A 72,089-nucleotide genomic window follows, 5' to 3' on the forward strand; every position below is an offset into this window, starting at 1 on the left:
CCTCAAAATCTCTTGCGCGAAATGATCAACACCCCCTATGTTCAGAAACACCCGGATCTGCACACGAAGTGCAGGGTGTAGTATGAGTACAACCAACTCAGCAAGTAACAATAATAACTAAGGAACTGAAGATAATGACGAGCTACACAGTCATAATTCATTTTCAGTAGTTCCAGCAAAGAATAGACATGCTTTCAAATCCGGCAGTTTAAGTCGAATCAATTTTATACAGTTCAATTTCAAGTAATCCGGATATAAATTCTTTCAGAGATTTCACAACAAAGACAGATAGCAACCAAGTGCAATAACAAATGCAAAGCAAGTACAGCCTCTCATGCAACAGTCACTCAACTTATCACAACTGCTCAACCACTCGACTCTCAGCCCTCAGCACTCACACTCAATGGGTACCCGCGCTCACTGGGGGTGTGTACAGACTCCGGAGGGGCTCCTACAGCCCAAGCGCCATAATTTGCACGGACAACTCACGTGCTGCACGGACAACTCACGTGCTATAATATCCTGCACGGACAACTCACGTGCCATAATATTCTTACCTCACCAATAGGCCCTCGGCCTTACTCAGTCCTCAACCTCTCAAGTCTATCGGGCTCTCAGAAATCACAAAGATCAGCCCAAACAAATATAACATAGTATATCAACTAATATCCAGAAAGACTGAGGTATAATATGCAAGAAAAATCATGACTGAGTACAAGACAATAATTAGCAAATAATTCAACAAGTACGCGACCTCTACGGGTCTCAACAGTACTATAACACAGCCTAAGCATGATTTCTAACATGATTTATAGTCAAATTTCTTCAACACATAGAGATCATATAGCTAACAATAAATTATTTAACTTTATAGTTTTCCGGGGCGAACCAAGTCATAATCTCCTCGGTGCACGCCCACACGCCCGTCACCTAGCATGTGCGCCACCTCCAAAATAATCACATGATACCAAAATCCGGGGTTTCATACCCTCAAGACCAGATTTATAATTGTTACTCACCTAAACCCGTATAATTATTTATTCCGCTATGCCCTTGCCACGAGAATTGGTCTCTGAAAGCCTCGTATCTAGCCACAATTAATTCGATTCAGTCAATACAAATTATTGTAATTAATTCCATAAGGAAATACTAATTTTTCTAATAAAATCCGAATTTAACTAAAGAATCGCCCGTAGGGCCCACATCTCGGAACCCGACAAAAGTTACAGAATATGAACGCCCATCCAACCACGAGTCCAACCATATAAATTTTACCAAAATCCAACATCAACTCGACCCTCAAATCTTCAATTAAAGTCTATGAAGATTTCTACCATTTTCAACCCAATCCTTACCCATTTGAATTTAACAATCCTTCCACAACCTTATTGGTATGTATACATAATACTCTTACACCCAAGAATCATACTATTAATCACACATCTTTACTCCAAACCCTAAATTGAAGAATTAAGGAAAGAAATTCTTACCTCTTTGAAGCCCTAGAAAGATCCTTGTGAAATCTTCAAATCTTGAACAAGAATTGATGGATAAATGACTAAGTCTTCACTTTCTCTCTCTAAAATGCTCTCACCTCTCTCTAAAATATCAGATTTTGGCTAAAAAAATGAGCTTCAAGGGCTATAAATCGAAGTGAGGTCGGGTCAAAAATTAGAAAGAATGGAAGCTCCGACGCAGTTATGCGATCTCATAACAGGTATGCGGTCTGCATACTGGCCGCATAATTTGGCCTTCAAAGCTGGGCGTTACTGACCCGATCTGCGGTCATTATGCGATCCACATACTTGTTCTGCGGTCGCATAATGCACCGCAAAACAAGTCTGCGATTGCATAGTGCACCGCAGATTTTCTCAAATCTTGCCCCTCTCCTGATCCACTTTGCGACCATTATGCGGTCCGCAGAGTGATTCTGCGACCGCATAGTGGTCGCAGAAATGATCCTTTTCTGACAAAAGTTTCCTTTACACATCGATGCATTGTTCAACCCAAAAAATTCGAGCCGCGGCTCGCAAGCTCGTCGCGAGAAATTTCTACAACCTTTGTACTAATTGATTTACCTCGACACCACAAAACCTTGATTTCCTTAGCAAAAATTCTTCGGGTCACTACACATACGTCAACATCCGGTCAACCTTTTCAACTAAATTTCCAACATGAAAATTCATTCGTCCAAGCTAGCTCCGAAATACCTTAAAAATTAAAACCGACAATTCACACAAGTCATAATACCTCGTAGGAAGTTATTCAAGACTTTAAATAGTTAAAAGGAGCGTGAATGCTCAAAACGATCGATCGGGTCGTTACAATAGGCAAGGTGACGAGTGCCTATACGTCGTCAAATTGATTGTTTGCATAATTATCTCCAAATCATAAACTATTTTCTTTATCACGAGTTAATTAGTATATTAATTGTTTCTCTCATATTCCTTGCCAAATATGAATTCTTGAATTCATGTTATAATTGCTACATGCTTATTTGATTTATGTGTTCTAATTGCTACTTAACATTTAGCATATTAACATTTAATATGTTTGTATTATTCTAGAAGCTCGTGCACTTGTGAATCCAGTTCTGAGATAGTATTTAGACATTGTTATTATTTTGGTTTGTTCACTTTAATTCAGATATTTTTTTCCAGTTGTTTGGTTTCTTTACTAATTAATTAAAATAAATTATTAAAAATTATTTAAATTATTCTAACGTTGACTTGCCTAGCAAGTGAAATGTTAGGCGCCATCACGATCCCGAAAGTGAGAATTTCGGGTCGTGACACAACATATATCCTTTAAGCGTATAAGAGATCTAAAATTTAGAAGAGAGGGAAAAAATAAAACATAGAAAAATTAGGCAATAACAATTTTATTTTACCTTTACAAATATTCAATTCTTACTCCACCTCTCTTGCTTCATCCAATAATTGACAACTATCTGTTTAATCATCCGATGTCTATAAGTGTAATGCTAATCAACATCAGGCAAATCAATTTTAACAGGATGAACCATATTTCATCTTGATAGTTATGCTGCTGAAATAATAATTATCTAGCTCTTCCCATAACTAATATGAACAATTAATCAAGATATTATCAAAATATTTTTGGAGCATTATCATCTTATTTCATTACCAAGACAAAATGGTAAGTAAAATAAAGAACTGATCATATTCCCATGATAAGGTCAGTTTATGTTATGGTTCATAGAAATTTTATAATCTGTTGCATAGATGAAACACAAAACCAACTTTTGGAGAATGGTAGAAAATTCAATTGTACGCCAAATAAAATTATCTAATTAGTTATTTTCTAAATCTGTTAATAAGCTGATTATATAATCAACGATCTCATTGTTCCGCATCTAAAAATGCTAGAGCAAACGTGTAACGACCCGACTTGTCATTTTGAGAATTAGCGTCCCGTTCAGTGGCTTAAAGTCTCGAGCACCTTTGAAATGTGTATTATGACTTGAGAGGGTGGTCAAGTTTGGTTTTCGGATGATTCAGGATTTAATTGAAAGAACAATTCTTGTTTTGGAAGCTTAAGTTGAAATAACTGACCGGATGGTGAATTATGTGTAAACGACCCCGGAATAGAATTCTGATAGTTCCAATAGCTCCGTATGGTGATTTCGGACTTAATAGTGTGTCCGGATATTTATTTTGAGGTCCATAGCTAAATAAGGCTTGAAATGACGAAAATAGGAAATTTAAGTTTGGAAGTTTGACCGGGGAGTTGACTTTTTGATATCGGGTCGGAATTCAGTTCTGAAATTTTCTTAGGTCTGTTATGTCATTTATGACTTGTGTGCAAAATTTTAGATCAATCGGACTTGATTTGATAGATTTCGACATCAAATGTAGAAGTTTGAATTTCTTAATTTCCTTAGGCTTGAATTGGGACGCGATTCGTGGTTTTAGTATTGTGTGATATGATTTGAGACCTCGACTAAGCCCGTAATATATTTTGATACTTGTTGGTATGTTCGGACGGGATCCCTAGGGGCTCGGGTGAGTTTCGGAGTGGTTTCAGACCATTTCTAGGCCATTTTTAACTGCTATTTTTTTGGCTACAACATTGTGCATCACATAAATTTCTGCTCCAGAGGACTGACTTTGGAAGCTTATATCTTGTAATCTATCAGGAATTTGGCGATGATCCAAAAGTGAAAGTTGTAGCCCTTTGTATCTAGTTTTCAGAAATTTAAACCGTTTGGCAGTTGGAGTTGGATACAAGAGTTTATGGTTGATATACTGCAAGCTGTCGGGAAAGAGTTTGATGTTTTCAGCATAAACATGTAATGATCCAAAGGTCCATTTTTAGTTTTAGAGATCGAAATTCGATTTCGAGACTTCCGAGATTTTGATAATGAATTATAGGAGTGATCTGGAAAGTTTGGTCTAATTTCATCAAGTCGTGATTGGGTTTTTAGCGCGAAACATGAGTTAATTGTTTAATGAGCGAAATTGGCATCACATTGAGCAAATGAGCTCCGAATTGAGTTTCAATTAAACGACTAGGTTCATATTATTATTTGTTACTCATAGGAATAAGAATCGTCGAATTCCAAGTTTGTATGATGGAGTTATAGCCTTTTTAGTGAAAACAAAACTGCTGGTGCAAGCAAGTTATGGTGTGAACTTTTAGTAACGGAAAAATGGACTTTTAGTGACGGAAAATGGAATTTTATTGACGGATGGGCAGAACCTTAAGGACCAAAAAAGGTCATTTCCTTCATTTCGTTTTGGATTGTTGGAGCACGGTTCTTGGGCGATTTTGAGGATTTCTTCACGACTTCGACTTGGGTAAGTGTCCTATATCCAAAAGTGATTATATTTCATAAATCCATAGTTATATTCATCATTTATTTTAGATTTAAGCGGAAGAAATCAAAATTTTTGCAAAACTTTCAAGAACGAAAATTTTAGATTTGGAGGTCGAGTTGTTATCGGAAATTGATAAAATTGGTATGATTGGACTCGTAATTGAATGTGTTGTCGAATTTTGTAAGTTTCGTCAGATTCAGAGATGTGGGCCCCAAAGGCGATTTTTGAGCTAAATTTCAGATTTTGTTGGAAAATTAATATTTTCTTATGGAATTAATTCTAATAAATTTTATTGACTGAATCGAATTATTTGTGGCTAGATTCGATGTGTTTGGAGGCTAATTCACGAGGCAAAGACATAGCGAAATAAAGAATTTGTTCGGATTGAGGTAAGTAACTCTTCTAATCTTGGAGCTGAGGGTATGAACCCTAATTATACGTGTTATGTGAATTATTTGGAGGTGATGTACATGCTAGGTGACAGGCGTGTGGGCGTGCACCGTAGAAATTGAGACTCAGTTGATTCCGTAGAGCTTTATAGTCAATTAACTCATATTTCTCCATGTATTCTTATGTGTTAGAGAAACTGAGCTGTGACTCATGTTAGAAATCATGCTTAGGAAAATGTTGATATTATTGTCTTATTGGGACCCACTGAGGTCATTTTTGCTGTCGAATTATTTGTTTAAATTGTAACTTCATACTCAGTCATGTTCATTCATTTCATATCATCTCTCATTCTCTGTTGCTATTTATTGATTAATTATATCATCATTTAAGGCTAGTTTCATGACATTGTGAGCCCGAGAGACTAGAGAGATTGATGACTAAGTGAGGCCGAGGGCCTGATTGTGAGAATAATTATGGGATCAGGTTACACGCTGCAGCAGGCCATTTTGACTTTATATATTTTATTATTATGAGATTGGGATACAGAGGATATTGATGGGATCGGGCTTTACGCCGCAACAATTATTATTGATCCATGCCATGATTGGTTTTTATAGCGCTTGGGCTGAAGGAGCCCCTTCGGAGTCTGTACACACCCCTAGTGAGCGTAGGTACCTACTGAGTGCGAGTGCCGAGCGATTGGGAGGATTGAGTGACTGTGAGGACTGAGTGATGGGGAGGACTGAGTGAATTGATACTCTGAGAGTATGCATATGGTTTTATCATTGAGATACATTGCATTGACAAGCACATATGACATACAGGTATAGAGATGTATTTTTCTCGTGATGTATGGTATCGCGTTATTCGTGACTTCTCACACATATTGGTATATGGGTGTCACGACCCAAAATTCCACCACATGCATCGTGATGGCACCTACTCTCTAAGACTAGGTAAGCCGATTACAATTACATTTCAAGCCCTTTTTTAATATACCAAGAGCGGAAATAATTACAAATATAATAACCTTCCAAGACTGGTAGTACTGAGTCACGAACTCTAACTGAAACATGAAATGATCTCAAGGATCGAATACTCAATACTGTTTGAATAATAAATAACAGTACAATAAAATGGAAAGACTCCAAGGAACTGCGTCGACCAAGCAACCCTACCTTGAATCCTTGCGATCCCACTCTAACTTTGTCCGAGTCCGATATCTCCAAAATCTGGGTCTGCACAAACATGTGCAGAAGTGTAGTATGAGTACACCACGGTCGGTACCCAGTAAGTATCAAGACTATCCTCAATGGAGTAGAGACGAGGTACAGTCAAGACACTCACTAGTCTAATTCCCTGTGCAATATAGTATACAAAATAATAGGAAATAAATAATAATAAGGGCAATACAAATCAACCAGTGATATGCTCGACATGGAAACAAGAACACTATTAATATTACTCCACAAATAATAAATACAAGTACACCCAAGTAAATCAAGTTCTTCAAATAAATATCTTTCACATATAATTATTCTAAATAACTTTCTTTCAAATATAATTTCCTCAAATAAATATCTTTCAAATATAATTCTTTCAATAAATCTTTTTCAAATATAATTTCCTCAAATAAATATCTTTCAAATACAATTCCTTCAAATACTACTTTTTGAATAAAAATCCTTCAAAATAAATATTTTGAATATAATTCTTTCAATTAAAAGTCACCATGTGATACCTCATTTCATAATCATAAAAGTACGGGTCTCAGCCCTTTTCATATTTTCACGGTACTTTGTGCCCATAATTAAATCATCATATTTTTCCGGCACCTCGTGCCCAATTTTAATATCACATCTGCACGGACAATTCACGTGCGAATATCATTATTGTTTACTCACGATACCTCGTGCCCACATTTCTTTCCATAATCCGCCTGGCAGTAGCCATAGGCTCCCAATTTCAACATAATTCAGACTATTATCAACTTACCAACAACAAGACAAATTGCATGAGGTATAAAAATAAACACAAAAAAAATCACAATATCACATAAAATCACCAATGCAGCCACTCCACATCATCACATATCATCCTTGACAATAGCCACCCTTATCACTCCTATAATAGCCTCCCTTATCCCTCCGCCCTGACAATATCAATAGCCACCCTTATCGCTCCTATTGCCACCCTTATCTCTCCTATAGCCACTCTTATCGCTCCGCCCAGATAATATTCCAACGCACATAACAACAATGAAATGCCACCCTTATATCCACATAATATCAACAATGAAATGTCACCCTTATGTACTCAAAATAATAACTCAAATAACACAACAATTCACACGGAATATTATCACGGCAACATATAAAATCAATTCATACCACGATTTTTCCATTGGCCACAATCAATTCTAAGGATATAATAAAATCAATTAATTTCACAACAAATAGCCCAAGGCTCCACTTAGTGTATATAAAACCTCAAAATCAATCAATAGAGATAGAAAATAATCAACATAGGGCGACGCCTTCATTAATTCAAATTTAGACAATTATATTAATACTTTTTCTTAAGCTTGCTTAATTAATTATTTGCATAGGGAAAATTCATAATGAAATTAAATTCCAAGAAATATCAAACTATCAAACTCACGGAATTCACATAAATATACAAGTAATAATTACATCAATTTGTCATATAAAAATAAATTCAATAAATATGATTTGAGGCGTGGCACATAAATGATTAAATATATGCCAACCATTATCCAATTTACTACACAATATATCCAAGACTTTAACTCAATAAATTTTGCATATATAAGCCCCAGTACGTACTCATCACCTTGCGTACACGACTTTTCACATTTCACAAATGACACATAAGACTCGATGCCTAAGGGGTAATTCCCCCACTCGAGGTTAGGCAAGACACTTACCTTTTTGAAGTTAGGCCGATATTCCAAAATCGCCTTCTTGCTTGAATTGACCTCCGGACAGCTTAAATCTAACCAAATTAATTCAATTTAGTGAATACTAATTATAGGAATTAATTCCATATGAAAATACTAATTTTCCAACAAAATCCGAAATTTAACTCAAAAATCGCCCGAGGAGCCCACATCTCGGAATCTGACAAAACTCACAAAATCTGATAACCCATTCAATTACGAATCCATTCATACCAATTTTATCAAATTCCGATAATAACTCGACCACACCCGCGGGTCATAATACTTATTAAGAAGTTGCTCGAGACCTTAAGTCGCTGAACGGGGCGTTACTTCTTAAAACGACAAGTCAGGTCGTTACATTCTCCACCTCTTAAACAAACGTTCGTCCTCGAACGTGCTAAGAATTATTCTGAGGTTACCAAATTGATGATTTTACTTTTACACATATACTTACGGTTGATCCCACGTTACCGTATTTGAGATAAGCCCGACAACACTGTCTCAGTTGAGATTATTTCTTTGATTTACAGTTATAAGCCTTAAAACAAATTTCTTACACTCCAAACATTTTCAAAAGGCCTGATTTTCACATCAACGCACGGTATTAGTCTCAACTGGCTATAACCACTCGTGTCTACACACACATTAACTTTCTTGATAGTGTTGAAGTACTTCGAAATTTTTTCAGGGTGTTACATTCTCCCCCGCTTAGGATCATTCGCCCTCAAATACATAACATAACTTATCTCTTCTTTTGCACGTCTCAATCCCCCAAATTTTTACTAACTCCCAAATTTTTTAGAAATTTCGGTAGAGTCATCCCTGTAAATGGGTCTATTCACTTGCCAGAGTAACACCAAAACAACTCCTAACAACACATCCACAACCCAACAAAGCACCACAATGTATATATCAACAATACTAATCTCAGCATTACATGCACCGCATTATCATATTGATATCAGAACATGAAGCACATCATATGTATGCCCATCATCACATCTCTTGTCTTAATAGTTGTTCATAATCGATTACAACATTGCCGATTAACCTCATATTAACCAAAACCCCGTTTCGAATTTTTCACAACAGTGACAGCAAAATGTGAGGCATGAAGACCTCATAACTATTTATCCGATTTAACGAGTCATATTTAACGCCACCTGGGCACTCACCTCGTAGGCTAAAACTCAATAATTACGGCACAATTATGGTACAGAAACACATAAAAGAATTATTACATAAGCCTATCAGGCATAACTCCCTATTAGTACTTTAGTACAAATTAAACTTCACAAAGGGAGAATTTAAACTCATAAATATTTTACCACAAGGACCTCATCCTTATATAACTTCCATTGCGGCTTATAGCCCGGTTTAAATATTTCACATCATATAAAAATGCGAGGATCTCGTCCTCAACTCCGAATCACAAGTATTTTGCACATTGTGCCAATTGAAATTTCAATTTCCTTTCTTTCTTCTTTTCAATAAATTTCGTAAACATTTTTCATAACACATAATGAACCCTCATACCGGTAGGACATATAATTCATAAAATTGGAATCAACTATTCTGAAACACATCAAACCCAGTGTAATGAATAATAAAAATTACTTTTGGACTTATAGCCCTCAATGGTGCCCAAAAATAAAATGATAGACACGGGCTAACATCATCAAACCTCCCAACAGGGATAAAGATATAAGTGGTTCACAAAATTACGATGCTCACCCATAAGCGGAGTATAATAGGAGGACTCGCCTCAATATTCAGAACCGAATCCAATTAAGGAAAAATATTCTTTTATAACAGATCAGGATCATACCTGTAACGACACTATCTGGTGTAGTGGCTTCATCTACACCATAGCAAATATATCAACGGACTGGGCCTCCCCCTCTAGGGCGCCCTTTACCTGCCTGTCCTCCACCTCTAACTGGTTGTGCACGTGGAGTATTAACTAGAATAAAGCTTGTAGCTTGAGTGCTCTGATGTAATCCACCCCTCCCAAGTATGGGACAAATTCTCTTGATGTGTCTAGTATCACCACACTCATAACAACCCCTCTGCGGGTTCGACTGCTCACACTGAGTTTGTGCCGGATAACTGAAATACCCATTATAGGAACCCCATGCTGGTGGTGCATTAAAAGAACTTACTGGAACACCCCGAGTATTCTGAAATTGTTTCCATGACCCGTTGATACTGAAATGTAGAATTATTAAGGATGCGGGAATACCGCAAGTCCTAGCATCATCTCATACAAATCTCAGCTCTTGATCATATACAAGTTTCGGAGAACCTTTCAATACCACATAAATACATCTCAGGTCAAAACTCATATAACACATGACCCCGCAATCTGATCGTTGATAGTGGACTCCCTTCACTTGGCGCGAAGACACAAGACACAGTCCGATGATCCACAATATTAACCTTCACCGCTCGTACGACACCAGTCATAAGACACCTCAAGTCATTTATTTGGCGCATGTCATCCTCATGACAGTTAAACTCGCTTCCTCCAGTGCCTTGACTACTAGTATGTACCCTTCACTTAAATAGAAATCCCATACGAACCACATAGTCTCCAATACCACCAACTATCTTCAGATCTACATCCACCTCATGACGCTACCACGATTGTGACGATCAGGCAGCTAATTAAACCTTCTTAAGATCGTACTTATCAACCAGATATCAGAACCTTCTGCACCCCAATGTGCACAACTGAATGATCTCTCAATACTTTCGCATCCTCGATCTGGATGACACGTTGTAATAATGGTTGAACAACCTTGTCTCCCTTATAACCCATCAATAGTATCACGAACCGTTGGCCCATAGTTAATACCGAGTGCGAAATTTCATATACGAGTGGATGCAAAAGAACATAAGATATATGCTTCAAGATGAATAAATGTCGCACGATGAGGAATGAAAGAAGTGAAAAATTTTCCTACTAGCTCTGTAGCCTCTCGAAGATAAGTACAAACGTCTTTGTACCGATCCGCAAGACTCTACTAAACTCGTTCGTGACTCGTAGAACCTATGAACCTAGAGCTCTGATACCAACTTGTCACGACCCAAAATTCCACCACAGGCGTCGTGATGGCACCTAGTCTGTAAGACTAGGTAAGCCGATTACAATTACATTTCAAGCCATTTTTTTAATATACCAAGAGCGAAAATAATTACAAATATAACAACTTCCCAAGACTGGTAGTACTGAGTCACGAACTCTAACTGAATATATGAAATGATCTCAAGGATCGAATACTCAATACTGTTTGAATAATAAATAACAGTATAATAAAATGGAAAGACTCCAAGGAACTGCGATGACCAAGCAGCTCTACCTTGAATCCTTGCGATCCCACTCTAACTCTGTTCGAGTCCGATATCTCCAATACCTGGGTTTGCACAAAAATATGCAGAAGTGTAGTATGAGTACACCACGATCGGTACCCAGTAAGTATCAAGACTAACCTCAATGGAGTAGAGACGAGGTACAGTCAAGACACTCACTAGTCTAATTACCTGTGCAATATAGTATACCAAATAATAGGAAACAAATAATAATAAGGGCAATACAAATCAACCAGTGATATGCCCGACATGGCAACAAGAACACTATTAATATTACTCCACAAATAATAAATACAAGTACACCCAAGTAAATCAAGTTCTTCAAATAAATATCTTTCACATATAATTATTCCAAATAACTCTCTTTAAAATATAATTTCCTCAAATAAATATCTTTCAAATATAATTCTTTCAATAAATCTTTTTCAAATATTATTTCCTCAAATAAATATCTTTCAATACAATTCCTTCAAATACTACTTTTTGAATAAAAATCCTTCCAAATAAATATTTTGAATATAATTCTTTCAATTAAAAGTCACCATGTGACACCTCATTTTATAATCATAAAAGTACGGGTCTAAGCCCTTTTCATATTTTCACGGCACTTCGTGCCTATAATTAAATCATCATATTTTCCCGTCACCTTGTGCCCATTTTTCATATCACATCTGCATAGACAATTCACGTGACAATATCATTATTGTTTACTCACAACATCTTGTGCCCACATTTCTTTCCATAATCTGCCTGGCAGTAGCCACATGCTCCCAGTTTCAACATAATTTAGACTATTATCAATTTACCAACAACAAGACAAATTGCACGAGGTATAAAAATAAACACAAGGAAAATCATAATATCACATAAAATCACCAATGCAGCCACTCCACATCATCACATATCATCCCTGACAATAGCCATCCTTATCTCTCCTATAGCCACCCTTATTACTCCTATAATAGCCTCCCTTATCACTCCGTCCTGACAATATCAATAGCCACCCTCATCGCTCCTATTGCCACCCTTATCTCTTCTATAGCCACCCTTATCGCTCCGCCCAGACAATATTCCAACAAACATAACAACAGTGAAATGCCACCCTTATATCCACATAATATTAACAGTGAAATGCCACCCTTATGTACTCAAAATAATAACTCAAATAACACAACAATTTATACGGAATAATATCACGGCAACATACAAAATCAATTCATACCACGATTTGCCCAATGGCCACAATCAATTCCAAGAATATAATAAAATTAATTAATTTCACAACAAATAGCCCAAGGCTCCACTTAATGTATATAAAACCTCAAAATCAATCAACAGAGATAGAAAATAATCAACATAGGACAACACCTTCATTAATCCAAATTTAGATAATTATATTAATACTTCTTCTTAAGCTTGCTTAATTAATTATTTACATAGGGAAAATTCATAATGAAATTAAATTCCAAGAAATATCAAACCATCAAACTCACGGAATTCACATAAATATACAAGTAATAACTACATCAATTTGTCGTATAAAAAAAATTCAATAAATGTGATTTGAGGCGTGGCACATAGATGATTAAATATATGCCAACAATTATCCAATTTACTATACAATATGTCCAAGAATTTAACTCAATAAATTTTGCACATATAAGCCCAGTACGTACTCGTCACCTCGCGTACACGACTTTTCACATTTCACAAGTGGAACATAAGACTCGATGCCTAAGGGGTAATTCCCCCACTCGAGGTTAGGCAGACACTTACCTTTTTGAAGTTACGCCGATATTCCAAAATCGCTTTCTTGCTTGAATTGACCTCCCGACAGCTCAAATCTAATCAACTTAATTCAATTCAGTGAATACTAATTATAGGAATTAATTCCAAATGAAAATACTAATTTTCCAACAAAATCTGAAATATAACTCAAAAATCGCTCGTGGGGCCAACATCTCGGAATATGATGAAACTCACAAAATCCGACAACCCATTCAATTACGAGTCCATCCATACCAATTTTAACAAATTCCGATAACAACTCGACCTCCAAATCTTAAATTTTCTGTTTTGGAAGATTTTGCAAAAATCTTGATTTTTCTTCCATAAATTCACGGATTCATGATGTAAATATAATCAATATAGGATAAGGAACACTTACCCCAATGTTTTCCCGTGAAAATCTGTCACGACCCAAACTAACCCTTGTTGTGATGGCGCCTATCGTGGAACTAGGCAAGCCGACTCATTTTCCAAAACAATCAATATTTTTATTTCAAGAAGATCTCAAGGCTATTTAACATAAAAACCTTCGTAAAGGAGTTCAAATCAAAACAAAAGTGCGGAAAAGAAAAGTCCGACATCGGGGTGTCACTAGTCATGAGCATCTACCACCATTTGTCTGACAATATCAAGACTAACATAGTCTGGAAAATAGTTAAATATAATAAAAGGAAGATAAGAGGGAGAAGAGCAGGGGCTGCGATCGCCAAGCAGCTACCTTGCTGTCCCCGAGAAAATCTGCAACCAAAATAATCAACAACCGCTGCCGTGTCCAGCTACACCTAGATCTGCACACAAGGTGCATGGAGTAACGTGAGTACGCCAACTCAGTAAGTAATAACAATAAATAAAGACTGAGAAGTAGTGACGAGCAATAAAGCATAACAAATTCATATCATGAAATCTCAATAAAATACCACATGCTTTTAAAATAAGGATTTGAATCAAAACATCTCGTTTAAACCCAGTTCCAGTAAAATTATTTAAAAATATTTTTCAACAGTTTTCAAATAGAGGCTAAATGCAAAGGTGAGAAACAAATGATGAAATCATAAACAGCCCCTCGGGAAAAACATCACTAATATACAGCCCCTCGGGCAAAACCTCACAGTCACTCATGCCTCTCGGGCATACCTCACAGTCACTCATGCCACTCGGGTACACCTCACAATCACTCATGCCATTCGGGCATACCTCATAATTACTCATGCCTCCCAGTCACTCAGCACTCGGCATTCAGTAGGTACCTGCGCTCACTAGGGGTGTGTACAGACTACGGAGGGGCTCTTTAAGCCCAAGCGCTATATCAAGCCAAATCATGGCATAAATCAGTCAGGCCCTCGGCCTATATAAAATATGCTGTGGCGTGCAGCCCGATCCCATAAATATCCTCACAAATCAGGCCCTCGGCCTCACTCAGTCATAAACCTCTCAAGCCACTCGGGCTCTCAGTAAAAACAGGGTACTCACCCCAAAACAACATTTATATGCGTCAAAACAAAGTAATAAAACTGAGTTATGCAGTAAACAGGTATAACCATGACTGGGTATAGATTTCCAATCGAAAACAGTGAGGGTCCAAACAGCACTGGCACAAGGCCCAAAACATGGCATTCAGCCCAATTTACAGAAACTCTTTCTAAAACATATAAGTATCATATAGTTTCAACAAAATATGCAACTTTACAGTTGCTACGGGACGGACCAAGTCACAATCCCCAACAGTGCACGCCCACACGCTCGTCACCTAGCATGTGCGTCACCTCAAAGTAGTAGATTGATACGAAATCCCGGGTTTCATACCCTCAGGACTAGATTTACAATCGTTACTTACCTCAAACCGGTCAAATCTCTACCCCGCAATGCTCTTGCCACTCGACTCGACCTCCAAATGCTCCGAATCTATTCACAATCAGTACAATACCATCAATATACACTAATGGAATGTATTCCACAAGAAAAACTATCAAATTAGACCAAAACCCAAAATTGGCTCAACCTGGCCCCAGGGCCCACGTCTCAAAATCTGACAAAATTTACAAAACTAGGAAGCTCATCCACTCACGAGTCCATACATACGAAATTTATCAAAATCCGACATTGTTTGGTCCCTCAAATCCTTAAATTAAACTCTACAAAATCCAAAGCCCTAACCCCTCATTTTCACTAATTACATGATTAAACAATGGGAAATCACCATACATATTAGTATTAGGGCTCAAGCAACTTACCTCACTGATAGCCCTTGAATCACCCTTCATAAATCACTCCAAAAGCTCCAAAAACCGACTTGAAAATGGTGGAAATGAACCAAATTTGCGAAGGGTTCTATTTATGATTTCTGCCCAGGCTTTTCGCACCTGCGGACAATTTCTCACTTCTGTGCCACCGCACGTGCGCAAGTCACTTAAACACCCAGACTCTGCACCTGCGCTCCATTTCCATATCTGCGACCACGCAGGTGCGGAAAATACCTCGCACCTGCGGCCACTGCCTGACTTCCTCACTTTCGCTTCTGCGTCACCTATCCGCATCTGCGGACTCGCAGATGCGACCTATCCTACGCACCTGCGGACCCAGCCTTCCTCGACATTGTCCGCACTTGCGACCTCTTATGCACTTCTGTGACCTCGCAGGTGAGGAAACTTCATCGCACCTGCGCCTTCTGCCCAGCTCCTCCAACCTCGCATCTGCGACATCCCGCTCGCTTTTGCGGGCTCGCACCTGCGATGAGACATCCGTAGGTGCGATTATGACAGTTGAGTTCCAACTTCAGCAATCCTCCAATATCCAAACTTGTTCCGTTAATCACCCAAAATCACCCTGAGGCCCTTGGGACCTCAACCAAAAATACCAACAAGTCTTATATCAACATACAAACTTAGTCGAACCTTTGAATCACTCAAAACAACATCAAATCACCAAATTACCCTCGGATTCAAGCCTAAGAACTTCTAAACTTCCAAATTCGACATCCGATGCCGAAACCAACCAGACCACGTCCGAATGATCTCAAATTTTGTACACACATCACAAATGACACTATGAACCTACTCCAACTTTCGGAATTCCATTCCGACCCCGTATCAAATTTTTTTATTGCCGACCAAAAATCGCCAAATTTCCAATTTCCCCAATTCAAGCCTAATTCTACTACATACCTCCAAATCATATTCCGAACGCACTCCTAAGTCCAAAATCACCTAACGGAGCTAATGGAACCTTCATAATTATTTTTCGAGATTGGTTACACATATGTCAACATCCGGTTAACTTTTCCAACTTAAGGTTCTAAATAAGAGACTAAGTATCTCATTCCACTCCGAAACCACTCCAGACCCAAACCAACTAACCCGATACAACACAACACAAATAATAACACATAAAGAAGTAGAAATGGGGGAAACAGGGCTATAGCTCTCGAAACGACCGGCCAGGTTGTTACATCCTCCCCTCTTAAACAACCGTTCGTCCTCAAACGGATATAGAAACATACCTGGAGTCTTGAATAGGCACGGATATCTGCTCCGCATCTTCCGCTCGATCTCCCAAGTGGCCTCCTCCACAGGCTGACCTCTCCACTGCACCTCCACTAAAGCTATATCCTTTGCCCTCAACTTCCGAATTTGCCAATCCAAAATGGCCACCGGCTACACATCATAAGTCATATCACCCTCCAACTGAACTGTGCTGAAGTCCAAAACATGGGACAGATCTCTAATATACCTTCGGAGCATGGAAACATGAAACACTGGGTGTACACTCAACAAGCTAGGTGGTAAGGCAAGCTTATAAGCCACCTCTCATATCCTCTGAAGCACCTCAAAAGGCCTAATGAACCGGGGGCTCAACTTGCCCCTCTTCCCAAATATCATAACACCCTTCATGGGTGACACCTTCAGCAAATCCTTCTCCCCAACCATGAAAGATACATCATGGACCTTCCTGTCTGCATAGCTCTTCTGCCTAGACTGCGCCATGCGAAGCCGCTCCTGAATCAATTTTACCTTATCTAATGCATCCTGAACCAAGTATGTACCCAAGGGCCTAGCCTCACCCGGCTCAAACTATCCAACTGGAGATCTACACCTCCTCCCATATAAAGCCTCGTACGCAACCATCTGAATACTCGACTGATAATTGTTGTTATATGCAAACTATGCGAGTGGCAAAAACTGGTCCAATGAACCCCCAAAGTCAATGACACAAGCGCTTAACATGTCCTCCAATATCTGAATAGTGCGCTCGGACTGCCAGTCCGTCTGAGGGTGAAAAGCTGTGCTCAACTCAACCGGAGTACCCAACTCTCACTGAACTACCCTCTAAAACTGCAATGTAAACTGAGTGCCCCTATCTGAAATGATGGATACTGGGACACCATACAAGCGAACAATCTCTTGGATGTAAATCTCAGTCAACCGCTATGAAGTGTAAGTAGTACCAACTGGAATGAAGTGCACGGACTTGGTCGGCCGATCCGCAATCAACCAAATAGCATCGAACTTCCTTGAAGTCTGTGGGAGCCCAACTACGAAGTCCATGGTGATCCGCTCCCACTTCCACTCTGGGATTTCTAATCTCTGAAGCAAGCCACCCGGTCTCTGATGTTCATACTTAACTTGCTGATAGTTGAGACACCGATCCATAAACCTAACTATTTCCTTCTTTATCCACCTCCACTAATAGTGCTGCCTCAAATCCTGGTACATCTTCGCGGCACCCAGATGGATGGAATACCGCGAGCTGTGGGTCTCCTCAAGAATCAACTCTCGAAGCCCATCTACATTAGGCACACATATCCGGCCCTGCATCCTCAACACGCCGTCATCACCAATAGTCACATCCCTAGAATCACCTCTCCGAACCCTGTCCTGAAGAATGAGTAAGTGGGGGTCATCATACTGACGCTCCCTAATATAGTCATAAAGAGAAGACCTGGAGACCACGCAGGCCAATACTCGACTAGGCTCCGAAATGTCCAATCTCACAAGCTGACCCGCTAAGGCCTGAACATCCAATGCCAAAGGTCTCTATGCTGCTAGAAGATATGCTAAGCTCCCCAAACTCTCCGCTCGGCAACTCAAAGCATTGACCTCCACATTGGCCTTCCCCGGATGGTATAAAATAGTGATATCATAGTCCTTAAGAAGATCCAACCATCTGCGCTGATGCAAATTAAGATCCTTCTGCTTAAACAGATGCTGCAGACTCGGGTGATTAGTATAGATCTCATAATGAACCCCATACAAACAATGACGCCAAGTCTTCAAGGCATGAACAATGGCTGCCAACTCAAGATCATGGACAGGATAGTTCTTCTCATGGGTCTTCAACTGGCGCGAGGCGTAGGCAATCACCCTACCCTCCTGCATCAAAACACAACCAATGCCTATCCTCGAGGCATCACAATACACTGTGTAAGAACCTGAAGCTGATGGCAGAACTAACACTGGAGCTGTGGTCAAAGCAGTCTTGAGCTTCTGAAAGCTCTCCTCACATTCATCCGACCACCTGAATAGAGAACCCTTTGGGTCAATTTGGTCAAAGGCGATGCAATAGATGAAAATCCCTCCACAAAGCGACGGTAATAACCCGCCAAACCAAGGAAGCTCCTAATCTCCATGGCTGAGGACGGTCTAGGCCAACTCTGCACCGCCTCTATCTTCTTTGGATCCACCTGAATACCCTTACTGGACACCACGTGTCCCAAGAATGCTACTGAACTGAGCCAATACTCACACTTGGAGAACTTTGCATAAAGATTCTCCTCCCTCAATCTCTGTAATACAATCATCAAATGTTGAGCGTGCTCCTCTTGGCTACGAGAGTACACCAGGATGTCATCAATGAATACAACAATGAATGAGTCCAAATACAGCTGGAATACACTGTTCATCAAATGCATGAATGCTGCTGGGGCATTGGTCAGCCCAAAAGACATCACTAAGAACTCATAATGGCCATATCAGGTCCTGAAAGCGGTCTTAAGAATATCCGAATCCCGAATCTTCAGCTGGTGATAACCAGACCTCAAATCAATCTTGGAGAACACCCTCGCTCCCTGAAGCTGGTCAAATAAATTATCAATACGAGGCAAAGGATACTTGTTCTTGACTGCGACCTTGTTCAACTGCCTGTAATCAATGCACATCCTCATGGAACCATCCTTCTTCTTCACAAATAGAACCGGTGCACCCCAAGGGGACACACTAGGCCGAATAAACCCCTTATCAAGAAGTTCCTGAAGCTATTCTTTTAATTCCTTCAACTTCGCCGGTGCCATACGATACGGTGGAATAGAAATGGGCTGAGTGCCCGGCACCAAATCAATACCGAAGTCAATATCCCTGTTAGGCGGCATGCCTGGCAGGTCTGCAGGAAACACATCCGGAAAATCACATACCACTGGAATAGAATCAATGACAGGAGTCTCTGCACTAAAATCCCTCACAAAAGACAAATAAGATAGGCAACCCTTCTCAACCATGCGCTGATCTTTCAAATATGAAATCACCCTACTTGGTACATAATCTATAGAACCGCTTCACTCAACCCTCGGAATTCCCAGCATAGCTAATGTCACCATCTTAGCGTGACAATCTAGAACAACATGACATGGAGATAACCAATCCATACCCAATATCACATCAAAGTCAACCATACTGAGCAGCAAAAGGTCCACTTGTGTCTCCAGACCCCCAATAGTCACTACACATGACCGATATACGCGGTCCACAACAATAGTATCGCCCACAGGAGTAGATACATGAACAAATGAAACTAAAAACTCACAAGGGTCGAATAATCCTGAGGCATCTCTGTGACAAACTAAAACAATACCTGTAATCACAGCATCTGAAGCAATAGCATTTGGTCTGGCAGGAAGGGCATAGAAATGGTCCTCGCACCCCCTGATCTGCCTCCCCCTCTAGGGCGACCCCTAGCCGACTGACCTCCACCCCGAACTGGCTGGGCGGGTGGTGAAGTAACTGGTGCTGAAGTTGAAGGCTGACTCCTATGCTGAGATACACCTCCATGATGATGAGGACACTGCCTCCACATATGCCCAAACTCCCCACACTCAAAACAACTCCCTGGTGCTGGTGGCGGGAACTGAAGGGAGCCCCAAACATCGGGATAACCAGTAGAAGAACCTGGCATAGAGGAGCCCTGAACTGGCGGAGCACGGGATGAACTCTGAGCTGGAAGGGAACTAAGTGATGAGTGGACCTGATGAGAACTGTGAGAACCATGGCCAGATGATGCACAATGGTGAAATGGCCGAGCTGACTGAGCCTGTCTGAAATGATGACATCTACCGTGCTGAAACTGACCCTCAAAAGGTGCACCGCTGAATCCACCCTGTCCACGAGGCCTCTTGGCCTCCCTCTAGTCCTCTCCTAACAGCGAACCATCTTAATCTGTCGAGCAATGTCGACAACCTTATCAAAGGTAGCACCAGACACCCTCTCTCTGGTCATAAGCAACAGTAGCTGAAAAGTGAGACCATCAATAAACCTTATGATCCTCTCCCTATCTGTAGGAACCAACCAGATCGCATGACGGGCCAACTCAGAGAACCGCATCTCATACTGTGTCACAGATATATCACCCTAGCGAAGCCGCTCAAACTGCATGCGCAACTCCTCTCTACGGGATCGAGGCACGAACTTCTTCAAAAAGACCACGGAGAACTGCTGCCAAGTAAAGGGTGCTGCGCTAACAAACCTACGCCTCTCGTAAGTCTCCCACCATCTGAGTGCAGCCCCGTAGAACTGAAAAGTAGTGAATGAGACCTCACAAGTCTCCAGAATACCAGCAGTACAGAGTATCCTCTCTCTCTGTGCCACTGAAAGGTGGTGGCTGGAGTCTCCCAAACCTCTCCAACCTACGCTGATCATCCTCAGGCATAGCAGGAACCACATAATCCTGTGCAGCTGCAACCGGCTGTCCTGGTGGTGCTTCCGGTGTCTGAAGTCCCCGAACAACCTGCTCGAGTGTGCGAGCGACGTGAGTCTGAGTGCCTCCCCCGGCCTAAGAAGTGGCTGCGATCGTCGAGATAGAGACCGCCTGAGCAAGGCCGGTACATGCTGTCAGAATCTAAGCTAGGGCCTCCTGAAGGCCTGGAATCACAATAGGCACAGGTGGCGCCTGAGCTGGTGCATCAACAAATAGAACCGGGTCCTGATCTGGGACAACCGGTGGATCTGCAGGTACTGCCCCAGCTGCTGTACGGGCTGCACCTCTGCCTCTACCACGGCCTCTACCGCGGCCTCGGCCTCTCGCGGCCCTGGCTGATGGTACTGGTGGCTGGCCCTCCTGCCCGGTAGTACGAGTCCTCACCATCTGTGAGAGAATAAAACAACAGATGTTTAGTTACTAGAATCAACAGATTCGCACGACAATAATTCAAGAATGTGGAAATTTTTTCCTAAAGGTGCTGCAGCCTCTTGAAGATAAGTACAGACGTCTCCGTACCGATCCGTAAGACTATACTAAACCCGCTCATGACTCGTGAGACATATGTAACCTAGGCTCTGATACCAATCTGTCACAATCCAAACTAACCCTTGTCGTGATGGCGCCTATCGTGGAACTAGGTAAGCCGACTCATTTTCCAAAACAACCGATATTTTTATTTTAAGAAGATCTCAAGTCTATTTAACATAAAAACCTTCGTAAAGGAGTTCAAATCAAAACAAAAGTACGGAAAAGAAAAGCCCGACATCGGGGTGTCACTAGTCATGAGCATGTACTACCATTTGTCTGACAATATCAAGCCTAACATAGTCTGGAAAATAGCTAAATACAACTAAAGGAAGATAAGAGGGAGAAGAGTAGGGGCTGCGATCGCCAAGCAACTACCTTACTATCCTCGAGAAAATCTGCAACCAGAATATTCAACAACCGCTACCGTGTCTAGCTACACCTGGATCTGCACACAAGGTGCAAGGAGTAACGTGAGTACACCAACTCAGTAAGTAACAACAATAAATAAAGACTGAGCAGTAGTGACGAGAAATAAAGCATAAAAAATTCATATAATGAAATCTCAATAAAATATCACATGCTTTTAAAATCAGGATTTGAATCAAAACATCTCGTTTAAACCCAGTTCCAGTAAAATCATTTAATGATATTTTTCAACAGTTTTCAAACAGAGGCTAAATGCATAGGTGAGAAACAAATGATGAAATCATAAACAGCACCTCGGGCAAAACATCACTCATATACATCCCCTCGGGCAAAACCTCACAGTCACTCATGCCTCTCGGGCATACCTCACAGTCACTCATGCCACTCGGGCATACCTCACAATCAGTCATACCACTCGGGCATACCTCTCAATCACTCATGCCTCCCAGTCACTCAGCACTCGGCACTCACACTCAATAGGTACCTTCGCTCACTGGGGGTGTGTACAGACTCCAGAGGGGCTCCTTTAGCTCAAGAGCTATATCAAGCCAAATCATGGCATAAAATTACTCAGGCCCTCGGCCTATAGCAAACATGCTGCGACGTGTAGCCCGATCCCATAAATATCCTCACAAATCAGTCCCTCGGCCTCACTCAGTCATAAACCTCTCAAGCCACTCGGGTTCTCAGTAAAAACAGGGTACTCACCCCAAAACAATATTTATATGCATCAAAACAGAGTAATAAAACTAAGTTATGCAGTAAACAGGTATAACCATGACTAAGTATAAATTTCCAATCGAAAATAGTGAGAGGATAGTAAAAAAGGCCCCTAAGGGTCCAAACAGCACTGACACAAGGCCCAAAATATGGCATTCAGCACAATTTACAGAAACTCTTTCTAAAACATATAAGTATCATATAGTTTTAACAAAATATGCAACTTTACAGTTGCAACGGGACGGACCAAGCCACAATCCCCAATAGTGCACGCCCACACGCCCGTCACCTAGCATGTGCGTCACCTCAAAATAGTAGAATGATACGAAATCCGGGGTTTCATACCCTCAGGACTAGATTTACAATCGTTACTTACCTCAAACCGGTCAAATCTCTACCCCGCAATGCTCTTGCCACTCGACTCGACCTCCAAATGCTCCGAATCTATTCACAATCAATACAATACCATCAATATACACTAATGGAATGCATTCCATAAGAAAAACTATCAAATTAGCCCAAAACCCAAAATTGGCTCAACCCGGCCCCAGGGCCCACGTCTCAAAATCTGACAAAATTTACAAAACTAGGAAGCTCATCCACTCACGAGTCCATACATACGAAATTTATCAAAATCCGACATTGTTTGGTCCCTCAAATCTTTAAATTAAACTCTCCAAAATCCAAAGCCCTAACCCCTCATTTTCACTAATTACATGATTAAACAACGGGAAATCAGCATACATACGTGTATTAGGGCTCAAGCAACTTACCTCACTAATAGCCTTTGAATCACATTTCAAAAATCACTCCAAAAGCTCCACAAACCGACTTGAAAATGGTGGAAATGAACCAAATTCGCGAAGGGTTCTATTTATGATTTCTGCCCAGGCTTTTCGCACCTGCGGACAATTTCTCACTTCTGCGTCACCGCACCTGCGGCCCGAACAACTGCACCTGCGCAAGTCACTTAAACACCCAGACTCCGCACCTGCGCTCAATTTCCGCATCTGCGACCACGCAGGTGCGGAAAATACCTCGCACCTGCGGCCACTGCCTGACTTCTTCACTTCCACTTCTGCATCACCTATCTGCATCTGCGGACTCGCAGATGCGACCTATCCTACGTACCTGCGGACCCAGCCTTCCTCGACATTTTCCGCACCTGCGACCTCTTATGCACTTCTGCGACCTCGCAGGTGTGGGAACTTCATCGCACCTGCACCTTCTTCCTAGCTCCTCCAACCTCGCATATGCGACATCCCGCTCGCTTCTGCGGGCTCGCACTTGCGATGAGACATCCGTAGGTGCGATTATGACAGTTGAGTTCCAACTTCAGCAATCCTCCAATATCCAAACTTGTTCCGTTAATCAACCAAAATCACCCCGAGGCCCTCGGGACCTCAACCAAAAATACCAACAAGTCATAAATCAACATACAAACTTAGTCGAACCTTTGAATCACTCAAAACAACATCAAATCACCAAATTACCCTCGGATTCAAGCCTAAGAACTTCTAAACTTCCAAATTCGACATCCAATGCCGAAACCAACCAGACCACGTCCGAATGACCTCAAATTTTGAAAACATCACAAATGACACTACGAACCTACTCCAACTTTCGGAATTCCATTTCGACCCCGATATCAAAATTTTCCATTGCCGTCCAAAAATCGCCAAATTTCTAATTTCCCCAATTCAAGCCTAATTCTATCACGGACCTCCAAATCACATTCTGGACGCACTCCTAAGTCCAAAATAACCTAATGGAGCTAATGGAACCTTCATAATTATTTTTTGAGATTGGTTACACATATGTCAATATCCGGTTGACTTTTCCAACTTAAGGTTCTAAATAAGAGACTAAGTATCTCATTCCACTCCGAAACCACTCCAGACCCAAACCAACCAACCAGGTGCGGGAACTTCATCGCACATGCGCCTTCCGCCCATCTCCTCCAACCTCTCATCTGCGACATCCTGCTCGCTTCTGCGGGCTCGTACCTGAGATGAGACATCTGTAGGTGCGATTATGATAGCTGAGTTCCAACTTCAGCAATCCTCCAATATCCAAACTTATTCCGTTAATCACCCGAAATCTCCCCGAGGCCCTCGGGACCTCAACCAAAAATACCAACAAGTCATATATCAACATACAATCTTATTCAAACCTTTGAATCATTCAAAACAACATCAAATCACCAAATTACCCTCGGATTCAAGCCTAAGAACTTCTAAACTTCCAAATTTGACATCCGATGCCGAAACCAACCAGACCACATCTGAATGACCTCAAATTTTGCACTCAAGTCACAAATGACACTATGAACCTACTCTAACTTCCGGAATTCCATTCCGAGCCCGATATTAATTTTTTCCAGTGCCGACCAAAAATCGCCAAAATTTCCAATTTCACCAATTCAAACCTAATTCTACCACGGACCTCCAAATCACATTCCGGACGCACACCTAAGTCCAAAATCACCTAATGGAGCTAATGGAAACTTCATAATTATTTTATGAGATCGTTTACACATAGGTCAACATCCGATTGACTTTTCCAACTTAAGGTTCTAAATAAGAGACTAAGTGTCTCATTCCACTTTGAAACTACTCCGGACCCGAACCAACCAACCCGATACAACACAATACAGCTAAATGACACATAAAGAAGAAGAAATGGGGCAAACGAGGCTATAACTCTCGAAACGACTGGTCGGGTCGCTACAAAATAGCCCAAAAATTTCCCAAGAATCATGCTCCAAAAATCTAAAATAAAATGAAGTAAATGACCATTTTTGGTCCTTAAGTTTCTGCCCATCCGTCACTAAAAGTCTATTTTCCGTCACTAAAAGTCCACACCAGAACTTGCTTGCACCAGCCTTCATTTAATCGATCATAACTTTATGTACAAATGTTCAAATGATGAATGGTTTAACTTTCTGGAAACTAGAATAAAGAAAATACAACTTTCATGTTTTGATAATTTACGATTCCTTATGAATTGCGAGATATAAGCTTCCAAAGTAGGCTCCACGCATCAGAAATTTCTGGCGAAGCTGTTCTACCAGCCTTCATTCTATCTATCATAACTTTCTGCACTTATGTCCAAATAATGAATGGTTTAACTTTCTGGAAACTAGAATCAAAGAGCTACAATTTTGACATTTTAAATATTTTTAGATTCCTCATAAATTGCGAGCTATAAGCTTCCGAAGTTGGCTCCACGCACCAGAAACTTCTGGCGAACAATTCTGCAACAGAATTATCCAGCAACCCTCTTTGTCCGAAATCTATTCCGTTTACCTTCCGAAATTCACCCAAGGCCCTCAGAACCTTAAAAAATTATACCAACATGTCCCAAAATACAATACGAACTTAGTCAAGGTTTCAAACCACATCAAACAACATCAAAACGATGAATCGCACCTCAAATTAAAATTTATGAACTTTGAAATTTCAAATTCTATATCTTGTGCCGAAACACATCAAATCAATTCGGAATGACTTCAAATTTTGCACACAAGTCATAAATGACATAACAGACCTATTCAAATTTTCAAAATCGGATTCCAACCTCAATATGAGAAAGTCAACCTCCCGGTCAAACTTTCCAAAAATTCAACTTTCGGCATTTCAAGCCTAATTCCACTACGGACCTCCAAATAATTTTTCGGACACGCTCCTAATTTAAAAATCATCATACTAAGCTATTGACATCATCAAAATTCCATTCCGTAGTCGTTTGCTCAAAAGTCAACTCTCCGATCAACTCTTTCCATTTAAGCTTCTAATTAAGGATTGTTTCTTTTAATAATTCCAAATCTTCCGAAAAATCAAACTCGCCCACACCCGCGAGTCATAATACTTATTACGAAATTGCTCGATACCTTAAGTCGCTGAACGGGACGTTAATTCTTAAAACAACAAGTCGGGTCATTACAATGGGCATAGTGATGCATTTTTCCACTGGCTATCTGGAAAGGAAATGAAATATCTTATTTATTGTTGAAAGGATTTTTGGAAAAATTACTGTTTTCAAACTTACTCATATTTTTGGCAACTTCGGTAAACGACTTGAGTTTTCACTAATACACTTGAAAGGCAGAAATATTTTCAGAAATCATGATTAAGCTGAGCATTTTATCTCTAAGTTATTTCTTTTGTTACTTGCTTTACGTTGTTATGGACTGTTATTGGCTATTGGTGTTGGACTCGACCTTTGTTTCAGCTCGTCACTACTTTTAACTTAAGGTTATGTTTGCTACTTATTGAGTACATGGGGTCAGTTGTGCTCATACTACACTTCTGCACCTTGCATGCAGATATTGGATGCTGATGTTGCTGGGATTGACGTGAGCTGAATTTGAAGGCATACCTGTGTTTCGGTCGTAGCTGCCTCTTGTTCATAGGCATACCTGTGTTCCAGACTTATATTTTCATAGAATAGATGCACCAAATAACAGGTTTAGATTTCTGTTCTTTGGATGAGGTTCTTAAAACAACTTCATATCTTTGCGATTCTACTTTCGTGGTAGCAAAAACATACATTAACAGAATCAGATGGTCACTTTATTAGAGTTCGAAACTGGAATAATTGCAGTACGCAAATTTAGGCACGGACATTGATGATCAGAAACTTGAGCAACATCTCTCATGATTAGTGGATTCCACAGAGTATTCCTTATCGATAAAGTCATCTTTTTTTCGACTGCTTGTTTTGCTTAAATAAGTCCTACCGGGGTAAATGCAACACCCCATTTCTGCACTTCAGGATTTCATAACTTGCTAAATTACTGTAACAATACTATACGACATAGAATCCTTTAAAACTGTATATTAATTTTGAACTTACCAGATTATTCTAAAAACAGTATGAGTCTTGAAGTTGAAATTTTGCATTACACGCATATTATGCAAAGGAAAAACTGAAAGATAACTTGATAGACCATATTCAATACCATCAACAACAACAGTAGCAACGATATAGATGGAAAAAAGGCAAATAGCGCACATATGAGATTTCAACTTTCAATTTTATTTTCTCTAATCTCTCAAAAAATTAGAAAGAAGATAATTACAATTAAAACAATGATTTGTGATAAAATTCTAATTATAATTTGGCCATACCAGAAGAAGAGAAAAATATCCCCTGGAGTTCCCGTGATCTAATAGATTGTTGCTCCGGCTTCGATAACTGAATCCCAAAAAGGAAAAACCCCAATATAACGCCTGCTATGGAATAGTTAAAAGATAGAAATTTAATACCGAGATACATGGCGTAAACATGAAACTTTATATCTTCAAGTCTTTCTCAAATACGGTAAAACTCTCTCCCTTATTGATTTTTTCTCGCCCTTGGATTCAATAGATTTAAGGTTTTGGTTAGACGATTGTTTGGTTAAAACACATACTTAAATAATTAACACATTCCAAAGATCAGTGGTAACCAATACGCAAACACGCATATAGATTAGGAAAATTTGATCTTTTTTAATCACGTACGCCATCAACAAACTTCACAGAAAATATCTGTTACAGAAATGCAATCTCAACAGGAATAATAAAGAGAATTGTATGTAATTATTTGTTACAGAAATAGAAAGATTGTTTATGAAATACAAATCATGCCAACCACCTCTTGTAGTCTAAAATTATTGTTTGATATGCACACTTGAAAGAAAGAATAGAACTACATACTTTAAAAATAGAAAACTAATTTGACAAAACTATAAAATCATGTTACTGAGAATGGAGCGCAGAAGAGTTCGTGGGTGAGGAGTTAAAATTGTGGTGAGAGATCGTGGGATTGAAGAACCGAATCTGTAGGATTGATATTTTTAGGGCAAATAGGCGTTGCGTTCCCAAAAAATAGAGTGTAGAAATTACCGTGTTCCTTAAAAACGGTAGATATAAAGTGTAGAAACCTTTTTTTCTTTATAAAAAAATATACCTATTTAATTATTTTCAATTTCAAAATTTAAAAAGAGAAACTAATTTGACCTAAATTAACTAATTTATTCTAAAATTGCTACATGACATTTTATCTACAGGACACTTGGCAAAATCTCAGGGTTGACTTTCTTCCTTTTAAGTAAATATAGATGCAATCTCTCTCCAAAAAAAAACAACATATCTAATTATTATAATTTTCTTAGGGTGTGTTTGATATGAAGGAAAATGGTTTCCAAGAAAAATATTTTTCTGAAGAATAGTTTCCTTTAAAATGCGTGATTTTATCACTTATTTTTCCTTGTTTGGTTGATGAGTGAAATCCTTTTTCTGGAATATTTTCTAGTGTTTGATTAGAGAGTAATCTTTTAAAAAAATATATATATTTTATGCTACTCTCCTCACTCCTCCCTCCCCCCAAATACCAACATTTTAGCAATCTATTTTCTGCAAGAATTTAATTATTCTTTTAAAAATTTACACAAATTCAAAAGAACTAATGAGCCACTTTACTTTTTCACATAAGAACAACGTTGAAATTTGACTGTCATAACTAAAAAGAAAATACTCTTCTATTTGTTGAAAAAGAAAGTACTCGTTCAATAACATGAAAACAAAAGTCCTCATTTTGTTGAAATGAAAGAAAATACTTTTTCTACATCATGAAAAGAAAGTACTCGTTTTGTTGAAATAAAAGAAAATATGTTTTCTACCTCATGAAAAAAAAAAATACTCATTTTGTTGAAATTAAAAAGAAAGTACTCTATCTATAACATGAAAAGAAAGTACTCTATCTATAATATGAAAAGAAAGTACTCATAATAATATTTTTATTTAGGGTGGAAGGTGGGGGGTCAAGATAGGGTGGGGGCTGGGTGGGGGTCGACAGGGTTGGGGTGGGTCCGTGGGGGATAGGGATAGGGGTGGTTGGCGATGAGGTTGGTGCGGGGGTGGAATGGGGAATATAATGGAGAAGGTTGAAAAAGAGTTTTGAAAAATATTTCCCCTTCTCTTGATACGGAAAATATTTTTCTCCAATTAGAGAAAAATGAATTTATAAGGAAAATATTTTTCATTTAAGCCAACCAAACATGAAAAAATAAAAAAATATTTTCCTTCATATCAAACAGACCCTTAGTGTTTTGTTTATTTGCTGAAATGAAATACTGATGATATATGATAGACGTACTTTTGTGTGAAAATGAAGTAATAATGCATGTGTTGGAGCTTCTTTTACTTTAAGTGGAGGAGCATGTTACTTTTCCTAGCTCCATTTCGAGATGCATAGCCATAATTATTTTATTTTGTTTGTTACACTACTAGAAAACTGGCACATTTCGTTAAAGAAATAGCGACCGATTTCGGTCATAACGAAATACCGATCGAAAGCGGTCTGAAACAAAGAAAAATAATCGAAATAATTAAATAAAAAATTATAAAAATGAATACCGACCAATAGCGGTCGGTTTTTTTGGTCCCACAAAAAAATATTAAATTTTCCGACCGCCTTCGGTCGGAAACGGGTCAATCTTTGACCAAAGACTGGTCAAACTTGCATAATATATTAAAAACAATGTTTAATTAAAAAAATATACGATACCGACCGATGTCGGTCGGATTTCTTAATTTAATTTTTTCCGCCCTACGTAAATTATTTTATTTTATAATAAATAATTATTTATGATATAATTATAAATTTTCGACCGATGTCGATGGATAAAAATCAAAGCTCCAAATAGCTCGAATTTGCTCTATAACATCTAATTTGCTCTATAACATCTAAATAACTCAGAATCACTCCTACGCGGGATAAAACACATAATAAGTGCAAAACACGACTAATTAAAGCTCAACATAAGTAAAGTACAGTTAATTAGGGTACAATAAATGACTAAAATACGGGATGATAGCCTACCATCAGTCGGTCGTTATTAGTGGTCAAAATGGTCAAACACTTATACACACACACACACATAAAATCTACGTATATATAACATCCTAAATTGAATATATATTTATATACATACACATACACACATACAATATATAGACACATACACACACACACACACACACATATATCAGTTAAGCAAATCACATTTTATTTTTATTGGTATATCGAAATCGGTCGGTATTATTGGTCAAAATGGTCAAACACACACACACACACACACACACACACACACACACACACACACACACACACACACACACACACACATATATATATATATATATATATATATATATATATATATATATATATATATATATATATATATATATATAAAAGAGTTACGCTTCAAGCTGAATCAATGTCGCACGGTAAAGAAAGAAAGATGGGAAGTATATCCTAAATATCCTGTAGCCTCTCGAAGATAGGTATGGACGTCATCATACCGATCCGCAAGACTCTACTAGATACTTGCTCATGACTTGTAGAACCTATGAACCTAGAGCTCGGATACCACCTTATCACGACCCAGAATCCGACTAGTCATGATGGCACCTAACCCAACCCGCTAGGTAAGCCAATTAACCACTAACCAATTCCAATAATAATTAATAAAGGAATTAAGTAAAGAAATATCTGAATCTAATACATTCCCCAAGAACTGATGGTACAAATCATGAGCTTCTAAGAATAGAGTTTACAAAGCAGAAATAAAATAAATAAATCATCTGTTTGAAAAGTACATCAACAGTGTTTTATAGATCTAAGGCTACCACGAACAAGAGACAGCTACAACCGGGACGCAGGTACATCTTCAAATCCAGCGCCTATCGAACACAGCAACATCAGCAGCCAACATCTGCACGCAAGGTGCAGAAGTGAAGTATGAGTACAACCGACCTCATGTACTCAATAAGTAACAAACCTAACCTTAGGTTGAAAATAGTGACGAGCTAAGAGAAAGGTCGGGTCTAACACCAATATTCCACAACAGTTCATAATAGCATAGTACACGTAACAAAAGAGTATCTCAGAAATAAAAGGTTCAGTCCGTTCACAGTTCCAGAAAAATAGGCATTTCTTTTCAAGTATCTCAGTGAAAATCCAAATATTTTATCGAAAAGCCAATATACGAGAAAATTTGAAAACTGTGATTTTTCCCAAAACTCTTTTCAACAAATAGTAAGATGTTTCATTTTTAGATAGCATGAGGAAACTACTTCTCTATGCCTACATGTCAAGATACAGGTAAAATCATAAATGTCCCCAAAACTGATTAGTAGAAGGAAATGCATCTCTATGCATGTATATCAAGTACGCATGTCAAATGCAATGCATCTCAATGATGAGCTCATGTACTCACACTCTCAGAGTACTCAATCTCACTGTCTCGCATTCTCTCTCACTATGCTCAATGCTAAGAACACTCAATCACTCAGCGCTGTACAATACCTGCTGCGGCGTGCAACCCGATCCATATATGACCGTAAGGCCCGTTGCGGCATACAACCCGATCCAATAATATATATATATATAGCCCAAAGGCTCGTTGTAGCATGCAACCCGATCCATATAAAATATAATCAGTATAATATGCTGCGGCATGCAGCCCGATCCCAAAATGTCACTCTCACTCAGGCCCTCGGCCTCACTCAGTCATCAATCTCTCCAGTCTCACTCACGGGCTCACAATGTCACGAAACTAGCCCGAAAACAATGATATGATGTATCAATAAATAATATCTGCGCCTGATATATGGTATGAATGCATGGATATGACTGAGTATGAAATATCAGTGAAATTAGTGAGATGACAGTAAGAAACGACCACTATGGGTCCAAACAGTATCGACATAATGCCTAAACATGATATCTAGCATAATTGAGAGCTTAACTACTTTATCACATGGTGAAAATATGGATATCAACAACGTAGGACCACTATACTGTGCCATGGAAACAACAGAGTGCTAATTCACAAGGTGCATGCCCACACGACCGTCACCTAGCATGTGCGTCACCTCACTACCAATCACATAACACGTATTTCGGGGTTTCATATCCTCAGCACTAAGATTAGAAGAGTTACTTACCTCGAACAAGCCAATACCAATGCCTAGCAAGCTAAGCGGTGCTCCAAATATGCCATCCCGTGCGTTCCGACCTCCGAACGACTCAAAAACTAACCAAAAACAACCCAAATACATCAAACAATGCTAAAGGAATCAATCCCGATCGAAAAGATCAAATCTTGAATCAAAAGCCCAAAATCGGCCAAAAGCCAAACCCGGGCCCGCACTGCGGAACCCAACAAAATTTACAAAATCCAACAACACATTCAATTACGAGTCCAACCACACTAATTTCACTCAAATCCGACTCCAATTCGATCTTCAAAACTCAAAAATTCACATTATGAAACTTTAGGCCAAAACCCTCAATTTCCTCTTTAAAATTCACATTCCCATCACCAAAAACGAAGATAGATTCATGAAATATAACCAAAACCGAGTAGAGAACACTTACTCCAATTCATATGGTGAAAATTGCTTCAAGAATCGCCTCTATCCGAGCTCCATAGCTCCCAAAATGTAAAAATGGCCGAAACCCTCGAATAGAGTACTTTATACTTCTGCTGAGGCATCCTTTTACGCGAACGCGTCAACAACATTGCGTTCGCGGTGAACAAAATAATCTGCCACTATAATATACTTCGCGTTCGCGGTAAAAACCTCGCGAACGCAACTCACAGCTGGCTCAGACCTTTGCGAACACGGCTTCAACTACACGAATGCGATGAAGAAGGCCTCCGCTTCCGGCTCCCAGCTCAACCCTACGCGTCCACGATCCATCATACGCGAATGCGAAGAAGACTTGCCCCAACACTACGCGAACGCGGACCATTGCTCGCAAACACGATGAAGAAATGCTACTGCCATCCAAATACAGTAAGCGTTCACGACACTTGAAAAACACAACAGTACCAAAATGAAAAACAATGATCCGAAATCAATCCGAAACACACCTGAGCCCCTCAGGACCCTGTCCAAACATTCCAACAAGTCCCATAACATAATACAGACCTACTAGAGGCCTCAAATACACAAAACAACATTGGAACGATGAATCATACCTCAATTCGAATTCAATGAACTTTGAAACTTCAAACTTCCACAACCGATGCCGAAACCTATCAAGTCATGTCCGATTGACCTCAAATTTTGTACACAAGTCACATTCGACATTACAGACCTGCTCCAACTTTCGGAATCAAAATCCGACCCTGATATCAAAAAGTCCATTTCCAGTCACACTTTCCAAAATTCCAACTTTCGCTATTTTGAGCCAAATTCTACCACGGACCTCCAAATCACAATCCGGACGCGCTCCTAAGTCCAAAATCACCCAAACGGAGCTAACAGAACCATCAAATTTCCAATCCGAGGTCAAATGCTAAAAAGTCAAACTTGGTCAACTCTCCCAATTTAAAGCTCAACAATGAAATCCATTCTTCCAATTCGATTCCGAATAACTTGAAAACCAAAACCGACGATTCACACAAGTCAAAATACATCATACGGAGCTACTCATGCCCGTAAACTACCGAGCGAAGTGCAAATGCTCAAAATGACCGGTCGGGTCGTTACATCCTCCCCCACTTAAACATATGTTCGTCCTCGAACGTATCTAGAGTTTTTCTCAAAGCCATCAAACCGCCATATAACCTTACTATGCACATATCTGGGGGTGATCTCACGTCACCCTATCCCATATAGACCCGACAACACAACACAACTATAGTTCCTTAATTCAACCTAGCCCATAAACCTTAGAATCCAATTTCCAACATCTACAATTTTTATAAGATCAGAATCTCGCATCTACACACTGTATAAGTCTGAACAAGCTGTATCAAGCTATATCTATAACCCAAGATGTAATCACATGATGTGCCACATAACTCAAATACTCATAGCGAAAATTTCAAATCATAGTAGCTGCTCAAAATAACCCAATACCGGTAATAGACATCATATCAAACAAAGCCTCGCTCTAAAACCTTCGTACACTGCCGATGATGAAAGAAACATGCAGAATTCATAACCATTCATCAGATCAATAGGTCATGGAGCTCCCTCTCCTCCTACAAGAACTATAGCTAATTTCTAAGACGACTTCCGATATTATCCTTCCCAATTATACCACAATCAAATCTGATAGCATCCATTCTAGGCCCAATGACCTCGTCTCATCCAATACGACCACTCTAATGACATGACACATCAATACAATCTAAAGCCACAACCCGTGCTATCCACCAAATAGCAACATTCCAAATGTACTCAATCATGAAAAATGACTCAAACGAGAGAACCGTCCCGCAAGCTCATCAAGTACCACCACTACGAAATGCTTAAACCCATCACACACCATAGAACCATAACACACAAATCTAGCACAAAGGATCATATTTCCACATAACTCTACTGCAATACGCGATCCTATCCAAATACTGGTCCATATGAAATACCTCAAGCCACCCTGCTAAAGATCAATAACCATGCGCAATTCGACATCAAGTACTCAAAGTGCATTACCATAACTACGGAGAAGCAAATGACACCATGTCACACAAAACCCGAAAGAACATAACCAATACGCCATCAACCAAGCATTACCCAATACTCTTCTCGCTCAAATTCCGCTATAAGGCCACAATGGAACCACACCATATGTGCATATAACCAACGAATCACAACTCGTCGTAGCATAGAAGAGTAACTCACAAATCATTTCAGAACACGAATAAGCTCAACAATAACCGAATGGCACATCCTTCAACAATAGCAGTATGGAACCAACCAATCCGGCTCGGTGTAGAATACACATCCTAATTGGGCCTACCAATGGACCCCCAAATCAACTACGGCCACCCACAAATAGATAAATAACCCTCCGAAAGCCCACAATGACTGAATCATAACACATACTATCATCTGGCTAGCTTCGGCCACGACTTCACAGTCCACAACCATGAAACAATCTGCTCCTGAGAACTCCCAGTCTCCAAATCCATAGAACACACGAATCACCATATTTGATCCCAACTCCACCGCCAGAATGTCTAACACATCTCTTATACACGATCATCCCACGAGGAATACTTCTAAAATTCTTCTGTGCCACATAGCAAAATTTGAATATCAGCAGTCGATCAACCAGAAGAGTGCCACAGTACCAGTGAAGTATCCATACATCAAAACACATTGCCCCTCCTGAAATGTATACTCTCATCAAGCCATACCAAATAGTAATATCATTTACCTAGTCATCTGGATCCGTCCATGCTGCCTATGAATTTATGTCCTTCGCTTCAAAACTGAACTATGACGTTGCACAAGCAAGTCTCAATCCCACACAATACACCGCGTCTACCATGTCATCTTGCGAAGAGTACAAGAATCTCATAATCAACTCTGAGTCACAAGCAGAATACATACCCGATCAGTCAGAAACCTTCCATTTGATTTCATCCAGGAGAAATTCACTATACATCACATGCTCCTCACGCCAGCAGGAAATATACCCCTCGAATCTTGGTAAAAACCATTGAGAACTCTTCGAAACCCACTTGCACATAACCAAGCTATCTGAACCGAATCTCTCTAACTCAACCCAGCTACGCAGGTTGCCAAAATCCAAGAGCATTACCATGAAATACCTGTAGAGACTAGCCACATTATAAGTACCCAAAGAACTGATCATACCCATTACTGTGCTAACCCAACCTACTACCACGCTGTCCTATTTCTCCAAGTCCCTTCCAAATTTCCTTCAAGTTGATACTTCTCCTTGCTAGAACACCACGATCCCTAACCAAAATTCACCGCACAAGAGACCCTGGTATAAAACCACAACGACCTAAGGCCCATAAGCCGCTGACTCCCCTCTTAAGCACCCCAAGGCACCACAACTAAGACACCCACTCTAAAGAGACCTTATGTGAACCTAAAATTGTTTCCTTCACCTTCTTGATACTGAAATACACAATCCAGAATGATATAAAATGCCACAAGTCTTGACACCATCCAATGTAACTCCTAGTTTCTAGCCATATATAAATCTTGAAAATTCCAAATCGCTATATATAAATCTTGAATCCATTAGAACCATTCAAGAGAGTCATCCACTCTACTCAAATCTCAATTAAACCGACCAAACGGACCGAACGACCTGTGCCCTTTTAGCACACCAACACCCAAGGGAATAAAGAGTAACCCACACTCCTAAGCAACCGAGCAAATTCCTACTCCATGTAGACTACATCCTTTGTGAATAACCACTTAATTATTTTATGATTCCTATATACCCATAGAGTGTAATACAACTCATATCCAGAAATTCCCTTACTCGAGTCATCCTCAATCTCAACCCCTACAGTCATAGCTGATTCACCAGTATACCTCGAACTGAAACCAATACGACACATAACCGTGCAAACAACTCATCGATAGCAGGCTCCCCCACTTAGTTCAAAGCCATAGATCAAAACATATAACTCATAATGCCCATACTCTATTACTGCCATAATACCACAGTGAGATTCAACCAAATCCTTCCTGAGCTCCTGTAACACAAGCCATCTAATACTTCACATTATCTGCAAATCTCGCATTCACCCTTGTAATAGTCAAGCCAACTTCCACAAGCAATCCAAACTCAAATTACAACATATATCATTCACAGGTAAAAGAGAATTCTCTACAAAACATCGTAAGGACCACACAACCTCAGGACACCTCGCAGGAGATAACCTACCTGCCCTGCCTCAAGCTGACATCTCTCTGTACTCTTCCACAGTCATAACTATTACGCAATCACTTAATTTTCCTGAGTCTGAACTTATAGCACGACATGAAATCTACTGCACTCCACAACTAAACAACATGAGAGGTCCTTCAACACACACATAACTCGAGGCCATACGCCAAATCAAGACAGAAATCAAACACCCAATAGTTCTTTTTACATCTTAAGTGAATTCTTCTCGTCACATCCAAACTATATGAACACATCTCGCAGTCACATCATACTCATCACGTTCCATCCAACCACAAATTCCACTAATAGGGACACTATCAGACATATATATCCAAAAGCACATGCTCACACAATCAACATCTCTACGCTCAAGCGACAGTCAAAACTCAGCCTCAAGTCCTCCAGACTGGCCCATCATCAACATACTGAAATCACATCTCGTACCTCAACCATGGAATCACAAGCCGTCGTGCACAACCCATACAGAGCGCTCACATGCGTATACAAATGCGTGGAATGAATTTAAAGAGTTACGCTTCAAGATGAATCAATGCCGCACGATAAAGAAAGAAAGATGGGAAGTATATCCTAAATGTCATGTAGCCTCTCGAAGATAGGTATGGACGTCATCATACCGATCCGCAAGACTCAACTAGAAACTTGCTCATGACTTGTAGAGCTTATGAACCTAGAGCTCTGATACCACCTTGTCACGACCCAGAATCCAACTACTCGTGATGGCACCTAACCCAACCCGCTAGGTAAGCCAAATAACCACTAACCAATTCCAATAACAATTAATAAAGCAATTAAGTAAAGAAATATCTGAATCTAATACATTCCCCAAGAACTGGTAGTATAAGTCATGAGCTTCGAAGAATAGAGTTTACAAAGAGGAAATTAAATAAATACATTGTTTGTTTGAAAAGTACATCAACAGAGTTTTATAGATCTAAGGCTACCACAAACAAGAGACAACTACAACTGGGACGCATGTACATCTTTAAATCCAGCTCCCATCGAACACAACAACATCAACAGCCAACATTTGCACGCAAGGTGCAGAAGTGTAGTATGAGTACAACCGACCCCATGTACTCAATAAGTAACAAACCTAACGTTAGGTTGAAAGTAGTGACAAGCTAACAGAAAGGTCGAGTCTAACACCAATATTCCACAACAGCTCATAACAACATAGTACACGTATTAAAAGAGTATCTTATAAATAAAAGGCTCAGTACGTTCACAGTTCCAGAAAAATAGGCATTCCTTTTCAAGTATCTCAGTGAAAATCCAAATCTTTTACCGAAAAGCCAATATACAAGAAAATTTGAAAACTGTGATTTTTCCCAAAGTAAGATGTTTCATTTTTAGATAGCATGAGGAAAGTACTTCTCTATACCTACATGTCAAGATACAGGTAAAATCATAAATGTCCCCAAAACTGGGTAGCAGAAGGAAATGCATCTCTATGCATGTATCTCAAGTACGCATGTCAAATGCAATGCATCTCAATGATGAGCTCATGTACTCACACTCTCAGAGTACTCAATCTCATTGTCTCGCATTCTCTCTCACTATGCTCAATGCTTAGCACACTCAATCACTCAGTGCTGTACAATACCTGTTGCGGCGTGCAGCCCAATCCATATATGACAATAAGGCCTATTGCGGCGTGCAACCCGATCCATATATATAGTCGACTGCGCTCACTGGGGGTGTGCAGACTCCGGAGGGGCTCCTACAGCCCAAGCGCTATATCGCTGCGGCATGCAGCTTGATCCAACATATCGCTGCGGCGTGCAACCCGATCCAATATTGTTGCGGCGTGCAACCCGATCCAATAATATATATATATATATATATATATATATATATATATATATATATATATATATATATATATATATATATATATATATATATATATATATATATATATATGCGCTACAGCATGGAGCCCGATCCCATAAAATATAATCAATATAATATGTTGCGGCGTGCAGCCCGATCCCAAAATGTCACTCTCACTCAGGCCCTCAGCCTCACTCAGTCATCAATCTCTCCAACCTTACTCACGGGCTCACAATGTCATGAAACTAGCCCGACAACAATGATATGATGTATCAATAAATAATATCTGAGACTGAGATATGGTATGAATGCATGGATATGACTAAGTATGAAATATCAATGAAATCAGTGAGATGACAGTAAGAAACGACCACTATGGGTCCAAACAGTATCGGCATAATGCCTCAACATGATATCTAGCATGATTGACAGCTTAACTACTTTATCACATGGTGCAAAACACGGATATAAACAACGTAGGACCACTATACAGTGCCATGGAAACAACAGAGTGCCAATTAACATAGTGCACGCCCGACACCTAGCATGTGCGTCACCTCAATACCAATCACATAACACGTATTTCGGGGTCTCATACCCTCAGTACTAAGATTAGAAGAGTTACTTACCTCGAACAAGCCAATACCAATGCCGAGCAAGCCAAGCGGTGCTCCAAAGATGCCATCCCGCGCATTTCGACCTCCGAACGGCTCAAAAACTAACCAAAAACAACTCAAATACATCAAACAATGCTAAAGGAACAAATCCCGATCGAAAAGATCAAATCTTTAATTAAAAGCCCAAAATCGGCCAAAAGCCCAACCTGGGCCCCCACCTTAGAACCCGACAAATTTATAAAATCCATCAACACATTCAATTACGAGTCCAACCACACTAGTTTCACTCAAATCCGACTCCAATTTGATGTTCAAAACTCAAAAATTTACATTATGAAACTTTAGGCCAAAACCCTCAATTTCCTCTTTAAAATTCACATTCCCATTACCAAAAATGAAGATAGATTCATGAAATATAACCAAAACCGAGTAGAGAACACTTACCCCAATTCATATGGTGAAGATTGCTACAAGAATCGCCTCTATCCGAGCTCCATAGCTCCCAAAATGTAAAAATGGCCGAAACCCTCGAAATAGAGTACTTTATACTTCTACAGAGGCATCCTTTTACGCGAATGCGTCAACACCATCGCGTTCGTGGTGAACAAAATAATCTGCCACCATAATATACTTTGCGTTCGCGGTAAAAACCGCGTGAACGCGACTCACAGATGGCTCAGACCTTCGTGAACACGACTCACACTATGCGAACGAGATGAAGAAGGCCTCCGGCTCCGGCTCCCAGCTCAACCCTACGCGTCTGCGATCCATCATACACGAGCGCAAAGAAGACTTGCCCCAACACTACGAGAACGCAGACCATTGCTCGCGAACGCGATAGAGAATTGCTACTGCCATCCAAATTCACTACGTGTTCATGACACTTGCCACGCGAACGCGAAGAAGAACTGAGGCACCAGAAAACAGCAGAACACAACAGTACCAAAATGAAAAACAATGATCCGAAATCAATCCGAAACACACCTGAGCCCTCGGGACCCCGTCCAAACATACCAACAAGTCTCATAAAACAATACAGACCTACCCCAGGCCTCAAAACACACAAAACAACATCGGAACGACGAATCACACCTCAATTGGAATTTAATGAACTTTGAAACTTCAAACATCCACAACTGATACCGAAACCTATCAAATCACGTCCGATTGACCTCAAATTTTGCACATAAGTCACATTCAACATTACGGACCTGCTCCAACTTCCGGAATCAAAATCCAACCCTGATATAAAAAGTTCATTCCCGGTCAAACTTTTCAAAATTCCAACTTTCGCCATTTCGAGCCAAATTCAACCACAGACCTCCAAATCACAATCCGGACGCAATTCTAAGTCCAAAATTACCCAACGGAGCTAACGGAACCATCAAAATTCCAATCCGAAGTCAAATACTAAAAAGTCAAACTTGATCAACTCTCCCAATTTAAAGCTTCAACAATGAAATCCATTCTTCCAATTCGATTCCTAATAACTTGAAAACCAAAACCGACGATTCACACAAGTCAAAATACATCATACGGAGCTACTCACGCCCGTAAATTACCGAGCGAAGTGCAAATTTTCAAAACGACCAGTCGAGTCATTACAATTCTAGTGTTTGACTATGTTGTACTCTGTAACTAAAATTTATTATATAACTTAATTCTATAAATTAATTCGAATTATGATTAATATAAAATGTCATTTATTTGTTTTTTATGTAGATGGAATATCGTAGTTGGACTTTCAGGGCACATTAAATTATGATTTAGGATTTATTAATTATGATTAATAGTAAGTGACTTAGTCTAATTGAATAACTTAACTAATTCAATATTCTAGTGTTTGACTATGTTGTACTTTGTAAATAAAGTTTATTATGTAACTTAATTCTATAAATTAATTCGAATTATGATTAATATAACATGTCATTAATTTGTTTTTTATGTAGATGGAATATCGTAGTTGGATGTATAATAGGAATTATCCTAATCGTCGATTTTTTAGGGAGGAATTTATAGAAGGGGTTAAGGAATTTATTAGGCATGCAATGACACTTGAACCGTTTCAAATTGGAGGGATGATTAGGTATCCTTGTGTGAAGTGCAAGTGTTTGCATTTTTTTGGATCGGAGGATGTTAATACTCATCTTTATAAAAAAGGGTTTATGGATAATTATTTTGTGTGGATTAGTCATGGAGAGGTTGATGGTAGTGATGGTGTATTTCATAACATAGTTGTTGGTGAAAGTAGTAGGTCGGTGGGAATACCGTTCAACATCCTAGATACCATGAAATGGTTGCGGGTACTTTTGGGATGCACTTCGAGTCTGAACCCCATGAAAGTGTTGAACAAGCTCCTAACGAAGAGGCAAAATATTTTTATGAACAGTTAGAGGCCGCTAGTCGTCCACTAAGTGAATGGAGTATGCACTCTCAATTGTCTGTTGCAGTTAGATTATTAAGTATCAAATCAGATACCAATATTTCTCAAGCAGGAATGGATTCTTTCATTGGCCTTATGAGTGAATTAGTTGACCTAACTTTCAACATACCTGGAGATTTATACTAGGCTAAAAGATTGATTTCTAAGTTAGGACTCTCGTCTATGAGAATCGATTACTATGAAGATGGTTGCATGTTGTATTATAAGGGTGATGCAGATTTAGAAAGTTGTAAATTTTGTGAAAAACCTCGTTATAAGCGGGTTTCCAGCGGGAAGAAGGTTGTTGTGAAGTTGATGCATTACTTACCTCTTATTCCTAGATTAAAGAGGTTGTACGCATCAATGAGTTTCGCTCCTCATATGAGATGGCACTATGAAAATATAAGGCTGCCGGGTGTTATGTGTCATCCGTCAGATGGGGAAGCTTGGAAGTATTTTGATAGGACGTATCCAGATTATGCTAGTGAACCTAGGAATGTTCGGTTCAGTTTGTGTGTTGATGGTTTTATGCCATTTTCTGTTTCTGCAATACCATATTCATGTTGGCTGGTCTTTATTACGCCGTATAATCTTTTACCTGAAATGTGTATGACTAGTCCATATATTTTCTTAAATTGTGTTATTCCCGGTCCCCTCAATCCAAAGAGTTTGATTGATGTATATTTGCAACCTCTAATTGATGAGATAAAATAGTTGTGGTTTGATGGAGTTGAGACATATGACATATTAACTAAGCAAAATTTCAACTTGCGTGATAACTTAATGTGGACCATTAATGATTTTCCTACGTATGGAATGTTGCCTGGGTGGATGACTGCTGGAAAGTTAACATGTCCTTACTGCATGGAAACTGGTAAAGCATTCACTTTAAGACATGGCCGAAAGCAGTCATAGTTTGATTGTCATTGTCAGTTCTTGCCAGTTGATCATGAGTTCAGAAGGATGAAGAACACATTAAAAAAGAATACAGTTGAACGTGATTTGCCACCTCCAATTTTGTCCGGTGAGGAAATTTGGGAGAGGGTTCAGAACTTCACTAAAGTTACTGAGTGTAACAACCCGACCAGTTGTTTCGAGAGTTATAGCCCCATTTTTTTCCATTTTTGCTTCCTTTTGTATTTTTCAGCTATATTACGATATATCTAGTTAGTTGGTTCGGGTCTGGAGTGATTTCGGAATGAATTGAGACACTTTGTCTCTTATTTTGTACCTTAAGTTGGAAAAGTCAACCGAATTTTGACTTATGTGTAAACGGTCTTGAGTTTGAATTCTGATGGTTCCATTAGCTTCCTTAGGCAATTTTGGACTTAGGAGAGCATCCAGAATGTGATTTGTAGGTCCGTAGTGGAATTAGGCTTGAATTGGCGAAAGTTGGAAATTTGGCGATTTCGGTCGGCAATGGAAAATTTGATATCAGGGTCGGAATGGATTTTCGGAAGTTGTAGTAGGTTTGTGGTGTCATTTTTGACGTGTGTGTGAAATTTGAGGTCATTCAGATGTAGTTTAGTTGGTTTCGGCATCAGTTGTCGAATTTGAAAGTCTAGAAGTTCTTAGGCTTGAATCCGAGGGTAATTTGGTGTTTTGATGTTGTTTTGAGTGATTCGAAGGCTCGACTAAGTTTGTATGTTGATATATGACTTATTGGTATGTTTTGTTGAGGTCCCGCGGGACTTGGGGTGATTCCGGATGGCTAACGGGAGGTTTGGAATTTGGAAATGCAGCTGAACTGCTGCTGGTGGTGTTTTTCCGCACCTGCGGAGGGGGAGCCGCAGATGCGAGGTCGCAGGTGCGCTTGGGGAGCCGCAAATGCATACATAGAGGACCTAGACTGGAACCGTAGGTGCATAAGAGTGGTCGCATCTGCGAGCTCACAGATGCAAGGCTGAGTCGCAGATGCGGAAGTGAGGAGTTGGTCGATTTCCGCAGAAGCGGAGAGGGGTGCCCAGGTGCACAATCACAGGTCTTAGTTTTGGCCGCAGATGCGAAACCTGGGAATTTAAGTGAGTTCTGCACCTGTGATGAAAATTCCGCAGGTGCGGTATCACAGAAGCGTAAAAGGGACCGCAAGTGCGGTTTCGCTGGGCAGAAGGTATAAAAAGGGAACTTCGTGATTCTTGCTTATTTCCACCATTTTCAATTCGGACCTTGGAGCTTTTGGAGTGAATTTTTGAAGGGGATTCAAGGGTTTGCACAAAGGTAAGTTGCTTGAGCTATAATACTCTTAGCTATGGTGTTTTCCTGTTATTTTCCCACCTAATTAGTAGGATTTTTGAAGTGAAATAAGGGGTTAGGGCTTGGGATTTTGGAGAGTGTAATTTGAGGATTTGAGGTATCAAATGATGTCGGATTTTGATAAATTTAGTATGGGTAGAGTCATTAGTGAATATGCTTTCGTGTTTTGTGACTTTTGTCAGATTTCGAGACGTGGGCCCGGGGCCCGGGGCCCGGGTTTGAGTGAATTTCGGGATTTGGCATATAATTTGGTATTTTCCTTGTGGGATTCATTCCTTTAGCTCATATTGATCGTATTTTATTGCTTGTGGCTAGATTCGGGTCATTTGGAGGCTGGTTCGAGAGGAAAGAGCATTTCCGGAGTAGGAGTTCTACGCTGTTGAGGTAAGTAACAGTTTTAAATCTGGTCTTGAGGGTATGAAACTCGGAGTTCGGCATAATGTGACTGTTTGGAGGTGGCACCAATGCTAGGTGACGGGCGTGTGGGTGTATGCCATGAGGGATTGAGACTTGGTCCGTCCCGGGAGACTATGAAGTCTAATAGCCTTTATTTGTATTTATATACATTCCTGTCTACTAGAACTTAACTGTCTTTCTTGTTAGAAATCATGCTTAGGCTATATTCCTGCTCATGGTAGTTATATTCAGTCATAGTGATTCTTGTACATGTTTACCTCAATCTCTGCTATTTTCCCTGATGATATACTATAACACTTTGCTTTGGGCTGTTTTCCCTTTCTTTATTGAGAGCTATGAGACTAGAGAGGTTCATGACTGAGTGAGGCTGAGGGCCTGTTTGTGAGGTATTGTACCTTAGCACGTAAGTTTTTCGTGCGGATTCTGATGTGATATGGTGGCACGTGAGTTGTCCATGCGGGCCTTGATATGATATTATAGCACGTGAGTTGTCCGTACAGTACGTGAGTTGTCCGTGCGGATTATAGCGCTTGGGCTGTAGGAGCCCCTCATGAGTTTGAACACCCCCAGTGAGCGCAGGTACCTATTGAGCGTGTGTATTGAGGGTTGAGAGTTGAGTGTCGAGTTATTGAGGGTTCGAGTGACAGTGTCTGTAAGGTTTCATCTATTTCACTTTATTGCTGGATTTAGCTGATAATTGTCTAGCAGGAATTGGTAATTATGCAACTGATCTTATACTCATGTTTACTCTTAACTGTGAAAATTATCAACTGAATTGTTCTGTATAGCTCGTCACTACTTCTCAATTCCTTATTTATTGCTGTTACTTACTGAGTTGGTTGTACTCATACTACACCCTTCACTATATGTGCAGATCCAGGTGTGTCTGAGCAGAGAGACTGTTGAGTCCAGGCTTGTTTGAGTTTCGGAGACTACAAGATAGCTGCCATCATTCGCAGGACCTTTTTACTCCTTCCACATTTATTTCCATTTGTACTGATATTTAGATATTGGCTGTAATAATTTTATATACTTAGACGCTCATGACTTTGTGACACCCTGATGTTTGGGGCTCGTTTTCCGCACTTTGTTTCAAATTTGAGTTTAACTTTGATTTTATGAAAATTCCTGATATGGAAAGCTTTACTTTACTTTTATATTTAGTTTGGAAGTATTTTTGGGAAGGCTGACTTGCCTAGTACCACCGAAAGGCACCATCACGACACGTTAGATTTTGGGTCGTGACAAGTTGGTATCAGAGCCTAGGTTACATAGATCTCACGAGTCAAGAGCGAGTTAGTAGAGTCTTGCGGATCGGTACGGAGACGTCTGTATTTATCTTTGAGAGGCTGCATAACCCTTAGGAAAATTTCACATTCTTGGATTCTTGTCGTGCGAATCTGTCTATTCTGGTAACTAAACACCTGTTGTCTCATTCTCTCACAGATGGTGAGGACTCGTGCTACCGGTCAGGAGGGCCAACCACCAGTACCACCAGCCAGGGCCGCGAGAGGCCGAGGCTGTGGTAAAGGCCGTGGTAGGGGCAGAGGTGTAGCCCGCACAACAGCTGGGGCAGTACGTGCAGATCCACCAGTTGTCCCAGATAAGGACCAGATTCCAGTTGTTGATACACCAGCTCAGGCACCACCTGTGCCTATTGTGACTCCAGGCCTTCAGGAGGCCTTAGCTCAGATTCTGACCGCGTATGCCAGTCTTGCTCAGGCGGTGTCTGTTCCGACTGCAGCAGCCACTTCTCAGGTCGGGGGAGGTGCTCCAACTCCCCCTGCCCGCACACCAGAGCAAGTGGTACAGGGATTTCAGACACTGGGGGCACCACCAGCCCAACCAGTTGCAACTACTCAGGATTATGTGGTTCTTGCTATGCCTGAGGATAATCAGTGTAGATTAGAGAGGTTTGGGAGACTCCAGCCTCCACCTTTTAGTGGCACAGAGAGAGAGGATGCCCAAGACTTCTTTAACATGTGTAAGAGGATACTCCGTACAACTGGTATTCTGAAGACTTGTGGAGTCTCATTCACTACCTTTCAGTTTTCTGGGGCTGCACTCAGATGGTGGGAGACTTATGAGAGGTGTAGGCCTGTTAGCGCAGCACCCCTTACTTGGCAGCATTTCTCCGTGGTCTTTTTGGAGAAGTTCGTGCCTTAGTCTCACAGAGAGGAGCTGCGTAGACAGTTTGAACAGCTTTGCCAGGGTGATATGTCTGTGATGCAGTATGAGATGCGATTCTCGGAGTTGGCTCGTCATGCTCTCTGGTTGGTTCCCACAGACAGGGAGAGGATCATAAGGTTTATAGATGGTTTCACTTTTCAGCTACGATTGCTTATGACCAGAGAGAGGGTGTCTGGTGCTAGCTTTGATGAGGTTGTTGACATTGATCGACAGATTGAGATGGTTCGCGATCAGGAGAGGGTTGAGAGGGAGGCCAAGAGGACTCGTGGTCAGGGTGGATTCAGCGGTGCTCCTTCTGGGGGTCAGTTCCAGCACGATAGAGGTCGTCATTTCAGATAGGCTCAATCAGCTCAGCCATTTCACCGTGGTGTGTCATCTGGCCATGGTTCTAACACTCATCAGTAGGGCCAATCATCATTCAGTGCACTACCAGCACAGAGTTCTCATCATGCCCCGTTTGCTCAGACATCCCCGGGCAGTTCTTTTGGGCATCAGGAGCAGCAGTTTCGTCAAAGGAGGGGTTGTTTCGAGTGCGGAGATTTTGGTCACATTATGAGAGATTGCCCTAGGCTATTGGTTGGGACTCCACAGCGGAGTACTCGACCGATGGCACCAGCACCAGTTCCTCCACCACTCGCCCAGCCAGCCAGGGGTGGAGCTCAACCAGCTAGGGGTCGCCCGAGAGGGGGAGGCAGATCAGGGGGTGGCCAGGCTCGTTTCTATGCCCTCCCTGCCAAACCAAATGCTATTGCTTCAGATGCTATGATTACAGGTATTGTCTCAATTTGTCACAGAGATGCCTCTGTATTATTTGACCATGGTTCCACGTATTCATATATTTCCTTGTATTTTGCTCATTTTATGGACATGCCCCGTGAGTCTTTAGTTTCATCTGTTGATGTATCTACTCTTGTGGGTGATACTATTATTGTGGACCGCGTATATCGGTCATGTGTGGTGACCGTTGTGGGTCTGGAGACTAGAGTAGATCTTTTTCTGCTTAGTATGGTCGATTTTGATGTGATATTGGGTATGGATTGGTTATCTCCATGCCATGCTGTTCTAGATTGTCATGATAAGACTGTGACGTTGGCGATGCCGGGGTTGCCGAGGGCTGAGTGGAGCAGTTCTATAGACTATGTTCCCAGTAGAGTGATTTTATACTTAAAGGCTCAGCGGATGGTTGAGAAGGGTTGTCTATCCTATTTGGCTTTCGTGAGAGATGTTAGTGCAGAGACTCCTACCATTGATTATGTTTCGGTGGTACGGGATTTTCCAGACGTGTTTCCTGCAGACCTACCGGGCATGCCTCCTGACAGGGATATTGACTTCGGTATTGATTTGGTGCCGGGCACTCAACCCATTTCTATTCCACCGTATCGTATGGCACTGACAGAGTTGAAGGAGTTGAAGGAACAACTTCAGGAACTCCTTGATAAGGGTTTTATTCGGCCTAGTGTGTCACTTTGGGTTGTATCGGTTCTATTTGTAAAGAAGAAGGATGGTTCCATGAGGATGTGCATTGATTACAGGCAGTTGAACAAGGTCATAGTCAAGAACAAGTATCCTTTGCCTCGTATTGATGATTTATTTGACCAGCTTCAAGGAGAGAGGGTGTTCTCCAAGATTGATTTGAGGTGCGGTTATCACCAGCTGAAGATTCGGGATTCGGGTATTCTTAAGATAGCTTTCAGGACCCGATATGGCCATTATGAGTTCTTCTTTTAGGCTGACCAATGCCTCGGAAGCGTTCATGCATTTGATCAACTGTGTATTCCAGCCCTATTTGGACTCATTTGTTATTGTATTCATTGATGACATCCTGGTGTACTCTCATAGCTAGGAGGAGCATGCTTAGCACTTGAGGATTGTATTAACAAAAATTGAGGGAGGAGAAGCTTTATGCAAAGTTCTCCAAGTGTGAGTTCTGGCTCGGTTCTGTAGCATTCTTGGGGCACGTGGTGTCCAGTGAGGGTATTCAGGTGGATCCAAAGAAGATAGAGGCAGTGCAGAGTTGGCCTAGACTGTCCTCAGCCACGGAGATTTGGAGCTTTCTTGGTTTGGCGGGCTATTACCATCGCTTTATGGAAGGATTTTCATCTATTGCATCGCCCTTGACCAAATTGACCCAAAAGGGTTCTCCATTTAAGTGGTCGGATGAGTGTGAGGAGAGCTTTCAGAAGCTCAAGACTTCTTTGACCATGGCTCCAGTGTTAGTTCTGCCATTAGCTTCTGGTTCTTACACCGTGTACCGTGATGCCTCGATGGTAGGTATTGGATGTGTTCTAATGCAGGAGGGTAGGGTGATTGCCTATGCCTCGCGCCAGTTGAAGACCCATGAGAAGAACTATCCTGTCCATGATCTTGAGTTAGCAGCCATTGTTCACGCCTTGAAGATTTGGCATCATTATTTGTATAGGATTCATTATGAGATATATACTGATCACTGAAGATTGCAACATCTGTTTAAGCAGAAGGATCTTTACTTGCGTCAGCTGAAATGGTTAGAGCTTCTTAAGGACTACGATATTAATATTTTGTACCATCCGGGGAATGCCAATGTGGTGGCCGGTACTTTGAGTCACTGGGCGGAGAGTTTAGCATATCTCCCAGTAGCAGAGAGACCCTTGGCATTAGATGTTCAGGCCTTAGCGGTCCAGCTTGTCAGATTGGATATTTCGGAGCCGAGTTGGGTATTGGCTTATGTGGTCTGCAGGTCTTCTCTTTATGACTGTATCAAGGCAGTATGATGACCCCACCTGCTCGTTCTTCAGGATAGGGTTCAGCGAGGTGATGCTAGGGATGTGACTATTAGTGATGACAGCATGTTGAGGATGCAGGGCCGGATATGTGTGCCTAATGTAGATGGGCTCAGGGAGTTGATTCTCGAGGAGGCCCACAGCTCGCGGTATTCCATCCACTCGGGTGCCGCGAAGATGTACCAGGATTTGAGGTAGCACTATTGGTGGAGGCGAATGAAGAAGGATATAGTTGGGTTTGTGGCGCGGTGTCTCAACTGTTAGCAAGTTAAGTATGAGCATCAGAGACCGGGTGGCTTGCTTCAGAGGTTAGAGATCCCAGAGTGGAAGTGGGAGCAGATCACCATGGACTTTGTAGTTAGGCTCCCACGGATTTTGAGGAAGCTCGATGCTATTTGGGTGATTGTGGATCGGCTGACCAAGTCCACGCACTTCATTCCAGTTGGTACTACTTACACTTCAGAGCGGTTGGCTGAGATTTATATCCGAGAGGTTGTTCTCCTGCATGGTGTTCCAGTTTCCATCATTTCAGATAGAGGTACTCAGTTTACATCGTAGTTTTGGAGGGCCGTGATGCGAGAGTTGGGTACTCATGTTGAGTTGAGCACAACCTTTCACCCTCAGACGGACGGGCAGTCCGCGCACTATTCAGATATTGGAGGACATGTTACGTGCTTGTGTCATTAACTTTGGGGGTTCATGGGACCAGTTCTTGCTGCTCACGGAGTTTGCATATAATAACAGTTACTAGTCGAGTATTCAGATGGTTCCGTACGAGGCTTTATATGGGAGGAGGTGTAGATCTCCAGTAGGATGGTTTGAGCCGGGTGAAGCTAGGCTCTTGGGTACAGACTTGGGTCCATGATGCATTAGATAAGGTGAAATTGATTCAGGAGCTGCTTCGCACGGCACAGTCTAGGCAGAAGAGCTACGCGGACAAGAAGGTCTGTGATGTGTCTTTTATGGTTGGGGAGAAGGTTTTGCTGAAGGAATCACCCATGAAGGGAGTTATTAGGTATGGGAAGAGGGGCAAGTTGAGCCCCCGGTTCATTGGGCCTTTTGAGGTGCTTCAGAGGATAGGAGAGTTGGCTTATAAGCTTGCCTTGCCACCCAGATTATCGAGTGTGCATCCAGTGTTTTATGTTTCCATGCTCCGGAATTATGTTGGCGATCCGTCCCATGTTTTGTACTTCAGCACTGTTCAGTTGAAGGGTGATATGACTTATGATGTGGAGCCGGTGGCCATTTTGGATCGACAGGTTCGGAAGTTGAGGTCAAAGGATATAGCTTCGGTGAAGGTGCAGTGGAGAGGTCTGCCTGTGGAGAGGACACCTGGGAGACCGAGCGGGAGATGCATAGCAAATATCCACACCTATTTGAGACTCCAGGTATGTTTCTAGACCCGTTCGAGGACGAACGTTTGTTTAAGAGGAGGGTGTAACGACCCGACCAGTTGTTTCGAGAGTTATAGCCCCATTTTTTTCCATTTCTACCTCCTTTTGTGTTTTTCAGCTATATTATGATATATCGGGTTAGTTGGTTCGGGTCCGGAGTGGTTTCTGAATTAATTAAGATACTTAGTCTCTTATTTAGAACCTTAAGTTGGAAAGGTCAACCAGATGTTGACTTATGTGTAAACAGTCTCGTGTTTGAATTCTGATGGTTCCATTAGCTTCGTTAGGTGATGTTGGACATAGGAGAGCATCCGGAATGTGATTTGGAGGTCCGTAGTGGAATTAGGCTTGAATTGGCGAAAGTTGGAAATTTGGCAATTTCGGTTGGCAGTGCAAAATTTGATATCGGGGTCGGAATGAATTTCAGGAAGTTGGAGTAGGTTCGTTGTGTCATTTGTGACGTGTGTGTAAAATTTGATGTCATTCGGACGTGGGTTGGTTGGTTTCGGCATCGGTTGTCCAATTTGAAAGTTTAGAAGTTCTTAGGCTTGAATCCGAGGGTAATTTGGTGTTTTGATGTTGTTTTGAGTGATTCGAAGGCTCGACTAAGTTTGTATGTTGATATATGACTTATTGGTATATTTTCTTGAGGTCCCGAGGGGCTCGGGGTGATTCCGGATGGCTAATGGGAGGTTTGGAATTTTGAAATGCAGCTGAACTGCTGCTGCTGGTGTTTTTCAGCACCTGCGGAGGGGGGAGCCGCAGGTACGAGGTCGCAAGTGCACTTGGGGAGCTGCAGATGCGGACATAGAGGACCTGGGCTAGAACAGCAGGTGCGTAAGAGTGGTTGCATCTGCGAGCCCGCAGATGCGATGCTGAGTCGCAGATGCGAAAGTGAGGAGTTGGTCGATTTTCGCAGAAGCGGAGGGGCATGCGCAGGTGCGAGATTTGGCTGCAGATACGGAACCTGGGATTTTTAGTGAGTTCCACACCTGCGATGGAAATTCCGCAGGTGCGGTATCGCAAAAGCGTAAAAGGGACTGCAGGTGCGGTTTCGCGGGGCAGAAGGTATAAAAAGGGGACTTCATGATTTTTGCTCATTTCCACCATTTTCAATTCGGACCTTGGAGCTTTTGGAGTGAATTTTTGAAAGGGATTCAAGGGTTTGCACAGAGGTAAGTTGCTTGAGCTCTAATACTCCTAGCTATGGTGTTTTCTTGTTGTTTTCCCACCTAATTAGTAGGATTTTTGAAGTGGAATAAGGGGTTAGGGCTTGTTATTTTGGAGAGTGTAATTTGAGGATTTGAGGGATCAAATGACGTCGTATTTTGATAAATTTAGTATGGGTAGAATCGTGAGTTAATGGGCTTTCAGGTTTTGTTACTTTTGTTGGATTTCGAGACGTGGGCCCGGGGCCGGGTTTGAGTGAATTTCAGGATTTGGCCTATAATTTGGTATTTTCCTTGTGGGATTCATTCCTTTAGCTCATATTGATCGTATTTTATTGCTTGTGTATAGATTCGGGTCATTTGGAGGCCGGTTCGAGAGGAAAGAGCATTCCAGTGTAGGAGTTCTACGCTGTTGAGGTAAGTAATAGTTTTAAATCTGGTCTTGAGGGTATGAAACCGGAGTTCGGTATAATGTGACTATTTGGAGGTGGCACCCATGCTAGGTGACGAGCGTGTGGGTGTACGCCGTGAGGGATTGAGACTTGGTCCATCCTGGGAGACTGTGAAGTCTAATACCCTTTATTTGTGTTTATATGCATTCCTGTCTACTAGAACTTGCTTGTCTTTCATGTTGGAAATCATGCTTAGGCTATATTCCTGCTCATGGTAGTTATATTCAGTCATAGTGATTCTTGTTCATGTTTACCTCAGTCTCTGCTATTTTCCCTGATGATATACTGTAACACTTTGCTTTGGGCTCTTTTCCCTTTCTTTTTTAAGAGCTGTGAGACTAGAGAGGTTCATGACTGAGTGAGGCCGAGGGCTTGTTTGTGAGGTATTGTACCTTAGCACGTGAGTTGTCTGTGCAGATTCTGATGTGATATGGTGGCACATGAGTTGTTCGTGTGGGCCTTGATATGATATTATAGCACGTGAGTTGTCCTTGCAGCACATGAGTTGTCCGTGCGGATTATAGCGCTTGGGCTGTACGAGCCCCTCATGAGTTTGAACACCCCCAGTGAGCGCAGGTACCTATTAAGCGTGTGCATTGAGGGCTGAGAGTTGAGTGTCGAGTTATTGAGGGTTCGAGTGATAGTGTCTGGGAGGTTTCATCTATTTTACTTTCTTGCTGCATTTAGCTGATAATTGTCTGGCAGGAATTGGTAATTATGCAACTGATCTTATACTCATGTTTACTCTTAACTGTGAAAATTATCAACTAAATTGTTCTGTATAGCTCGTCACTACTTCTTAATTCCTTATTTATTGCTGTTACTTATTGAGTTGGTTGTACTCATACTACACCATGCACTACATGTGCAGATCCAGGTGTGTCTGAGCACGGAGACTATTGAGTCCAGGCCTGTTTGATTTTCGGAGACTGGAAAGTAGCTACCAGCGTCTGCATGACCTTGTTACTCCTTCCACATTTCTTTCTGTTTGTACTGATATTTAGACATTGGCTGTAATAGTTTTATATACTTAGATGCTCATGACTTGGTCACACCCCGATGTTTGGGGCTTGTTTTCCGCACTTTGTTTCAAATTTGAGTTTAACTTTGATTTTATGAAGAATTCCTGATATGGAAAGCTTTACATTACTTTTATATTTAGTTTGGAAGTATTTTTGGGAAGGTCGGCTTGCCTAGTACCACCAACAGGCTCCATCACGACACGTTATGTTTTAGGTCATGACACCGAGGCCCCACCTTCTAGATTTCCTGGATATGGTGTTAGTCATCACTGGACAAAACAAAGCATATTTTGGGAGTTGCCATATTGGAAGGATAATCTTCTCTGACACAATCTTGATGTCATGCATATTGAGAAGAACTATTTTGACAATTTGTTCAACATAGTGATGGATGATAAGAATAAGACAAAATATAACCCCAAGGCTAGATTGGACTTGCAAGAATATTGCAGGAGACATGAATTACATTTGCAGTCTTCGAACAATGGTAAGGTGTTCAAGCCCAAGGCCAGCTACACATTCACTTTGGAACAAAGATGATAGATTTGTGAGTGGGTTGCAAACCTAAAAATGCCCGAGGGCTATGCTTCGAACTTGGGAAAACGTGTCGATATGGTTGAAGGAAAGCTGACTCATATGAAAAGTCATGACTGTCATATCTTCATGGAAACCTTAATCCCTATTGCATTTTGTGATTTGCCTGAAAATATCTGAAAATCCATTACAGAGATAAGTTTGTTCTTCAAAGACTTATGTTCTACCACATTAAGGGAAGAAAACCTATTTCAAATGAATCATAACATTCCTATAATCAGTAATAAGCTGGAAAGGATTTTTCCATATGGTTTCTTTGATGTCATGGAACACCTTCAAATTCACCTTGTACATGAGGTGCGCCTTAGAGGGCCAGTTCAATGCAGGTGGATGTACCCATTCGAGAGGTAATGATCAAACTTTGATTTATTCCTGTAATTTTCTTTAACGTTATCGTATAATATGACAATGTGTAGGACTATCAGCAAGTGTAAACAATTTGTTAAACAGAGGATCCATATGCGAAGCCTATCTTGCGAAAGAAACTACCCATTTTTGTTCTTACTACTTCGACAGTCATGTGCCATGTGCTAGAAATAGGCCCAATCGACACAATGCCGTGATTGATATTTATCCATTATATCCACCAATGTCCATATTAAATCAACCAGGTCGAGGTTCTAAAGATCGAAAAGAAAGGGGCCTAAGTAGTATGAAGTACAAATCAGCTTCAAATCATGTGTTGCTAAATTGTCCGAAAGTTCAACCCTTTATTAAGTAAGTGTTGATGAAAGATTAATTTACATGGACTAATATTTAATTTGGTTGATGCAACTAATAAAATTTTCAATGTGTTGCTCAGTGACTTCGTGAGTCAATTTGGCCATGATACTGTATATTCTACATTTGAGGCATGGTTTAAAGAATGTGTAAGTGCATCTTACGTACTTTCTCACATATGAATATACATACTTGGTCACTTGTGAATATACTTGCTCACTTGTGATTTATTTAACACAATATGTAAGTCAATAATTCAAACAACGGTGTTAACCAATTTTTGAAAGACATATCTTGGGGACCTGCACCTACGGTTACAACCATGTCTAAGTATTTTGTGAATGGTTACAAATTTCACACCGAGTAATGCTCCAAGTATAAAAAAAATAATAACAGTGGGGTGTGTGTCAAAGGTGGTGAAGGCAACCAGGTGTAACGACCCGGTCGATTATTTTGAGTATTATAACCCTGTTCCCCCATTTACTGCTCAGGTGATTCTTTATAGTTATTTTATGACTTACCGGGTTAGTTGGTTCGGGTCCGGAAGAATTTCGGAGTGAAATGAAGCACTTAGTCTCATAATTAAAAACTTAAGTTGGAAAAGTTAACCGGATATTGACTTATGTGTAAACAACCTCGGATTTGAATTCTGATGATTCCAATAGGCCCGAATGGTGATTTTGGACTTAGGAGCATGTCCGGAAAATTATTTGGAGGTCCGTAGTGGAATTAGACTTGAAATGGCGAAAGTCAAAATTTTGAGAAGTTTGACCCGGGGGTTGACTATTTGATATCGGGGTCGAAGTCCGATTCTGAAAATTTTAATAGGTCCGTTATGTCATTTATGACTTGTGTGCAAAATATAAGGTCTATCAGACTTGATTTTATAGGTTCTGGCGTCGTTTGTAGAAATTGGAAGTTTCAAAGTTCATTAGGCTTAAAATGGGGTATGATTCGTGCTTTTAGCGTTGTTTGATGTGATTTAAAGGATCGACTAAGTTCGTATGATATTTTAAGACTCGTCGGTATATTTGAATGGGGTCCCGGGGGCCTCGGGTGAGTTTCAGATGCTTAACGGATCAAATTTGGATTTGGAGGAGAAGCTGAAGCAGCTGGTGCGATCGCACCTGCGCGACAAAGGGCCACAGGTGCGAGCTCATGGAAGCGAGGCATGAGTCGCAGAAGAGGAAATGCATGCTTGCCAGGCACCGCGGGTGCGAAGACCGCATGCGCGAAGAAATCCATCATAGGCGCGAGAGTTTTGCCGCGGGTGCGAAGAGCGCGGGTGCGAAGAAATCATCGCAGGCGCGGTGTTTCCCATCGCAGGTGCGAAAACCCCTAGGCAGTACAAAAACAGAGGGGTTCCAAGCTTTTGCCATTTTTGGGCATTTCAAGCTCAGTTTGGGCAATTTTTGAGTGAGGTTTTCACGGGAAAACTTGAGGTAAGTCCCTTGTGATCATTTCTACACCATAATATTGAATTATCATCAAATAATCCGACTAGATTACATGTTTTGAGGTGTGAATCGGGGGTTTGAACTTAGGGATTTGAAAATAAGATTTGAAAATTTGGAGGTCGAGTTGAGGTCGGATTTTGGCAAAATTCATATGGTTAGACTCGTGGTTGAATGGGCTTCCAGATTTTGTAACTTTTGTCGGGTTCCGAGACGTGGCCCCCACGGGCGATGTTTGAGCTAAATTTTGGATTTTTATGGGAAATTAGTATTTTCTTATGGAATAAATTCCAATAAATTTTATTGACTGAATCAAATTATTTGTGGCTAGATTCGAGGCGTTTGGAGGACAATTCACGAGGCAAATACATTGCAGAATAAAGAATTACACGGTTTAAGGTAAGTAACAGTTCTAAATTTGGTCCTGAGGGTATGAAACCCTGGATTATGTGTTATGTGATTGGTTTTGAGGTGACACACATGCTAGGTGACGGGCGTGTGGGCGTGCACCGTAGGAATTGTGACTTGGTCAAATTCCATGGAACTGTATAGTTGTATAATCTGTTGATACCAGTACATTCTCTATGTGTTAGAGAAAAATTGAGCTGAGACTCGTATTATAAATCATGCTTAGACACATGCTATTATTATTGGTACCCACTGGGGTCATTTCTGTGGTTGAATAATAGGTTCAAATTGTAATTTCACACTCAGTCATGTTTATGCATTTCATATCATATGGGATCTGAGAGCCCGAGAGACTGGAGAGGTTGATGACTGAGTGAAGCCGAGGGCCTAATTGTTAGGATACTATGGGATCGGGTTGCACGCCACATCATGTTTTTATTGATTTATGCCATGATTGGCTTGATATAGCGCTTGGGCTGAAGATCCCCTCTGGAGTCTGTACACACCCTAGTGAGCGCAAGTACCTACTAAGTGCGAGTGCCGAGTGCTGAGTGATTGGGTGGAATGAGTGACTGTGAGGAAAGAGTGACTATAAGGCTGGAGTGAATGGGAGGACTGAGTGACTGTTACACTGAGAGGATGCATTGATTTCATTATTTGCTGCATTTCAGCTGTCATATATCACTATTTTTGGAAATCTTGGAAAATATTATTTTCTGTTTCGGTCAAACTTGATATGAAATTTCAGTGAAATCTTAAATGTTGAACTTGAGAGCATGCCTACTCTTTTATATTGGAAAATAATGTATTTGGACTTAGCTAAGAAGCTCGTCACTACTTTCAGTTCTTTATTTATTATTGTTACTTACTGAGTTGGTTGTACTCATACTACACCGTGCACTTCGTGTACAGATCCAGATGATCCCGGATATAGTGGGTGTTGATTCTTTCACACAGTCGATTTTTCGGAGATTCAGAGATAACTGCCATGTTTTGCATACCTTGTCTCTCCTTCCCTATCTTTTTGTTTATTGCATTTGGTCTCAGATTATTATAGACCGTGTTTTCCAGACTTGTACTGTATAGATAATCATGTACTCAGTGACACTAGGTTTGGGAGTGTTTGTATCGGTATTTGCGAGACTTTTGGGTTGTGTTTAAATATTATATTTTCAAACTTAAAAGAAATTATAGTTTATTGAGGTTGTCGGCTTGACTAATATCGAGATAGGCGCCGTCACGACAAGTTAGTATTTTGGGTCGTGACACCAGGATGGGGAAAATGATTATTATGGTGTGATCAAGGAGATTCTAGAATTATCATATTCAGGTTGGCCAAATAAGAAGATCATATTTTTTCGGTGCAAGTGGTTTGACCCAACACCTAGAAGAGGTACAAATGTACACTCGCAGTACAACATAATTGAGGTTAATAAAAGGAGGGAGTATGATCGCTATGATCCTTTTATAATTGCAGAAAAAGTTAGGCAAGTGTATTATGCTCCATATCCATTGCGAAGGGATAAGGCTGATTGGTTGGTTGTAATCAAAACTAAGCCTGTTGGTAGGGTGGAAGTTGAGAATGTGCTAGATGTTGCTTACCAAAACGATACCTCAAGTGTTAACCAAATGGTGGATGATCAGTTAGAAAATGACTTGCAACACCCTCAATGCATATTAGAAGAAATTGATACGGAGGAAATAACAATCATAGAAAATGAGTATGAAGAATCACCTAATGAAAATGAAATAAGAGAAGAGGAAGAATTTTTGGACGAGGAAGGATGCTTCGAAGACGACTAGCATGTTAGTTTTTTCAAGCGCTCTCAAATTATATAGATTTATATTCTCAATTCTAACATTTTCTTTAATTTTATGCAGATGACTGGTAGGGGTCGAGGTAGGTCTAGGAAGGATAAAAGGCCTATTGATCATGATGAAGGTGCTACACCCTCGTTTTCTTCCAACCCACACTTGCACCCCTCCGCTACTGATGGCCGGTAGTAATCTTCTAGGCACACATCTATTACACCACATCCATCTACTCATCAGACTACCTACTATTCGCCCTCCCAGCAATATTCTTACAATTCTCCGCCACAGGGATATACCCCGCTTCCTCCACATGATCCTGAATATAGTTACATGGGTCCATCAAGTCAGTAGTCACAAGGCCATGTACTGATATGCCCGCCATCTGCTCCATTTGCTTCATCACCAACTGGATTGCATCCATCTAGATTTAAGCTAGCCGGATCACAACAGTGGTCTGGATCGCAGTAGGGGTCTAGATCGTTGCAGGGGTGTGGATTGCATCCATCTTCATCAGCGACCCCGTCTCCCTCTCCACGGAGATCGTCTACTAGCATTTCTAGACTTCTCCTTCGGGATAGTAACGCTGAGCCAGATGCCTCCGCTTTTGCGCACGTTTCAGATTCATTAGAGGAAGATGATCCAGAGGAAGTGCGGTATGATCGTTATAAAAGGATTATCATCAACCTTGAGGGCAATGGGTAAGATTTATTTATCACTTCTTTGTTTTTGCTGAATTATAATAGCTAGTCTTGTTTATTTAATTTAATTTCTATGTTGCAGGTTCATACCTAATTATCATACTGCAAAGATAATCATTGAAGCTCTTGGCCGGTTGTATGATGCACCCTATGCGACTTGGAGTGACTTTCCACCGGAGCTTGTGCAGCAAATTTTCAACCAATTTAAGGTTTTAATACAATTCTTATCTATTTAAGCATTATATTAATAATAGTTTCATCTAACGTTACATATTTCATTTGCAGACTAAGTGTGCCTGGGAGGACCGTATTCTTGCTAATTTAGAATTTAAATGCCGTAAGAGACTATCTGATTCCTTCTATTGTGCTCGGAAGAATATCAAGAAACCTTCATGGGTTTTACCGCACATATGGGAGGCTCTGCTGAGGCAGTGGGCCACTGTGAAGTTCGAGAAGAAGAGTGAACAGGGAAAGAAGGCCCGAGCATCTGAGAAAGGTAGATCCTTGCACTGTGTGGGTGCAAGGAGCATAGGGACTGCGAGGAGACTACTGATAATTTCTTAAAATATTTAATTATATTTTTATCGAACTATATTTATATATTTTAATTTAGATAACATGTTTTTTGTAGGAAAACAAATATGGGAGGAAGATGACTCATCATGAGTTCTTCATGGAGACTCACTTCCGGAAGAAGAAGGCACCGACAGATCCAAGTAGATGGGTCGAGGATCGGGCGGAGACTACATATGTAAGTTTCATAACTTGAAATTAATGTTTATACTACTATATAGTTAATAATTTTCTATCTTCTAAATAAAGGGTCGATACAAGATTAATGTGGAGGAATACACTCAAAGCTTGCCACCGAATGAGCAAGGCGAGCGACCACCCATTTCCGATGAAAAAGTGCAGAAGATATGGTTAGATGTTGTCGGTGGTCCTAAAAAGGGGATAGCATACGGCCTTCCAGAGAGATCATTTCGGCGCTACAAGGCTGGATTGCAAGGTATAAGGACTTCCGCCCAAGGCGAGGCAATTGATAGATCGACTCTCTCGTCTATGGAGAAGAAGATCACAAAGCTGACAGCAGATCTTGAAGAGACAAAGGCTTAGAGAACAAAAGAGAGATGAACAATTTGATATTCTTCAAGTTCAGCTAGAAAAGTGGGACCAACAATTTAATCTCCTTCAAGTTCAGGTGGACAATCTTCTTGCTAGTGGTGTTTTTCCCATTACCTGGTCTGGTGGGCCTTCCCCAAATGCTAATCCTTCTCGTTGTGATCCTTCGAACCATGCCGACGAGGAAGCTTCTAGTAGTGAAGATGAACATGATGCAATACAAAACACTCATTGACTGGTGTGTATTGCTAAACACTTTTTTGAACTTGTGAATATTTTGTTGGGAATAGTTTTGAATGTTGATTGTATTGTTGATATTATTTTGTTATTGAACATTTGTATAGTTGTTGTGGTTGACGTTGTTGTTGGTTAATTGTTGTTGAATGGCAGCAACGTAATGCTGTCATTATAGGATGGATATTGGTTGTAATTGGCAGGTGGTGTAGCTTAAAAATAGGCATTTTATGCCTGGTTTTTACCCAGAAAACCGACCGCACTTGGTCGGAAGTTTAATAAAAAATACCCAGAAATTTATTTTCGACCGACTTCGGTCGAAAATTTCAATTTCAAATCAGCAGAAATTGAAATTTTCGACCGCCGTCAGTCGGAAATAGTTGTTTTTTTTAAAATATTATTTTAGTTAACGACCGCCTTCGGTCGGTTTTGTAAAATTAAAATTAATTTATATTTTATATTTCTGACCGTAGTCGGAAATATAATATAAAATTAATTTATATTTTATATTTCCGACCGCAGTCGGTCGATAATTTAAAAAAATAAATAAATAAAAGTATAAATAATTTCGACCGCATTCCGTCGGAATTGTTATTTTCCAAGGGATGAATTAACCGACCGAAATTGGTCGGAAAATTTCGACCGCAGTCGGTTGCAAAGCCTTAGCAACCATTATTCTTCCGACGAATTAAAAACGATCAGAAATCGATCGCTTTTCTTTTAATTCAGACCGATGTCGGTCGGTATTTATGGTCAGAATTTGGCACTTTTCTAGTAGTGTTAGAGCAGTATGATTGATTTAATTACTTGGCTGATTGTCTTCTTAGTGCTTAATATTCAGGTCAAGTAAAAACCACTAAATGTGGAGTATACCATCCATCATTTTTCTAAACTTAGTAGGGCTGAAATCTCTCAAGTCAGTTATAAGTAGATATTTGAATAAGTATGCTAAGAACTCTTTGTTTGAGGACAAATAGTCATTTGTTATGATTTCGAGTCAAAATTTTCTAACCTCATGTTATCTAAGTCAACTCATTCGAACAAAAGCTCATGACAAATTCAATATGATATTAAACAAGTTCAAAGCACGAGTCTCATAGTACAAATTCAATTCAAGTATACATATAGAAAGGGCAATGTCTTGGCGGATCTTCTTGCCAATTTTGCTGAATCTACCAAAAAAATATCTTTTTCTCAGAGGCTATAAATCTACCACCTCAGGTTATATCTACTATGAAGAATGATTAGAAGGGTAGACCAAACTTCAGAATTCAGAGTTAAAAAAGAATATTTCAAAATTGATCCAGGCTGAATCAATTTTTGTATATACTGAATGTGGTTTACTTAGTTCCTTTTTTGTGAGCCTCAGGGGAAATCCCTCCTTTTGGATAGGTTCAGTTGTAGGAATTGAACTATGTTCATTCCAACATTGTAATAATGAGGTCACGTCTAGCCCCCTCTATAAACATTCTATGATTAGTCAGTTACTTGCAAAAAATAAAATAAAAATCCCATTCGTACAAAAAGAAAATGCAGAGTTTTATGGGGGACGGAACTAATGGTGATTAAAATTGCACAGAAAAAAGTTTATGAAACCTTTTCTATGTAAGCTGGTCTTGCAAAGTTTGTTTTTGTTCAAACAGTCTAGTATGATTTTGGGATTTTTTGTTTGTTCCGTTTGTATGTATTTATATTGCTTGTTAAATTTATTGAAAGAGTGAGTTCTAAAATAAATTGTTATATATATATATATATATATATATATATATATATATATATGCTTATTTCTCACACATATATAGAGTTAGATTCTGAAACACTAGATTTGCTGAACCCATAAAATCGTTGAATATGTTACTCTAAACAATTGGGTGTTAATACAAATAACATTTTCTTGGCCCCTCATCAAGAAGATATATATGATTCTCATTCTTGATAGTTTGGGCATGCACTTACAGCTAAAGAAGCTTTTGCCTCGAAAAAGAAAAGCAAACACGAGAAAAGTTAAGAAGAATTTTGACCATTGGCCAATAGAACAACCAATGGCACATCGACACATATATACATGAAATGGATAAAGGAATGATTGAAGAGAAGCACCAAAGGGACATTATGTTCCATTAAAATCCACAGCACCTTCTATTTTAGTTATTTGTAAACTATATTCCTACTATTTCAGGCTGTTGGTTTATTACTATTTCCAGACACCCCCACATACAATACTCTTTTTGTGGAGGTGGAACTCCATACCTCGTTGACATCACTCCTGTGCTCATAAAGTTGAAGTGACCACTACCCAAGAGCTAGTATAAGTTTGGCCCTTAATAATCTAATCATGCTTTTTCTTTTTCCTGTGCTGATCATAAAGTTGAACTGACCTTTATTTTACGAAAATTATTACAAATACAAATAAATAGTGTAATATACTTCAAGTAGAGTTCCGATGAAAACTGAGAAAACTACATATTTCAATATGTCTAAACTAAAATTTAGTCGATAAAAATATAATCTGCTCGGGGCACAATCTAAGTTTTCCCACCTAAATGTCTGGGCTAAGTATGTAGTCTAACTCAACTTATAAGAAAACTTGTTAGAATATTGGAAAACACGAATTTTTTGGTTTGGTATATATGTTATTGTTTGGTGATTAAAAACAAATGAAGAAATGATTTCGGTTGAGCTGGTTGGACTATGACGTTATTAGTCTAAATTGATCCGTTCATCTTGAACCAAACTAAAATTACACAGATTATGATCAAACTCATTTATTGACACAAACAATTTTAACCCCGCCTAGTATTCAACCTAATTACTCCATTTGACACTCCTATTCTAAACTAAACAATGATGCCGGCGATCTTTTTACGTATGATATACTTCGCTCTCTAAAAACAACATATTTGGTACCAAATGAATAGTGGTCATAACTAAACTCGGTAGTAGGTGATATCCTACTAAATTTTCCTTATTAATTTGGCCCCGTCATAATGAAACATGGAAATTCAACTGAAAGCTAAAATTAGCTTGATGACTATGTTAAAGGAGGCTATGTTTCTTATTGCTTCCTTTGCTTTTCTAGAAAAAGCAAGAAAAGTCACTAACATAAAGCCAAGTTGACTTTGTCGATAGTATGTTTGTGCTTTCATAGATAGGTTCCACCATTATGTTATGCATCATCTACCTCTTTTATAGTTGCTAACTAGTATTATATTACTTTTAAAATGTCGATATCATAGAAAATCCAACATCAAAGCCATCCTCCAATCAAAAGGGGGTGGGTGGGGTGTGTTTGGAAATGGCCTGTCTGTTTAACTAGATGCAACAGAAGTAACTACAAGCCTTAGACATCGTTTGGCCCTCCCTATCGGTGGTGACAAGATGGTTAAAAGAAAATATTTTTCCACCCATATTATCCGTTAAAAAAATATGTTGGATAATGAACTTTTTAAAAACGGGTCAAATATGGATAAGAACCATATTATCCACTTAAAAATGGATAACCAATGGATAACTAATGAGTTTAACTTTTATATCTGTAAAATCTCAAATTAGGGGTTCCTCAAATCTGACAGACTAGTAATTCTCCCAAAAATGATTATATTCAAGAAGTCATGGATAATATGGATATCCATATTATCATCCGGTTAACCCCTTTTTTAACCGTATTAAATATGAGTCGGGTTGGATAATTTATCCGTTTTATATTACCAGTTTTCGACCCGCGAATATCTGAACCGACTCACCATTTGCCACCCCTAGGCACTACTATACTTTGGTTTAAATGCGAAATTAGAAAAAAAGTCAAGCACTTATAGTTGCATTTTGCATTATTCTTGTCAAAAACCTTCAACGATCAAAGAAATGGAGAACAACAATTGACACTTAATTGAAAGACGGGGATAACTGAAGTTCATGTCTAAATGAGGACATGAATTCACTGTTGTCTCGTATTTTTAAATGTGCTTTTACCGTTGATAATTGGTCCCTAAAAATAAAACCGTGCCAACGAGAATGGTAGCTTTACCTGATCACTCTAAAAGTCCTAGGATAAGCACATCTTTATTGTCAATTATGAGGGCCATTGAAGAATGTGTAACGGCAGGTAGTGAATGCTATATTTCTTGTAACGGGCTGTGTATTTAATGCTATAAAATATTTCTTATTAAATGCTACCGGGTGACAAGCATTTATTTCATCTTTATGAGCATCATTCTCTCTGGTAACGGATGGGATCGTTGCCTTCGGATTCAACTATCTTATGTCTTCGCCTCCACGTGTCACTTCCTCATGCGATCATTTAATATAAACATATTTTATCCTATACAGATAGTCCCCCTGCTTTTCGGTAGCATAACTTTGTGTCACCGGAAAGTTGGTAGAAACACCTTCTTTGACGGAAAATTCACTAACCCCCTCTGAAAAGTTTCTGACGGTTGATTAGACGCACGTCTCTCCGCATTTAATGTCCCAAACACACATCATCCCACGATTTAGCATCACTTTTGCCGGTTATCGAGGTAATTATGGACACAATTTTATCTGCCTATACCTTAACTTATAAGCATCAACCTCCTTCATTTACACTACATAATACTCTAAATTTTTTCAAACTTTCTCTACTCAACTCATACTTCGTTTTAAAACTTTTTTTAACTTTCTTCTTTGAGAGAAAACCGTCCTTCTGATAAAAAATGGCCTCTTCTTCCAAAAACCCTTGTTCTTCAAAGAACAAAGATAAAGCTGACGATGTTGCTCCCCCTACGGTGAGTACCATCATCCCAAAGAGTCTAGTTACTACCAAAAATTTTGAAGAGAAGTATCCTTCTGCTCACCCTCGTACGTGGGTTGTTAGCGTATACCTTTCTTCCATCGGTCCTTCCAGTATCCCTACTGTGAAGGAAGAGTGCCACTATCAAGATTTGGACATTATCGCTCCCGACTTGGCGGAGCGGATAGCCTTACCCAAGGAGGGTTTTTTTGTATTTTTACACGTATCCCTTCATTTTGGGAGCATTTTCTTTGAGTGGAGAGCTCGACTCCATCATTGTGGAGTTCTGCCTCCGCTATCAGGCGTGATTGGCACAAGTATGTCCTTCCGTGTAGAGGACAATCACTTATCTTCGGCGCTTGTGCCGGGAAACGGGAGAAGAGCTATCCCTAGCTCGAGTGATGAACCTCTATTCCCCTATGATCTTCCACAAGGGAATGATAAATTTCAGCAAGCGTGGCCACCATGCTCTGCTATCCAGAATGGATGATGACAACGACCGTGGGTGGATGAAACATTTCGTTTTAGTTGCCACCAGTGACATCATCCCGCCCACGGCTCCAGCCTTTCCAGAATTATGGTACCGCACCCGTAAGTCTGTCATTTGTTTTTTTCTTCCGTTAAAGATCATTCCACATTGTTATTGACCTTTCTTCTTTTACTTATTTCAGTGACTCGATGGGTTCCACCTAGGGTTGAAGGCTTGGAACAATGGGTCTAGAAAAGTTTGGACGTTACTACGCCTAAAACTCGTACGTGGAAAGAACTGTCCCTTAAATATGGGTGGAAGGCCAAAATTCATGGTATGTGGAACTCATCTTGTTTTTACCTTTTCATATAAGGAAGTTGTTTGGCCCTTCTCTTCTATTGACTTCAGGTCTACCCCAGAGCTCAGTTTTCGTCCCCGAGGAGGACGTTTTGGCTAATCCTGCTGATGCGGCGAGGCTGTTGCAGGAGGCTTTTACACAGATAGGTATCTTCGGGCCTGCTTCTAGTGCGAGTGCTTCTTCCCGGAGTCCCCGACCGAAGAACAAACAACCAAAGAGAAGACATTCCTCCGTGAGCCGGGGGAAAGAATAAGAGGGCGAAGAATGTCACTCCCGAGTCGTCTCCGAAAGTTATGGTGACGAGCCCCCCTCCCGGGCCGGCCATAGATACCGTGATGATTGATGATGATGTAGAAGCCAGCGAGGAGGGGGCTTCTCTACATAGAAGACGACGACCTTCCTCAGCTCAATAGACTGCTCAATCTGTTGAGTTAGTTACACCAACCGAGGACGATGCCTCAGCGCTCTGGGGGAGTTTGAGATGGTTCAAAATGCCAACTCGCACTTCCGGATCTCAGTCGCTGCACCCGATACCGTGAGGCTGAGTACCAGGTCCCTGCCGTTTTTGGTTGACGAGCAACCAACAACCATCACTGCGCCTGCTGCAACCACTTCTTATCCTTCAACGCCATCAGATTCATCTCCTTCTTCACCAACTCTTCCTTTACCACCAGCAACTGCTATATCATCTTCACCGGCTGCAACTGTGCGATAAGACAATGTTCCTCTCCCCCAGGCCCCAATTCATGGGAGCTTAGGGCAAAATTATGCCGCCCCCTCAGAAGATCCGCAAAGGAGGAGGAGCGTTACTCTCTCGGTCTCTACCGGATACAACGTGCTGTCTCTGCCGGTGGAACTTGCTAACTATCAGAAAAAGATATGGAAAAGATACAAGCTCTCTCGGAAGAGTGTTTGTTGAACAATGCTATGCACAACGCCGCAGCGGTATATTCTTCATTTCCTTCGTTATATTTTCTATATCTGATATAGTAGTATTTTGATTTTGCACTTTTCGTTTCGCAGGCCAATTATCTTGCTTCCGAGGTCCTCCAAAGGCTGATTCGAGATAAGGAAGAACTTACCTCCGAGCGGGATCAACTTTTGGCCGAGCGGGACCAAATTACTACTCGCCTCTCAGAACTGGAAGCTAAAGCTGCTGAAGCTGTTGTGTTGGAGGTTCGGTTGCAACAAACGAGCAAGAAGTACATACCCTTAGCCAAAAGATCGCCCCGTTAAGGATTCAATTTGAAGAGGCTAGGGCCAAATGGGCTGAAGTCCATAGTGTCGTTCTTGCTACATCCGATCGCAAGGCTGCCTCCGCTGAAAGATTAAATAATTTGGAGGCGGCCTTGAACTCCAAAACTGAAGAGCTTGCCGCCACCGAGGTGAAGTATGCCCGATCGGAGGAGAAGTATAAGAAGACCATTGAGCATAATAGACTTTTCAGGTCTATTATCCGTGATCTTGATGTCAGCTTCTAGTCTATTAGATGCGCGGGAAAATCTTTCTGCCGAGGTTGACCAACTTAAAGAAGAATTCAAGCGCCGAGCGACTTCCCTCGTTGTTAAAAACACATATGCTATGTACAACATTAGGAGAAAAACCTTGAAAGAGGCTTAAGCGGGTGTCATCGACTTTGATGCCGAAATCGCTAAAGCCTGTGAGCTGGAGTCAACTACTAAAAGAGGTCTTCCGGCTAGGCCTGATGCTATCGATTCTTCTGGTTCCGGTTCCAGATTCTCAGGAACTGAAGAGGAACCTGAAGGCGATGATGCTTAACGTCAAAATGATAAAGGCCAATACATAGAGCCAGCGGTGGATCTACCCACTTCTCCTAGGGGAGTGAAATCTTCTCTTTCTTCGGGTTTCAGAGATGCAATAGCTTAGTTATTAATTTCTTTTTCTAACTTTTGTACTTGAGCCGTTTGGCATATTCATTGTAAATAAAAACACTTTTTCTCTCAAGTATTGTATGAGTTTTCCTTTCTGCGTACTTTTGTTTAAACATTTATGCAAGTTTGATCTTTGCATCATTTTTCATTTAAGTGTTTTGCGCAAGTTTTACTGTTTGCATCTGATCATGCAAGGCTTTAGGTGTATTTGCCCTCGAAAGCGTTTGGATTTCAGGCACAAGTTCATCCAAAATCAACCCTTTACCGTGAGGGTTTTCATAAGAGAGGGCCCTCTTATGTTTACGGTACTCTTGAAGAAGACGTCTTCGGTTCATTATGGCACTAGCATTTGAAGTACTTGTTTAACTTTCAAATGACAAAATCAATTCATCATTCAGACAAGAAACAAGATAGAAATAAAAGGACTTTACTTCATTCCTTCCATTTTCAAAAGTACATAAGCATTTGTTGTGCTAAAAGAAAATTGCCATTTCTTGTAGCTAACTTGTACAACTTATTTCTACGGGGCTGGCCATGCAATCCCCGGTCCCAATGACTAACTTGTACAACTTGTTTCTATGGGGTTAGCTGCATAGTCCTCAGTCCCGACGATACAACTATGCTTCTGGGTTTCCTATTTCGGTTGAAGCGGCAGTCGTTGTTCTTGTATCCTCATATCATTCTATCAGTGTTTGAATGCGAAGAATGCAAATTTGAACACTAGAAGTTTTACACCTTCGAGGATTCCACTAATGAATTGCTAGATAATCTTCAGTTCGGTAACAAACTTCACTTCCCCTTAGGAATTTATGCTATCGGGCCAAAGACTATCTAATAATCCCTAGTGGCTTGCACATATGAATGGTCGGGTAATCTTTGTTTGATAGCAAACTTAACTTCCTGGTAGGAACTTTGCTATCGAACAAAAGATTATCTAACCGCTTCAGAGTGGTTTTTTGCTTGTGTGCCTTATTATTAAAAGGTTTTATTGATACTGTTGAAACTTCCTTCATAGTATGATTTTCGTTGCTGCCTCGTTTAAAACCTTGCCAAAAAATTCTAATTGGGACAAAAACTGGACGAAGGGAAAATAGTGCAGCACATACTTTCATTACAGGTGATGTTCATCAGCAATAGTATCTCTTGAGGTGTGCCACGTTCCAGTTGCTTGAAAAATTTTTCCATCTTGGTTCTCCAACTCGTATATGACCCTTTCTAGGTGATAGCTGAAACCCGGTAGGGGCCTTCCCATGTTAGACGTAGCTTCCCTACATTGAGTTCGCAGGTGTTTTGAGTCACTTTCCATAAAACCAAGTCTCCCACTTTGAAATGACGAAGGTTGACTCTTTGATCGTAATATCTTTCTATTCTCTGCTTTTGAGCTGCCATCTTTATATGTGTCAAGTCCCTGCGTTAATCAAGCAGCTCCAAATTGACCAACATTGCTTCATTGTTTTCTTCTTCATTCGCCCGAAAGTATCTCAAGGTAGGCTCCCCTACTTCAACCAGTATCAGAGCTTCTGCTCTGTACACAAGGGAGAAAGGAGTCTCCCCCGTGCTCAATTTGACCGTTGTTCCGTATGCCCATAATACACCTAGTGGTTCCTTAGGCCATTTGCCTTTAACTGCTTCCAATATCTTTTTGAGATTTTATATAATCACTTTGTTCGTTAATTCCATTTGAGTATTTGCACTCGGATGATAGGGGAAGATGTGATCCTTTTGATTTTCAAGTATTCGAGGAACTTTGTGACCTTTGCGCCTATAAATTGTGGCCCGTTGTCGCAGGCTATCTCTTTTGGTATCCCAAATCCGCAAATTATGTTCTCCCACAATAAATCCACCACTTCACGTTCACCGATCTTATGATAAGGACCTGCTTCAACCCACTTAGAAAAATAGTCACTTAAAATCAAAAGAAACCTTACCTTACCAGGAGCTGGTGGCAGTGGTCCGACGATATCCATTCCCTACTTCACAAATGACCATGGAGACAAAACTGAATGCAATGGTTCTGCTGGTTGATGTACCAACGGTGCATAACATTGACACTTATTGCATTTTTGAATAAAGTCTTTGGCGTCTTGTTCCATTCGGGGCCACAGAACTCTAAGGAATCTGTGCCCGAATGGTTTCCACAGATCTCTTCATGGACTTCTCACATAACATAATTAGCTTCGGAGGCTCCCAAACATTGGGCAACTGGTTCTTGGAAAGATTTCCTATATAATTGACCTCCTTTGAAACTATATCATGCTGCCTTAATACGTAGCGCCCGAGATGCCTTGGGAACTTCAGGCAATTTGGTGTGCTCGAGGTAATCAATTATCTCATTCCTCCAGTCCCAGACCAAATTAGTCACGTTTACCTCGTAGTAGCTATCTACGTCCAGAACCGAGTGCATAAGGTGTACGACCGTACCAGAGTCCTTTCCCTTCATTTCCGTTGACAAGCCAAGGTTAGCTAATGCATCCACTTCTGCATTTGCTTCCCTTGGGATATGCATAATTGACCACTCTCGGAACCGAGCAAGTAGAGCCTGAACCTTCACTATGTATTGCTGCATGCATTACTCTTTGGCTTCGAAGATTCCGTAGACATGATTTACCACTAGCTGGGAGTCGCATTTGATTTCTGTGACCTCTGAATCTAGTCCCCGGGGCAATTCGAGCCTTGAAATCAAAGCTTCATACTTCACTTTATTGTTAGTCAGAGGAACTGTTCTTATGTCTTGCATTAGGGTTTCTCCCCAAGGCTTGGTTAATACTATGCTGAGCCCGAACCCTTTTATGTTGGAAGCTCCGTCCGTAAAGTGTTCCAGCAGCCTAACCTATAGCAATAGATTACAACACTCAAAGTGTCTGAATCCTTGCTTGCATCTATCTAGAGTGTGGTACATATCATCTAAGATCATGGAGATGATAGTGTAAGTTTGTCCTTCGATGCCATCCATTAAGGTCCTGGCGACCATGTCTAAGCGAGTATGAATCCTTACTCCTTGCATTGGAAATATCAACAACTCTAAGAAGCAGACAATGAACACATAAACCCGGCGATGCACCCATCCTAAAGAAGTAATGGCTAGTTTGTCATGATAAAGACGATATGACTTGTTATGACCATAACGCTCGTAAAGAAATTCAAAAGGGATGTATGATATCTTTAGACATAGTAGTCCATCATTTTTCTTAAAACCCAACATTTTTAGCAAACCGCGGGGAGTGCAATTTTCTGGCACTAGCAGTCCCGGACTATCCCATGGTAACTTGGGGAAACCCCTTATTTCTTC

The sequence above is a fragment of the Nicotiana tabacum genome, chromosome 4 (genome assembly GCF_000715075.1).
Source record: "Nicotiana tabacum cultivar K326 chromosome 4, ASM71507v2, whole genome shotgun sequence".
Lineage (NCBI taxonomy): Eukaryota > Viridiplantae > Streptophyta > Magnoliopsida > Solanales > Solanaceae > Nicotiana > Nicotiana tabacum.